Source organism: Salmo trutta, chromosome 18, assembly GCF_901001165.1.
Source record: "Salmo trutta chromosome 18, fSalTru1.1, whole genome shotgun sequence".
Lineage (NCBI taxonomy): Eukaryota > Metazoa > Chordata > Actinopteri > Salmoniformes > Salmonidae > Salmo > Salmo trutta.
Genome location: NC_042974.1, coordinates 52,071,108 through 52,143,196, shown reverse-complemented (window position 1 = coordinate 52,143,196; position 72,089 = coordinate 52,071,108). Strand labels below are relative to the sequence as shown.

At 42.3% G+C, this 72,089-nt stretch overlaps 1 protein-coding gene across 1 annotated transcript; it reads right to left on the bottom strand.

Moving 5' to 3' along the window:
* Positions 1-27,886: 27,886 nt before the first annotated feature.
* LOC115153502 (complement C1q tumor necrosis factor-related protein 1) lies at positions 27,887-67,766 on the bottom strand. The gene is made up of 4 exons (XM_029698998.1): positions 67,518-67,766; positions 32,179-32,390; positions 31,869-32,005; positions 27,887-30,789 (listed from the first exon to the last, which is right to left on the bottom strand). The coding sequence occupies exons 2-4, from the start codon at positions 32,388-32,390 to the stop codon at positions 30,239-30,241; spliced, it is 900 nt and encodes a 299-aa protein (XP_029554858.1). The 5' UTR covers positions 67,518-67,766; the 3' UTR covers positions 27,887-30,238.
* Positions 67,767-72,089: the final 4,323 nt, after the last annotated feature.

Sequence of the window (72,089 nt, the reverse complement as noted above, 5' to 3'; positions counted from 1 at the left end):
ATGCAGATGGGAAGAATATCGTATGCCAGTTGAGGTTATATGCCGCAACTATGGTGTCAAACATGCGCCCGAGTCCCCAGATTGCCCTAGTGTGAAGGAGACAGAGCTGGCGAGAATAAGGGCTGTCCAATGTGTCTCCTATTTGGAGGCGGTGAGAAGAGTGGAAGAAGCTAGTGGCGTTGAAAACACAATGGTAATTGAGACTGCACCAATGAATGTTTCTCAGCAATCAATGGATCCTGATATAGTACATGTGAAAAAGGTGGACTTTGTAGAATTTATTGCAATGGTCATACACTGCACAGTACAAACAAAGAAGAAATCAGAGAAAATTTGAATTATTGTGCAGAACGCTTTTTAGTACTCAGTGAGTTTACGGCCGAAGCATTACAAGAAATCCTGTCGAAGGAGGGATGTGACTTGTGTATTGATGTGACTTGAATTGGAATGTGACTGAAGGAGTTACCACTTTAAAAAAAAAAACAATGTTATTACATTTACATAAAAATAATGTGCAAAAATATTGAAGTAAAATTGAAATGGAGGCCAAAGAAGACTATCTGAAAGCCACGCCTCCTGAAAATAACCAGATTACCCAAACATGTGTTAATTTAACCATTAGTTAGGTTTTTATTCACTTTATGCTGGATTGAACCTGCAGCAGGGGTGTCCTTTTTTATGTAATGCATAGGTTATTTTCAGGAGGTGTGGCCTATTTGAGGTGTGGTTTTCAAATAGTTATTTTTGGCCATCTGTCAGAGTAAATGTAATTCCTGTTCATCATTTTAAGAAGTTTATACCCTGCAACTGAAAGTTTTCCATCAATTTTTATGCATGACATACATTTTGATATACGTTTGGTAATATTATTTTTTTATAAATTTTATTGGTCACACACATGGTTAGCAGATGTTAATGTGAATGTAGCGAAGTGCTTGTGCTTCTAGTTTCGACAGTGCAGTAATATCTAACAAGTAATCTAACAATTCCCCAACAACTACCTAATACACACAAATCTAAGGGGGTGAATGAGAATATATACATGTAAGTATATGGATGAGCAATGGCCGAGCGGCATAGGAAAGGTGCAATAGATGGTGTAAAATACAGTATATACATGTGATATGAGTAATGTAAGATATGTAAACATTATTAAAGTGGCATTATTTAAAGTGCAATTGTTTAAAGTGACTAGTGATCCATTTATTAAAGTGATTGGGTCTCAATGTAGGCAGTAGCCTCTCTGAGTTAGTGATTGCTGTTTAACAGTCTGATGGCCTTGAGATAGAAGCTGTTTTTCAGTCTCTCGGTCCCAGCTTTGATGCACCTGTACTGACCTCGCCTTCTGGATGGTAGCGGTGTGAACAGGCAGTGGCTCGGGTGGTTGTTGTCGATGATCCTTTTGGTCTTCCTGTGACATCGGGTGCTGTAGGTGTCATGGAGGGCAGGTAGTTTGCCCCCGGTGATGCGTTGTGCAGACCGCAAATATTATAACAAAGTGTTAACTATCCCAATGTTGGGATAAGCACTTGAGGAACAAAACAGATGAACCAGAATGACACTTACCCTCATCGATGGCCAAAAATCTGAAAGCCATGCCCCTAGTAAGCCACATCTCCAGTCTTCAAAGAAAACAACTAATCTAAGTGACTCAACTGGCTGGCTCAAAATAACCCAACGTGTTCTGTCCACTATTTACCCAGCATTGGGTTGTTTTTAACCCAGCATTTTTTAGAATGCCGGGGCCTTTCTCGCTGTAAAGAATAGCTCTATTTACCATCAGCCTTCTATCTCCCTCACTCACTCACACACACACACACACACACACACACACACACACACACACACACACACACACACACACACACACACACACACACACACACACACACACACACACACACACACACACACACACACCTGGCGCCTCAGGGCAGGGCACGTGACTTACAGGAATTTAAAATGGTAGAATGGAATCGAAGAATGATGCCAAAGTTCTGTGGCTGGGGCCGAGGCTGGGGCTGAACAATTTGTTAGGGTAAGGGTTAGTGGATAGTTAGTTGAACATCTATAAACCATCCGTAGGGGATCCTCCAGATAAAGTGTTACCCTGCATGGTGTTAGTGTCAGACATAGAGGACAGACTAGACCGTCTGTTACTCTGTCTAAGTGTTTTAATAAGGGAGTCTGACATCGCTGCAGATTGCTCCTCCAGGATCGCTCCTCCTTCAACACACACCCCCACACACACAAGCAGAGTGTTTAGTCATTTATATCTGCGCGATTAAGTCCCTCCGAGGAAGAGCCTCAGTGGCAGACAGATTCATTTCACCAAATGAGCCCATATTGTCAGGCATAAGCGACCGCTTAGGGCCCTCGACCTTATTGTTCTGGGCCATCCTGTCGCAGAGCTCTGTGTGTGTATACATGTGTGCAACAAGAACTCATGGTCTCCTTGGTGAAAAATATACATTGATTTATCTAGGCCGCATCACATCCGGCAGTGATTGGGAGTCCCATAGGGTGGCGCACAATTGGCCCAGCGTCGTCTGGGTTTGGCTGGGGTAGGCCGTCATTATAAATAAGAATTTGTTCTTAACTGACTTGCCTAGTAAAATAAAGGTCTGGTGATCTGGTATTTTTAGATCAAATTCAAGTTCAAATCCAAACAGGAACTATTATTTTAGCAGGTGAGCTAAATCATACATTAGATAAGGTTGACAGACGTAGCAATAAAACATCTTCTGGACCCAAAATTTAAAAATAAAACCTTTAACATTCCAAATGTAGACATAGAGGGTAGAGAAAAGCCAACCCCCGATATAAGGCATACATTAGGGGAATGATAATCTCATAATCGACAAAAGCTAAATATGATTTCGAAATTAAAATTAAATACAAAATAATGTAAACTACTATGTTAGAAAAAGCCCATGAAAAAATATTTCTAAGATAAAGATGAAAATACAATATTTCTGAACTTAAGCAGGAATAGAATATTTTACTTTTGAAGACAGCAACAATTACAGGTTAAACTCAAATAAAGCATACTACTTCATGGCAAATAAACCTGGTAAATATCTCACAGCTCACACAAAACAAATACGCACTAAACCAGTTCTAATTTGAAAAGATAAAGATACAAATGAGGTCATTGGAAAAAACAACGTGGTTAATTACCATTTTAAAAGTGTCTATGAAAATGTATAAAAATCAGAATTAAACAACAGTTGAACGGATCCTATTGCCTTCTTAGATTCAACAACCCTGAAGCAATTATCCGCAGACAATAATCACTAAAACCAGAGATCACCCAAAAATAAATATTAGATACTGTTAAATGTATTTATTATTGGAATGGATGGCTTTCCCATAGAAATCTATTCAACGTTTTGGGACAAAGTAGCACCCCGACAAATGACAACACACACTCAATTCAGTACTTCCTATATACATGTATCAAACAGTTATTTCAGTTATAATAAAACCAGGAAAATCTGCATTGTCCCCTACAGATTATAGACCCATAAATTTAATAAACTGTGACAATAAAATAATAACAAAGTTTTTATGCAATAGAATGGCAAAAGACTTACCAGACTTGATACATATCAATCAAACAGTGTTTATTAAAAATAGACAGTTACTAACAAATACAAGATCATGTTTCATTTTAACACAATACGCAAAAAAAACAAGATCTAGATTTATCAATAACTGCTGTTGATGCTGAAAAGGCTTTTGACCAGCTTGAATGGCCTTTTCTATTCAAAACTTTGGAAGCTTTCAACTTTCCAGCTGAAATAATAAATAAATAAAAAATATTATGCAAATGTCCTAAAGCAAAAATATACACAAATAATACATTACCTGATGAAACTTCTTTAGAAAGGGGCACAAGACAGGGATATCCCCTCTTCCCCCCTCCTGTTTGCACTGGCAATTGAACTGCTTGCAGAAATAATTAGACAGGACCCAAACGTAACAGGTATCAGTATTGGTAAACATGAATATAAATGAAACTAATTTGCAGATGATATCCTGATATGCCTGACCAATATTTAAAACTCAATTCCCCTTTGCTAAAAATAGTTTCAGAATACTCTAAAATCTCAGGATATAAAATGTATGTGGGGGGGGAAATTATGGCAATAGGAAAACGAAAATAATAACTCTACAGCAATCCATTAAGTGGACCACAAAAAATATGAAACACTTAGATAACTTTATTCCATTACTTCACTACAGTATATGAAAGCAGAAATAATTAAATGGAACGATCTTAACAAATCCTACAGGAAGAATAAACCCCTTTAGAAAGGCATGGTATTTATTTTCGGTAATACCAAAGATATTCTTTTAAAAAGTATACTCAGTCATTACAGACTTTATATGGGCGAATAAAATTCACAGAATATAAAGGAAAGTGTGGTTTTAACCTTCCAGACTTGGAATTGTATCAATTTGCTAACCAAGGCTTTGCACTAAAGAGGAACAATGGGTACATATTGAAGATGTGCATACTCATCCCCAGAAAAAATGTACAAGTCTATTTTCAAAGGATAAAGATAAATACATTAACAACTTCAACATTAACAACTTTGGGATAAATGTCAGACCTCGACTGTTGAAAGGTCCCAAACAGTCGTTCGGATTCCCATGTAAAATAGCCTTTTGAGTGACTAAAATAAAAATTACGTTTTCTCTCATGTCAAACTACCAGGAAGTCTGAAAAGACAGGCAGAGTGGGCGGGGATCTAGTAAGCTAAGGAGGGAGCTTACCTTGACTAGAGGTTCTTTGAAAACGCCTATGTCAAGCAACATGGATGCAGTGATTAGTGTTACAGTGAGATCATCTTTAAAAACCTCTTTAGCTGAGAGCCGTTTTGCACTGTTTTGCTATGGCTTTATTCATCAATCTAGAAAGAAGGCAATATTTTGAATAGTGTAGTAGTGTTTCACCGCTTCCCTCCTCAAAAAGCTATGGCCTTTGGCTTTCACCTGGAATTGTTTATTTATGTCTGAGAGAAGAAAAAAAATTCAACCTGTATCATCTAGTACATAATAAATGTATAATAAAACATATACAAATATGATGTCGTAGTGAATTCATGACGTGAATGAACAAGCCTTTTCATACTTTATAATATGTCTATATATAGTTAAATCAGTTTTAGGTAAATCTACCCATAATATTTCACCTTCTTTATTAATTTACCCAAAATATCATGACATTTGTGATAGTCAAAATGTGTGACATTTTTGAACGTCTAAATCAACATTTTGGCCATTTACTCAGTGTTTCCACCCTTTCGACAAGTGGAGAGGACGCTTTTTCTTGGTTGTACTGATGTGTTTTGTGTCTGACGTAAAACAAAATTGGACTTCCACACACAATTATTTATTTACTTATTTTAGGTTTAAAACCTGTTGGGGCTAGGAGGCAGTATTTGCACAGCCGGATAAAAAACATACCCGATTTAAACTGGTTACTACTCTTGCCCAGAAACGAGAATATGCATATAATTAGTTCACTGGCTGTTGACTACGCCCAAGGAGGTTAAGGAAGTGTATAGGTCACATTCTTTATCGTACATCTATGAAAGTTATATACTTAGAACCACTTGCTCGATAGGAATCATGTCTGAGTTACGAGCGAGCCGCACTAAAGAGATGCTTTTGTAAGGACCGCCCCTTTGACCTGACGTGGCAAAGAGCTTACAAAATGGATTGTAATGATGCAGCCGACCTCTGGACAGAGCCAGTGACACGTTTATTCGACAGAGAAGCCTCTGAGTGTCCTATAACTGTCTAGTTGTTTGTGTTCTGACCTACAAAACAGTGGGAAATGAATAAAATCAGCAATGTAAACATATTATCAGTAATTACGAGTAAACCTAGTGCCCCAAAATTAGGCACTGTGGTCTTTGAATCAAATTTTGCTGATACAAAAAGCAACTCAAACAACACTTAAATTGCATGCAATATCCAATCAAGGCCATCACGGTTCCACAAATTATTTTTTTATCCTGTTTTGTTACTGTTACAGCAAAAATATAGACAAAATGTTGGCTCTACAATTTAGTAGCGCCAATGGAATTGGCAGCATTGTTTCTCAAGCTAGCTAGCTACCTAAAATATAGTTATAGGTTTCCGCTTTCATCTGTGTCTGGTGTTAGCTAGTTACTGTCTAGCTAGTGCTTCAGCCAGCATGGAACAAAAGTGGGGGAAGGGTTGCCCAAAACTCCGACACAGTTGTCATGTCATTAAAGACACATGCCAAACAGGAGATTCTAACAAACTTCTTGACATCATTGATAGTCATGATATGTAAACATTGTCATACTGTTAATATATAAATATATGTAATGTACTCTGCAAAGTTTCAACTAAAATTGTTTAAGATGTACTTGCTAGCTAGCTTGATAAACAGTGCTGACAATTCCATAGCCAACTTTTCTCTATATTGATGCTGTTACAATAACCAAACAGGATAAACAAATCTTTTGTGAATTCATGGTGTCAAATGCTTTGTGTTCCAGCAAATTTGCTTGAGATAATCTCACTGCAACACTGCGTCCATGTTGCTTGACATAGGCGTTTTCAAGGAACTGTCAGTCAAAAGTGAGCTCTCCGCCCACTCAGCCTGTCTTTTCAGACTTCCTGGTAGTTTGACATGAGAGAAAAAGTTATTTTTCTCAAAGTTTGAGAATGTATATTGGGAGAAAAATAATGGGTGATGTTTTAGTCACACAAAAGGCTATTTTACATAGGAAACAGAATGACTGTTCAAGTCCTTCAAAGCCTCTAGAAGTGCATATAAAAAAAAAACATTTGGTCTACACATTTTGCCATGACTTATGACATATTCATACAATATCTGGGTGAGAGTGACTAACAAAATAAATATGGGCCCCCTGGGGGTCATGGCCCCTGGGCACGTGCCCTGTGTGCCCGGTCGGTAATTCAGACATGATTACTACAAGGTTTAGATAGCTGGCTAGACTTACTTACCTAGTAATCTAAATATGTTAGCTGACATGAGCTAATTGAGTGACTGACAGTAACTGACAAAAGGAAAACTGTAGAAATCTACAGATGCACAACCAAATTTTGAAATTGCACCTTGTCTATTCTACTTTTCTAACCCTCAACAGTAAGTTGACACCCTGAAAATGTACTAAAATATTTAGCTTATTGGTAGGGCCCTGAATGCATATAAAGAGAACAGAAGCTTACAGCTATATCAATTTAATTAATTCATTTCATTGTTTATCTAATGTACTTTATTGTAGCTGTCTCTCAGGCCACTCAAGTGACATCATTTAATATGTTTTTTTTTTGGCCATGGAGATGTGACAATCAGAGGGTACGTCCCAAATGACAACCTAGTCAAAGTAGTGCACTACATAGGAAATAGGGTGCCATTGGTGCACCTGGTTGTTACCTGTACTGTACAACATGATTAATGAGGACATTAACAACATTAATTAGTAGCTTGATTAGAAAACGAGTCTGTTTCATTACTGCAAGTCTGTGTCCGAAATGTTTCCCTTTTCTCTACATAGTGCACTAACAGGGTGTGTGTGTGTGTGTGTGTGTGTGTGTGTGTGTGTCTGTGTGGTGCTTAGCGTATTTATTTACTTAATTATTTAGTCTTAATTAAGTTGGAAACCTGAAGCATCTGCTGCAGAGGGAACGAGACTGCAGCGAGCAAGGAAAATGTCTGCCTTCCTACCTCTATACATATTCACGCACAAATCAAATGACATTTTATTCATCATATGCTTCGTAAACAACAGATGTGGGCTAACATTGAAATGCTTACTTACGGACCTTCCCAACAATGCAGAGAGAAAGAAAATGGAGAAATAATAGAAAAGTAAAACATGTAAAAATAAAAGTAATAATAAATACACAATGAGTTGGCTTGGCTATAGACAAGGGGTATCAGTACCGAGTCGATGTGCAGGGGTACAAGGCATTTGAGGAAGATATGTACATATAACTAGGAATAAAGTGTCAGATAGTAAACAATAGCAGCAGTGTATGTGATGAGTCAAAAAAGTTCATGCAAAAAGGGGTCAATGCAGATAGTCCGGGTAGCTATTTGGTTAATTATTTAACTAACTATTTAGCAGTCGTATGGCTAGGGGGTAGAAGCTGTTCAGGGTCCTGCTAGTTACAGACTTGGTGCATCGGTACTGTTTGCCTTGTAGTAGCAGAGAGAACAGTCTATGACTTGGGTGGCTGGAGTCTTTGACCATTTTTAGAGCCTTCCTCTGACACTGCCTGGTATAGAGGTCGGCCCAGTACATGCGCTTTGCGATCGGATGCCAAGCAGTTGCCATACCAAGTGATGAAGCAGCCAGTCAAATTGCTGTCAATGGTGCAGCTGTAGATTTAATTGAGGATCTGAGGGCCAATTCTGAATATTTTCTGCTTCCTTAGGGGGAAGAGGCGTTGTCGGGTCCTCTTCACGACTGTGTTTATGTGTTTGGACCATGATAGCTCCTCAGTGATGTGGACACCGAGGAACTTGATGCTCTCGACCCGCTCCACTACAGCCCCGTCAATGTGAATGGAGGCGTGCTCGGCCCTCCGCACACACATATACACACACGCGCGCGCACGCACACACACACATACGCGCGCGCACACACACAGTCCCTCCGCACTACACAGACAGGTGAGGTGGCATCCCGAACCAGTTGATTACAAAATAATACAACAGGAGCTGAAGACAGAATACTCCCTGATAAATATTTTAACGTCTCAATTAATGAAGTCTACAGGGGACTCAGGAGAGGAGAGAGCAAGCCCAAAGTGACGGTGGCATCTGGCCGTGGCGAGCATTAAAAGCCTATTCCGCTGTTTTAACACCCATAAAAGAGGCGTTAAAAATGGGAGGCCCTGCTTTACACCTCCCTGTTGTGTACTTCCTGTCCCCTCGATGAGAACGCACACACAACACAAACACACACACCCAAATGTGGTGGATCATAAATGCTTTATGGCGCTAAGGCCACTGGAGAGAGTCCCCCCATTCTGCTCACAGCACACACATTCAAACACACAGACATATACACACCATTATACACATAGACATATTCATACACACAAACACACATTATACACACAAACACATAGATACCATCTTTGTCTCCAAGCCCCATGCCACTAATCGGCCACAATTAAAGTGGAATCAGCCAAAAGAGAGAGCGAGCGAGCGTGTGTGCGTGCGTGTGTGCGTGCGTGTGTGCGTGCGTGTGTGCCAAAATAAACCTCAGAGACTGTACCAGCCTCATAAGCCTGTAGAATATTACAAATAGATAGACAGAGACTGACTGATCTCCTTAATTCTCTCTCAACATGTACAATTTATGTGAAATAAATGTGACAACATGGGAATTCAAAATGTCAACATGTGAGAACATGAAACTACACGTGAGCACATGTGAAAACACGATCTCATGATTTTTTTTTAACAACATGAGGATTAAATATTTTAACGTGATACATTGGCACTACAAATGTGACAACATTTGAGCACAGGTGAAAACATATTTTTTGAAAACACGGGGATGCAACGTTTCAACGTGATACCATTAAATAACGTGCAAACATTTGGGCACGTGAAAACCGAAATGTAAAATTTAATTTAGAATACTTTACTTTAAATTTACATTAACTCATTTTTATTGTTTCCTGCAGGTTTTATCTAGAGTTTATGGTTTTATCGAGGGACAACCCAAGGACATTTTTAGGACTTTCTCAGAACATTGTGTCATGGTGCCCTGGAGTCTTTTGTCAAGTTACGGTGAAAATACAGTAAATCTACAACTAGTTACTGTAATTGCACAGCTAAATCAATGTGTTAATGTTTATGGACAGTACGCTGATTACTTTTGGACTTTCAAATTACAGTAACTAGTTGTAGATTTACTGTATTTTCACCATAACTCCACAAAAGACTCCAGAGTACCATGACACAATGTTTTGAGAAAGTCCTCTTAACAGCGCAGTTCTTGATTGTCATAAGTTCTTACAAAGATTGCAGAAATGATAGTGTCAAAATCCATCAAGGTAGCAATAAAATCACTTAAACTGGTACAACATTTCCACTGATGGTTGGCACAAATACATATTTCAGACCATGCCCCCAAATATGCTAATGAGTCCCCTACAAGCACATTGCCCCACCCACATTTCAAAGTGCAGTAATAATTGTACCTAATCAATCCTGGGTTCAGGGGCGAAAATCTGATATCAACTTTGGAGGGGACAAGACATTTTCTCAAGAGCAATTCCTGAGGGGGACACCAAAAGTAGTGCTGTAACACATAGCCTACATTGTAATATGGTAAATGTATATTGAGGAACCAAAGAAATAAGGTGTTTGCCGTACTCCTAACTACCGGTACCCAAAACTACACAACTAATCACAACAGCAATACCATTGCCTTTAACAAATCTTAGTTCAGTCACCAGTTTAAGTTGAGAGTGGGGGTATCCATGGCATTTTCCAATTATGTTCCTATTTTACAAGTCAAAAAAATTGAGAACCTTTCATAATGTTGCCAAACAAAGACTCAACAAACTTACCTGAGACTCCCTGTCTCTGCCAGTCTGTCCCTACATATCTGTCCCCAACTCTGCTGTCTTTGTGCCATCTGTTGCCTGCTCTGCCTAATGACATCATTGTGAAACATTTCCATTAGAATTTCATTTCTTTCTTATGAACATTTTATCAACTAGTCTTTGAGATATTAGGCTACTAGGGTTCTTACTATGCGTTTTGGTGTATTGAAAAATACTCTGATGTCCGTCTTTTATTTTTATGGCATTTTTCTACCTGGCTGGCTGGCTGGCTACACACACAGTGTGTAGATTATTTACAGTAGGAGATGGGCTTCTATCATCTTCAATCATTCTATTTGGGCTTCAATCTAAAAGGTAGCTAGCAAATGTGAAACGGATTAAAATGACAAGAGTTGACAGCTGTATGAGTTCACCATTTACACAACATATGCTGCAACCTTTTGTAATTTTAATAGTTTGTTTCATATTGGCTGGCTTCCAACAATAGCTGAATTTGCAAAGCTAGCGAGCACCAATTCAGTTTCAGTGGTGTTTGCTATAATCTTTGCTACCCGGGTTAAATAAAGGTGAAATAAAATAAATAAATAAAAGTTCACTTGCGACAATTTAGCTTTTGCAAGGAGACCATTAAATATATTTAAGACAATGGTAGAAGAGAGTGTAGTTCTGTTCAGTTTGGATTTCAGTTTATCGCTAACCTTATCACAGGGATTTTGAAGCACTAACTTACATCATCTGCATGCTGATTCCATCTTTGACGATGCCACATAAATGGAATAGGTACTAGCTAGCTTAATAGTTAATATTTGCGCGCTAGCTCTGCATATTCAGCTAGTGTGTGTGCGCGATTGACTGGATGAACCTCACGTCAGTTACGTGCATTGAGTGCCTTTCAGACAGTAGATACGACCCCTCTGTTACCTTGCAAGCTAAGGAACTGGCAGTGGATCAAACCATTGTGAGGCAAAGGGTGGGGGGGTTGCAATCTTTTGAAACTTAAAAACGCGCTATTAAGTGTCTATAATCAGCACAATTGCTTTCATTGCGTATTATTAATATTATTTAAATTACATAGTTATGTTTCAGTGATATATTGGGGGGGACAAATCATATTTTTCCCAGGATGGGGGGGTCGTGTTCCCCCCTTCCCCCCCGGGATTTCCGCCCCTGCCTGGGTTAGTAACCAAGTGGGAAATAGAAATGTATCACATACGACTGGGAAAAATCCACTAGAACAGCCCTCAAAAGGTAATTACTAGTGGGAAATGCAGCTATAATCCCTGAGCTCCGTCAGGTATTTATAACTTAAAATCTGATAAATTCCCACCTCCCACATAGTTACGAATGTAGCATTATATTGAATATATTGAGTAGAAAAATGTACCATTATACTAGATTGTCTGCACTGGTAGCCTAAAAAGTTATTTGTTTCTGGCCATTTTGAGCCTGTATTCGAACCCACAAATGCTGATGCTCCAAATACTCAACTAGTCTAAGGAAGTTTTATTGCTTCTTTAATTAGCACAACAGCTGGGCTAACATAATTGCAAAAGAGTTTTCTAATGATCAATTATCCTTTTAAAATGTCACGTGTGCTCTCCGGCCTGTAGGTCACCTGGCTGCCCGTTATGGCGCACGCCTGTCACCATCGTTACGCCACCTGCACATCATCAGACTCACCTGGACTCCATCACTTCCCTGATTAACTTCCCTATATATGTTACTCCCTTTGGTTCCTTCCCCAGGTGTTATTGTTTCTTGTTTGTGTGCTGTTATTGTCTCATGTTTTGTATTATGTTTCTTTTTATTTCATTAACTTCTATGGGCTAGGTGGGACGCCAGCGTCCCACCTGTGGGACACAGCCAGCGTCAGGGTGGAAAATTCAAGGGCGGAAAATTCAAAAACAACAAAATGTCATAATTCAACTTTCTCAAACATACGACTATTTTACACCATTTTAAAGATACACTTCTCGTTAATCTAACCACATTGTCTGATTTCAAAAAGGCTTTACAGCGAAAGCAAAACATTAGATTATGTTAGGAGAGTAGATAAATAATCACACAGCCATTTTCCAAGCAAGGACATGTGTCAATAAAACCCAAAACACAGCGAAATGAAGCACTAACCTTTGACGATCTTCATCAGATGACACTCCTAGGACATTATGTTACACAATACAGGTATGTTTTGTTCGATAAAGTTCATATTTATATCCAAAAACAGCATTTTACATTGGCGCGTGATATTCAGAAAATGTATTCCCACCAAAACGTCCGGTGTATGTGCACTTCAATTTACAAAAATACTCATCATAAACGTTGACAAAATACATAACAATTATTTTAAGAATTATAGATAGACTACTCCTTTATGCAACCGCTGTGTCAGATTTTAAAATAACTTTACGGAGAAAGCACATTTTTCAATATTCTGAGTACATAGCTCAGCCATTCAGACACCCGCCAAATTCGGGGCAACCTAAACTCAGAATTAGTATTAGAAATATTGTATTACCTTTGCTGATCTTCATCAGAATGCACTCCCAGGACTGCTACTTCCACAATAAATTTTGTTTTTGTTCCAAATAGTCCATATTTATGTCCAAATACCTCCGTTTTGTTCGTGCGTACAGATCACTTCTGTACGCACGAAAAGTCAAAATGTTCCATTACCGTACTTAGAAGCATGTCAAACGCTGTTTAAAATCAATCTTTATGGTATTTTTAACGTACAATTGCGATAATATTCCAACCGGACAATAGCATATTCATATTCATTCAAGAAGAAAAAGAAGGAGGGGCGCGCTCATGGGAACGAGCATATCCAATCCCTTTGTTGCCAGGCAGACCACTCAGTAACTGAGCTCCTATACTCTGCCCAGTGACAGAAAAATGCTCAAACCACTTTCTGAATGCTTTAGACAGCCAATGGAAGCCTTAGGAATTGCAACGTCACCCCACAGACACTGGAGCTTCGATAGAGAATCAAAAGAAGAACTACAATTCTCAGACTTTTCACTTCCTGCTTGGATTTTTCTCAGGTTTTTGCCTGCCATATGAGTTCTGTTATATTCACAGACACCATTCAAACAGTTTTAGAAACTTCAGAGTGTATTCTATTCATATCTACTAATAATATGCATATTCTAGTTTCTGGGCCAGAGTAGTAACCTGTCTAAATTGGGTACGTTTTTCATCCGGCCGTGAAAAAACTGCCCCCTAGCCCAGACAGGTTTAAACCCTCTCCCTGAACTTGCTTCCCGACACGCAACGCACATCGTTACATAAAATGATAAACTTGGATTAGCTAACACAACATGCCATTGGAACAGAGGAGTGATGGTTGCTGATAATGGGCCTCTGTACGCCTATGTAGATATTCCATTTTAAAAAATCGTCCGTTTCCAGCTACAATAGTCATTTAAAACATTAACAATGTCTACACTGTATATCTGATCAATTTGATGTTATCTTAATGGACAAAAAAACAAGGACATTTCTAAGTGACCCCAAACTTTTAAACGGTAGTGTATATAGCAAAACACTATTACTGTAGAAATGTACTGTAAAATGACAAATATTTACCGCAAAATGAACAGCAATGGCTAACAGTGTAGTTTTATGTTATCACATGTTTAACCACATGATTTCACATGAAAACATGTTTTTGGAAGACTTCACATGACATTTGAAATGTGAAAATGTGTTTATGGAATACTTCATGTGACATTTCAGGTGATAATGAACATGTGAAATCATGTGAAAACGTGTTTTTGGAACACGGGACATTTCACACTTGAAAACATGTGTTTTTGGAACACTTCACGTGACATTTCACGCGATAACGTGTTTGTGGAACACTTCACTGAACATACAACCACCATACAGTGCATTCTGAAAGTATTCAGACCCCTTGACTTTTTCCACATGTTGTTACGTTACAGCCTCATACGAAAATGTATTCAATTAATGTTTTTCCTCATCAATCTACACACAATATCCCATAATGAAAAAGTGAAAACAGGTTTTTATACATTTTTGCAAATTTATAAAAAATAAAAAACAAATACCTTATTTACATAATTATTCAGACCCTTTGCTATGAGACTCGAAATTAAGCTCAGGTGCATCCTGTTTGCATTGATCATCCTTGAGATGTTTCTGCAACTTGATTGGATTCAATTGATGGGACATGATTTGGAAAGACACCTGTCTATATAAGGTTCCACAGTTGACAGTGCATGTCAGAGCAAAAACCAAGCCATGAGGTCGAAGGAATTATTCGTAGAGCTCCGAGACAGGATTATGTCGAGGCACAGATCTGGGGAAGGGTACCAAAAAATGTCTTCAGCATTGAAGGTCCCCAAGAACACAGTGGCCTCCATCATTCTTAAATAGAAGAACTTTGGAAGGACAAAGAGTCTTCCTGGAGCTAGCCGCCCGGCCAAACTGATCAATCAGGGGAGAAGGGCCTTGGAAATAGAAGTGACCAAGAACCCGATGGTCACTCTGACAGAGCACCAGAGTTCCTCTGTGGAGATGGGACAACCTTCCAGATGGACAACTATCTCTGCAGCACTCCACCAATCAGGCCTTTATGGTTGAGACGGAAGCCACTCCTCAAAAAAGGTACATGACAGCCTGCTTGGTGTTTGCCAAAAGGCACCCAAAGCACTTTCAGACCATGAGAAACAAGATTCTCTGGTCTGATGAAACCAAGATTGAACTCTTTGGCCTGAATGCCAAGTGTCACGTCTAGAGGAAACCTGGCACCATCCCTACGGTGAAGCATGGTGGTGGAAGCATCATGCTGTGGGGATGTTTTCAGTGGCAGGGACTGGGAGACTAGTCAGGATCAAGGGAAAGGTGAACGGAGCAAAGTGCAGAGCGATCCTTGATGAACACCTGTTCTAGAGCGGACCTCACACTGGGGCGGAGGTTCACCTACCAACAGGACAACGACCCTAAGCAGTCTCTGAATTTCCTTGAGTGGCCCAGCCAGAACCCGGACTTGAACCCGATCGAACATCTCTGGAGAGACCTTGTACTGAGTAAAGGGTCTGAATACTTATGTAAATGTGATAGTCCTGTTTTTTATTTAATACATTTGCAAATATTTCTAAAAACCCATTTTTGCTTTGTCATTATCGGGTATTGTGTGTAGATTGATCAGGGAAAAAAACGATTTAATCCATTTTAGAATAAGGCTGTAACATAAGAAAATGTGGAAAAAGTCAAGGGGTCTGAATACCTTCCGAATACACTGTAGGTGACATTTTACATATGATAATGTGTTTTTGGAACACTTCACATGTGAACACGTTTTTGGAATACTTCACGTGACATTTCACATTTGAAAATATGTGTTTCTGGAACACTTCACAGGTGACATTTCACTTGGGAAAATTAGTTTTTGTAATACTTCACATTTTACGTGAGCACATGTTTTTGGAATGCTTCACATGACATTTAACATGTGGAAATATGTGTTTTTGGAACACTTCACATGTGAAAAGTAGACCCAACCTGGGATTTGAAATCACAACCTTTGCAGTGATGGTGCACGGACCTCTCAGCTGCACCAGAAAGTCTGTAGCATTACCATACAATTAATTACCTATACTCTATTTTAGGGTTCTGTATAGTTGTCTAATGTTGGTGGGCCATATTATTCTGTTTTAATGAGTGTATTTTTAACAAAGCTGAGATTGACTTTGAAGTCCAAAGTGTAGGAATACAGGTGAAATCAGTTATTGACACAGACATGGTGGCGTAGCAGGAATATTGGAATGCAGTGAACCAAGAGGTTGTGAGTTCCAATCCCAGGTAAAGACATGTTGAATAATAATTACTGCATTATTAAACATACAATGAAGTCATGTGTGTTAAATATGTAAGTTGAAAACACTATGTTAAAAGCACTGTGTGTATCATAAAGACTCATTGAGGGCATCATCACGTGAAATCTCGTGAGAATTTTCATGTTAGGTTATACGATCACATGTTAGGTGTTCCAAAAACACATGGTTTCACATGTAAAAATCCACATAATCATGTTTTGTATTCCAAAAACACGTGCAAAACGGGTGGAAATGTCACGTGAAATCATGTCGTTTTTCCATTAGTCTCTCTCTCTCTCTGTTTCTTTCCCCGCTATCTCTCTCTAGTTTAATATTTTTCTTGCATAACTGAAACTTTTAATCATTCAGGCATTTTGGTTCCTTGTTATTCATTTTTCTGAAAAAGGACAGAGAGAGAAACTAAGGGATGTGTACCAGGCAGGCAGGCAGCGAGAGAGAGGGAGAGAGAAAGAAGGCTTTTGTCTGGAAGCTCTGTGGATGGTAATTGACCAGTGCGACTATCACCATCAGAGACGCTGTGTCTTACATGGAATGGTGACATACTGAACGAAAGGGGTCAAAGGTGAACCCAGCCTCAGCCAATGGCTATGAAGCTTAAAATCACTGTTTCTGTAACTACATCGCTGGCAACTGCCACATAATCCTGAGGAATATTACAAAAAAGAATGACTGATCACATTACACCTCACCTCTCTCTCTCTCTCTGTCACAAACTCCCCACTCTTTCATTCGTTCATCATCCCAGTAGTCTTGAACATTCTCTCGCTCTCTCATTCTCTCTCTCCCTCTCTCTCTCTCTTTCCATCTATCCCCTGACTGATGTAGAGACATTAAAGAGAAAGGGAGCGGATCTTTTACCTGCACTGATTGCTGTTGCATAATTAACAACGACGCTCACATCTGCAGACGAAGAGTGGAGAACAGCACTCTTTCCCTTTCTTTCTTTGTCAACAGACCATTTCTTCCCCTAATATAAATACACAGATGCACACAAACACGCCCTCACACACACACAAACACGCACACACACCCTCACACACACACATGCACGCCCACACACCTGACAAGCGGCATTGACGTCGTCTAGTGCACACAGGGTGCTTTCCGTGGAGCTGACACAGCTGCCGCTGTCCCTGTATCGATTGACCAGAGAGAGAGATAGGGAGAGAGAAATAGGGAGAGAGAGAGATTGGGACTGAGGGAAGAGCCCGGTCAGTGTGCGCTGTATTGATTCTGCATTAATATGACTTAAACAGTCACTGTCCCCAGGATTTATATGGGAGCAATGCGGTGACCAACCAGACAACAACTAGACCCGCTGGAACATGACGGACCTTTTTAGTTCCGAAGAGAGAGAGAGGGAACAACTCTCTCTCTTTTTCCCTCTCTCGCACTCTCTCCTTCTCTCTCTTTTCTCTCTCTCTCACTTTCCACCTTTCCCTTCCAAGTATGTGTTGTCTTATGGAATATCCCCCTCCAGATATGGTGAGCAGAGAGTGTCTCTCCAGTAAAAGAGTGGTCTTGTCCGGCGAATTGACGTCTCATCCCCATGTGAATCATAGGCGAGCAGGAGTTCAATCTTTAATATAACATAAACCATAATGAAAAATAAACCCACAAGAATATATGTTTAAAAATGCAGGGATACATTGAGGTAGAGCCTACGTCTCACATAAAATATTAATGTCGCGCTGCCTGCCTTGGGAGGTAGATTATTTATTAGGCTATGTCGGCATATGCTAATACATATACTGCAATGTGTGGGTATTCAAAGTGAACTCTGAATTAAAAATGTATATTGCTTGTGGCCCTCACATATATACTCCTTCGTATCCAGCTCCTTGATAGCCCCCCGTACTTCACCATGGAACAGAACCCCCCTGGGGACCTGTCGTTATGTTTCCCAGTGTGAACATCACAGGCGTTTTGATCATAGGTGTGTGTTTGATATATTTAGATATATTAGATACATTTTGATCATAGGTGTGCGTGATATATTTTAACTGCCTGGTTGATTTGCGCACTAGTAACTATAAGCCTTATCCCATAGAGGCTAGGGATGTGACAAATTGAAGAAAAAAAAGGTTTTCCATTAAAACAATAAGAACATTTGATAAAATTCCATGTCAAATCCTATTGCGTGGTACGACCGCTAGGGTGCAATGAAGTTTTACTGCAGTCATACAGTAGGCGGCATCTGGAATCTGCTCGGGTAGGTAAAATTTGGTCCTGAACACAACCGTTAAAACTTCTTAAGGTTCCTCCCCTTTCTTTCACATTTTTGCCTAAAATGACATACCCAAATCTAACTGCCTGTAGCTCAAGACCTGAAGCAAGGATATGCATATTCTTGATACCATTTGAAAGGAAACACTTTGAAGTTTGTGGAAATGTGAACTTAATATTGGAGAATATAACACATTAGATCTGGTAAAAGATAATACAAAGAAAAAAACGTGGGTTTTTGTACCATCATCTTTGAAATGCAAGAGAAAGGCCATAATGTATTATTCCAGCCCACGCGCAATTTATATTTGGTCCACTAGATGTCAGCAGTGTATGTGCAAAGTTTTAGACTGATTCAAAATGTTGTATCAAGACTGCCCAAATGTGCCTAATTGGGTTATTAATAACTTTTCAAGTTCATAACTGTGCACTCTCCTCAAACAATAGCATGGTATTCTTTCACTGTAATAGCTCCTGTAAATTGGACAGTGCAGTTAGATTAACAAGAATTTATGCTTTCTGCCAATATCAGATATGTCTATGTCCTGGGGAAATTTTCTTGTTACTTAAAACGTCATGCTAATCCCATTAGCGCACATTAGCTCAACCGTCCCGAGGGTGGGACACCGATCTGTAGAGATCCTTAAGAGGTTTTAATTCACTTTGACTCCAGTGTTCCTTCCATTTTTAATGTGCATTAAGCGACTCACAACAAAAAATCGCTAGCTACCCGTAGCTCGCAGCTCACCTATGAGTAGCTCGCCAACTAATTCTGAAAGTACATGCAATTTTCAAGTGTTACAGCGCAAACTGTCAAAAACAAAACTCACAAGTATCAGAGCCAATTAATGCTTGATCCGACAATGTGGTCGGAGGCACCATATAAATGGTGGGATGCAATTCCAGATCTCCGAAGGCACGCAGAGGCCAAATTGAGCTCCGTACCGCATCGCTGTGCACCTCTCAAATATTTTAACAATGCGGAACACAAACTCACTTCCTTGACAACTTTCTTCACAACAGCTTTGCGCTGGGCAAGAAGTATGAATGCCCTGACTTCTGCAGAGGCCATATCACCATAAATGCTGCATGGCCAATGTAGATGTCGGATTGATTGTGTAGTGCCTTTCAGACACCTCAGCTCCGGCTACTATCTAATCAAGGCAAAGTTGACATTATCCCACCCCTGGTTAGCCACTATTACCTTAAAAATCCAAACCTAAAACAATATCTGCCAATACATTTCTAGCATTATTAACCCTGTCTGTCAGTGTGGTGCGCGCTTTTGTCTATCACTATGTGTATAGCTAGCCAGTTGATGTGATTACCATCTTGTGGGTTGACAGAAATACTAAGTGTTAGCTGAGAAGTAGGCTTACAGTTGAAGTCGGAAATTGACATACACTTAGGTTGGAGTCATTAAAACTTGTTTTTCAACCACTCCACAAATCTACTGTTAACAAACTATAGTTTTGGCAAGTCGGTTAGGACAACTACTTTGTGCATGACACAAGTCATTTTTCCAACAATTGTTTACAGACAGATTATTTCACTTATAATTCACTGTATCACAATTCCAGTGTGTCAGAAGTTTACATACACTAAGTTGACAGTGCCTTTAAACAGCTTGGAAAATTCCAGAAAATTATGTTATGGCTTTAGAAGCTTCTGATAGAAAGCATCATTTGAGTCAATTGGAGGGGTACCTGTGGATGTATTTCAAGGCCTACCTTCAAACTCAGTGCCTCTTTGCTTGACATCATGGGAAAATCAAAAGAAATCAGCCAAGACCTCAGAAAAAGAATTGTAGACCTCCACAAGTCTGGTTCATCCTTGGGAGCAATTTCCAAACGCCTGAAGATACCATGTTCATCTGTACAAACAATAGTACGCAAGTATAAACACCATGGGATTACGCAGCCGTCATACCGCTCAGGAAGGAGACACATTCTGTCTCCTGGAGATGAACGTACTTTGATGCGAAAAGTGCAAATCAATCCCAGAACAACAGCAAAGGACCTTGTGAAGCTGCTGGAGGAAACAGGTACAAAAGTATCTATATCCACAGTAAAATGAGTCCTATATCAACATAACCTGAATGGCCACTCAGCAAGGAAGAAGCCACTGCTCCAAAACCACCATAAAAAAGCCAGACTACGGTTTGCAACTGCACATGGGAACAAAGATCGCACTTTTTGTATAAATGTCCTCAGGTCAGATGAAACAAAATTATAACTGTTTGGCCAGAATGACCATCGTTTTGTTTGGAGGAAAAAGGGGGATGCTTGCGAGCCGAAGAACACCATCCCAACCGTGAAGCACAGGGTGGCAGCATCATGTTGTGGGGGTGCTTTGCTGCAGGAGGGACTGGTGCACTTCACAAAATAGATGTCATCATGAGGGAGGAAAATGTTGTGGATATATTGACGCAACATCTCAAGATATCAGTCAGGAAGTTAAAGATTGGTCGCAAATGGGTCTTCCAAATGGACAATGACTCCAAGCATACTTCCAAAGTTGTGGCAAAATGGCTTATGGACAACAGAGTCAAGGTATTGGAGTGGCCATCACAAAGCCCTGACCTCAATCCCGTAGAAAATTTGTGGGCAGAACTGAAAAAGCATGTGCGAGCAAGGAGGCCTAGAAACCTGACTCTGTTTCACCAGCTCTGTCAGGAGGAACGGCCCAAAATTCACCCAACTTATTGTGGGAAGCTTGTGGAAGGCTATCCGAAACGTTTGACCCAAGTTAAACAATTTAAAGGCAATGCTACCAAATACTAATTGAGTGTATGTAAACTTCTGACCCACTGGGAATGTGATGAAATAACTAAAAGCTGAAATAAATCATTCTCTCTACTATTATTATGACATTTCACATTCTTAAAATAAAGTGGTGATCCTAACTGACCTAAAACAGGGACTTTTTATTAGGATTAAATATCGGGAATTGTGAAAAACTGAGTTTAAATGTATTTGGCTAAGGTGTATGTAAACTTCCAACTTCAACTGTACCTGGCAGCACAGTATATCATGAGTACGTATTTCATTTGTACCTACACTGAACAAAAATGTAAATTCACCATGTAAAGTGTTGGTCCCGTGCTTCCTGAGCCCAAATAAAAGATCACAGAAATGTTCCATACGTACAAAAAGCGTATTTCTTTCAAATGTTGAGCTTTTTTTGCCAAGATAATCCATCTACCTGACAGGTGTGGCATATCAAGAAGCTGATTAAATAGCATGGTCATTACAAAGGTGCACCTTGTGCTGGGGACAATAAAAGGTCACTCTAAAATGTGCAGTTTAGTCACACAACACAATGCCACAGATGTCTCAAGTTTTTAGAGAGTGTGCAATTGGCAAGCTGCCTCTAACGTTGTTTTAGAGAATTGTGTATTGCGTTGTGTGGGCAAGCTGTTTGCTGATGTCAACGTTGTGAACAGAGTGCCCCATGGTGGCGCTGGGGTTATGGTATGGGCAAGCATAAGCTACGGGCAACAAACACAATTGCATTTTATCGATGGCAATTTGACTGCACAGAGATACCGTGACGAGATCCTGAGGCCCATTGTTGTTCCATTCATCTGCCGCCATCACCTCATGTGTCAGCATGGTAATGCATAGCCCCATTTCACAAGGATCTGTACACAATTCCTGGAAGCAGAAAATGTCCCAGTTCTTCCATGGCCTGCATACTCACCAGACATGTCACCCATTGAGCATGTTTAGGATGCTCTGGATCAACGTGCACGACAGCGTGTTCCAGTTCCCGCCAATATCCAGCAAGTCTATGCGAAGGAGATTTGTTGCACTGCATGAGCAAGTAGTGGTCACACCAGATACTGACTGGTTTTCTGATCCATGCCCCTTCCTTTTTTGAATGTATCTGTGACCAACAGATGCATATCTGTATTCCCAGTCATGTGAAATCCATAGATTAGGGCCTAATGAATTTATTTCAAATGACTGGTTTCCTTAAATGAGCTGTAACTCAGTAAAATATTTTAAATGGTTGCATGTTGCGTTTATATTTTGGTTCAGTATATTTTAATTGTTATTTGCAAACTTTGCCATGAAATGAGCAGCAGCAGTACAGAACCATTACTGGACCGGCACATTAGATGGCACATTCCTCACTCGCTAGATGCACAATTAAAGGGGAATTACACAACAAAAAAATTGTTATCTTTCTTCCAGACCCCCCTAAAATATTGTCTTCGGATGTGATTTAAGCGTTGACATGAACTCAGGACATACCATTTAGTTGTTTCTCTATTAACAAAATCGAAAGCCAGGAAAAATAAAATGGATAAACATAATTTGGGAAAATAAAAATCACAGATTTTATAGAGCCCCCCTTTAGAGTTGTTTATTAACCATTGTTTTACCAGGTATATTGACAGAAAACAGTGCCCTACTTTCTCTTCGACACTAAGGACAGAGGGAAGAGTTGCAGGGGAGAGGAGAAGATAAGAATGTGCCTATTTGAAAGCAAGAAAAAAATGAGTAGCTCTCCACGTTTCATATTTTTTAAGTAGCTCTCATGCTAGAAAAGGTTAGCGAGCCTGTGCTATAATGTACCATTCAAAATAGGTTACACCCCTAAACCTAGGCAGGTTCCAGAATGAAATATTAAACAAAAAACATTATTTTGATGCAGGCAAATTGCATATTCATTAGTCTAGGGGTCTACTTTCATGTTTCATGTTTAACAAAAGCCTGCCCACCAAATTTAAGCTCACGAATCAAACACAAGGCAAAAGAAAACACACAAAAAATGCAGCTATCTGTTGATTAAAAAGGGAAGAATCTTTGCTTTCTTATGCTGTTAACTACATGTCTCAACTCCCACTATAAAGGGAATAACACCTTGTTGAAACAATAGTAAACGGTGAACAGTGACATTGATGAGAAAGACGCACCTCTTTCAGTAGCGCCAGTCGTGGTTCAAATAATGCTTTATTTAGCAAATTACCTCGTAACTCAAGTAGGCTGTTGACAATGTGGTGTAAAGTACTTAAGTAAAAATACTTTAAAGTACTACTTAACTAATTTTTTGGGGATATCTGTACTTTACTTTACTATTTATATTTTTGACAACTTTTAATTTTACTTCACTACGTTCCTAAAGAAAATAATGTACTTTTTACTCCATACATTTTTCCTGACACCCTAATGTACTCCAATTCACACACTTATCAAGAGAACATCCCTGGTCATCCGTACTGCCTCTTATCTGGCGGACTCACAAAACACAAATGCTTTGTTTGTAAATTATGTCTGAGTGAGTGCCAATAAATTCAACAACAAAAAAATTGGTTTGCTAATATAAGGAATTTTATTTTGACTTTTGATAGATAAATACATTTTGGCAATTTCATTTACTTTTGATACTTAAGTAATTTTAAATATACTTGTCACATCGCTGCAACTCCTGTGCAGACTCAGTAGAGGCGATGGTCGAGAGCTGCGCGTCCTCTGAAACACGGCCCCACCAAGCCGCACTGCTTCTTGACACAACGCTCGCTTAACCCGGAAGCCAGCCACACCAACATGTCAGAGGAAGCACTGTACACCTGGCGACCATGTCAGCGTGCATTGCACCCGGCCCACCACAGGAGTCACTAGAGCGCGATGGAACAAGGACAACCCAGCCCTCTCACTTTGCATTGTTGGGAGGAGCCCGTAAGTAAGCATACACCTGTTGTTTCCAAAGCAAGTGACATGTTTAAAAAAAAATAAAAGCACGTTCTAAATATGCTTTATGAGTAGTGAATGAACCTAGGGTGGCAACACATACATTCTGAGTGTTTTTAATGGGCTTACTTCAACCAAAAGTTGGAATAATATAGTGGGCAATTTGAATGCAGTGTTGGTTGACATGCCAACAAATGAAAAAGACAGGGAGGGGGTATTGTGACAGGGTAGGAACCAAAGTGTTGGTCTGTGTCCCAGTGGACCCTAATTAGATGTTACATTCATTGTTTTTTCTTACTTGATGTAGTGTAGCTTTAATATAGATAAAATATTCATGCTCCACTTATTCCTCTCTGATTTGGAATATACTGTTGCACAAACAACATGCTGATCTAGGCCTACACCAGAGGGGTATCCTATGAAGCAGGTTTGAGGAGTTAGCGAAGTAACTTTGGTCAACTCTGAGTTCAACCAGAGATTATCTATTATATTGACCAGATACTCTAGTAGCCGCTCTAACAATGAAAATAAATCTCTTCAAAAATAGAAGACATTCGGAAGGCGGCAAGATCAAGTGGGACCATTCTAGCCAATGAGAGGGCAGATACATGCGCAACGGTTTGACTAGTTACCACAGCCACAAGGTCAAAATTGTCTATATTGTAAAAATGTATAAAAACAAAAATGTTATTTTTGGTCTGAATGTAAAGTTAAGGTTAGCAGTGAGGTAAAGGTTAGGGTTAGGTTTAGAATCACATTTCAAGAAGAGGAATTGTAGAAATAGGCGGGGTTTATGACTTTGTGGCTGTGGTAACTAGTGACGACTAGGCACAACTCCGATATAAAATGTTTTTTCTCCAAGTTGCCAGTATGTCACGTGTCCTACTTATATCAGAACACTTGTAACAACCTAATCATTACAAAACTTCTATTCGATTAAATAAGCCATTTGACTCTCTCATTGACCTCCATACAAAAACTCCTCTGCTGGAGAAGGCAGATTTTGGTCCCAGTTACAATAGCCCTCTTGCTTTTCCTTTTCCTTTCTGGATCAACGATAATGGGTCATACGAAAGTGGCTCACCTTTAGACAGGCATATTTCTATGGCAACAAATCCTTCAGAACTACCCTGTTCCGGGGCAGGCTAACTCACGGCTACCTCCACTTACCCTGCATGAAATCACTGAGCCGTGATTTAAGGAACGTGGAGCTGGTTAGAAAACCCTGAATAGATCTAGCTTGCTTTGTAGAATACCCCTCAGCACTGGTACCAGGCTGTATCAACTAGCTACGTTTGCTCTAAGTACATTTAGCTGGCTAGCTATCAAGCTAACTATAGATTAACATTAGTGGCTACCACAATTTATTTTAGCTACAACTTGCTCAGAAAATCCAAACTAGCTGGGTGTTTGCAGACAGTAAGATTCAGAAACAAATTGTAGAATTATAGAATGCTTAATAAGCAAAGTGGAAAGCAGCATTGTTGTCACCAACATATTGTTGCATCTGCAGCATTGACCGTGCAGACTATCACTGCAAGTGAAAGGCAAGTGGTTGTGACCAGTGGTAGAGCAAAAACTGCTCTCCTTCAGTGAAAGGGGGCAGGGCTTGGTGTGTGTGGAAGGAGAGAAGGAGAGAGATGACTCAAGTAGGAAATAAGCAAATAAACTATAAAAACAGACATTACACACAGCAGAGTAGCGTAACACATTTAACAAACCAAACTTTGAAATACCCTTATACAAGGTAAAGTAAAAACCCAAACTGGTCCGTGCATCAATACCGGTATATAGTAAAATACGGTATACCACCTGAAGTGAGAGTGTGCTTATGACTATTTAAAAGTCAAGGATTTCTCTATATGATAGCTTGAGAGGAGAGGATTAGCATAAGGGTAGGGGTTGAGGGTCAGGGTTGAACCGGGAGGTGGACATGAAGCTAGGGTTAGGGTTGTGGTTGAGGCTTGGGTTTTGGTTGAACACTAACCCTAGCATTTGAAGCTTATTGAAACACCCAACACTACCACTCAGAGGGAAAAACGTTTTTTTTATACTCTTCACTCTGCATTGTCAGAGAATCTTCCAACCACAACTTCAGCATTTCACCTGTAAGTAAACACAGGACCATTTTACTCCAATAGAAAAAGATTAGAGTAAATTCAGAGAGTTAAAGCTAACAGCTCTACTGGTAGGTAGTACTAAACGTAGACCCCATTGCTAACCACCCCGTACAGACAGTGATATCTCCCTGTGTGAGCGATGTGGTCAGCTAAAATGGTGTCAGCCATTTTAGCTGCCATCTTTCTCTATGCATTTATGCTGCGCTTGGGAGATTCCCTGGCTCCGGCATCTGCTGATTACCCCTACACACTAATCTATTCTCATAGCTTATTTATACTCGGTTCACTCTACCCCCGCGGGTAAAAGCTTTTTAAATCACTTATCTTCATCAAGGGAAGAGAGAAGGAGAGAGTGAGACAAGGAGGAGGGAGGGGAAAAAAGACTACTGGTGTTACCTTTTCTTCTAGTTTTTTTATGCTTGTATTTTGCAGCTCATTCTTGCTAGTGGCTAAATGGCTGGAGGCCAGAGATACTGAGTTGAGGGTGTACGGGGTGTGGGGGGGGGGGTAGTGTAGTGCTGACAGTATGTTTGTGAAGTGTGTGTGTGTTGAACAGGAGGAGTACTGGGATTGAGCCAAGACAGGCCAGGATAGGACAGGCCGGGATAGGACAGGCCGGGATAGGACAGGCCGGGATAGGACAGGCCGGGATAGGACAGGGCGGGATAGGACAGGCCGGGATAGGACAGGGCGGGATAGGACAGGCCGGGATAGGACAGGCCGGGATAGGACAGGCCGGGATAGGACAGGCCGGGATAGGACAGGCCGGGATAGGACAGGCCGGGATAGGACAGGCCGGGATAGGACAGGGCGGGATAGGACAGGCCGGGATAGGACAGGGCGGGATAGGACAGGCCGGGATAGGACAGGCCGGGATAGGACAGGCCGGGATAGGACAGGGTATTGGTCAGGATAAAACACAGAGCTGCTTTACCAATCCAAGCCACAAGAGGGCAGAAGAAGACCTCTGCAAAACCAGGAGCCTATAGAAATGACATTTCAAAATTGCTCTTATTTCTGTGTGTGTGTACATGACTAGTGCATGCATATGTGCCTGTGTGTGCATAGAGAATGAGAGAGAGGGACAGAGGGACAGAGAGAGGGAGAAGGAGAGGGAGAAGGAGAGAGAAAGTAGTAACTAAGAAAGGCATAATATTTGCTGTCTACAGGTTGGGTCTGGGTTTGGGTTGGTGTGCTTTGTTCTCCCAAGCACATTCCACTGTGTCCACCGAGAAAGTTTGGCAGGTACACACCATCGAATAGCCAAGAGAAATAGAGACACCCTATACAATACAGGCACACACACACACACACAACTAAACAAGCATGCAAAACCACCATATATCTCATGCACCCTATCACTCAAACAACAGAGGATTATTTATTTGTCTTTTTAATGAATATGGTCCATATACATACTCAACTTGATCATATCAAAACTACTTTTAAACCATGCATAGTGGCTGAACAGCCTTAATCAAACAGTCTATTATAGAAAACATGTATGTCTGCAGGCACTAAAACATTTCCTTGCATTTCTGGTCTCGGCTAAGTATTTCCTGGGATCTAATTCCAAACCAAATTCAATATCTGGCCTTTCTCCTTAGATCATTTTTTCATGTGATGGTTTGGTTTGAAAAGAGGCCCTTCAGAACCATGAGGGAAAGTCAACTAAGACCCATGGATAGTTGGTAGAGCATGGTGCTTGCAATGAAAGCGTTGTGTGTTTGACTCCCATAGTGGACCAGTATGAAAATGTATGCACTCATTACTGTAAGTAGCTCTGGATAAGATTGTCTGCTAAAATATAAACGTTAAAAATGTGTGAGGGTTTGGTTTGGAACAAACTAGGACCCATTGATAGGGTATAAGGGCTTGGTTTGGAACGGGGCCCAACTAGGACATAGGTTGTGAGGGTTTGTTTTGGTTTTGAACAGGGCCCAACTAGGATGCAGGGATAGGGTGTGGGGGTTTGGTTTGGAATGGGTCCTTGGCCTTGGAGGCTAACAGTGAGCTCTAGGGACGTCAACTCGTATAGAAAATAATATTTCTGAAACCACCCTGGACATTTTCAATGACTCGAGGTTTCATGGAAAGTGAATACTGGCTTGTGGCAAAATATTTTGTTTAAGATATTCATATTTTGGTAGATATTTTCTACACCACTGAGGTCTAAGACGTTACACTTGACATTCCATTATATATAAAAAACTAAAAACATAGTATATATCAAAAACTTTGCACAACACAATAATATATATATTGATTGTTGCTCAAATCTAAGCAGCACCATTGAACAGTTAAAGCACCATGTAGTATTATTATTGTATATATAACTGATTTTGCCCTATGCGATTATCATTTCCATTATTGCTAAACCGATATTGTATCTTCAGTAAAGCTGAGTCTATTGTTGTATTATGGAGGCTGGGTTACATCCACACTGGACCAATGTTGTCAATATTGGCGCTGGGTTTTTTATTCAAATATTCAAAGGGCAACCCCACCCTAGTACAATAACTCCACAGACAGTGCTGACTACAGTCTACAAATGTCAGACAGACAACACTGCAGAAATGGAGTGACCTTTTCTATCTGAATGGAAAGAGGTTTGCTTACAGGTTTTGAATGTCCACAGTCACTGAACAACCAGAATGCAGCTATGTGAATGAATGTACAGCTATGCCATGCTTTGTCTCATTCACTTCTAGCACCTGTTGCTTTATCTAGTCCAGGATGTATGACGTGTTTTATGATATATGAAGTATACCTGTGTAGTTCATCCAGTCAGGGAATAAAGCCTGAATAACAAGATATAAAGTGCTCCAACTCCTGTTGACTGTGAATTAGTCCTTTTTGGAAGTTTTTCCTGGGTAAGCCCTGTCACTACTTGTTTTAGGATATGTTTACAGTGTAATTTAATAGCAATCTTTGTGTAACTCAAAAATATGATATATCGCTACATCTACATTTGAAAGCTATGAGGGGTGCTCTTAACCTAACATATGGTTTATCTGAGTGCAAACTTGGTAAGAATTATAATACTTTCCATTATACAAAATACATAAAAAAATACATAATTCGTGAAATGGCCTCCATCCCAAATGGCACCCTATGGGGACCCTATATAGGGAATAGGGTGCCATTTGGGATGTACCCTTAGTGCTGCCAGGGGACATGGAGTACTTTTTAAGGTTTACTGGCCAAAGGGACATCAGTACAGCTATGTGATGGCTGTAGATGCAGGACACTTCTTCACACCCTCAAGGCAATTTAAACTCAACAACACAACAGTGACAATCTTGAATTCATTTTGTTTGGTTTCCTGACAAAACATCCGAAAGATCCTCAATCTTTATCGGACTGTGTGTGCAACATGTTTTTGCCAGATTAAGACTTTGCTTGGTTTACTTCTCAAAATATATATTTTGCTATCTGGATTATGTTATATAAAATACATTTATTAAAAGACACAATAAGAAAATTAAGGAGATATTCTACTATGAACTATGAATAAATCACTCTTCTGATTTTGTCTCCATCTCGTTTCACCCATGTCCATAATATCACACAAGCCCACAACCCTGTCTGCATCTCAAATAGCACCCTATTCTCCCATATATAGTACACTACTTTTAACCAGGGCCCATATGGCTCTGCTCAAAGCAGTGCACGATATAGGGAAAAGGGTGCCACCTGGGACATAGACCCAACCGTCCCCCTCCCCCTACCCCTCGCTCTTTGGCTTGATGAGGTGTCCATTGAAAGTGATGTAGGTATCAAAGTCATCGCTGAAGATGGCGTTCTCTCTCTCCCCTTTGAACAGCCTGACCCACACCTGGTCCTCTCTCTCCAGCTCTAGCATCAGGCTCTGGCTCTGCATGATGCTCCGGTCACTGGGCTGAGCGTACAGGATCACCACCTCCCTCTCGTTATGCATCACGTGCACATACGTCTCCTTCTGGTTCCACGTGTGCACGTTCAGGCTGAAGTAGTAGACCCCTGGCACGTAGCAGTAGAACTTGCCTGTGAACATGTTGAAGTGGCCATAGAGGTTGACGAGCTCGGTGTCGAACACTAAGGTCTGGTAGTAGTCGTTGGAGTGGATGGCCTTCTTGCGGCCCACGGAGAAAGCAGCGTACTGGGCCTTGCAGGGTTCACCCGGGGTCCCTATGCTCCCTTTGGTGCCCCTGAGGCCGTTGGGCCCTCGGGGGCCGGACTGGCCAGACTTACCGGATTTACCGTAGGGTCCTCGCTGGCCGCTGTCCCCCTTCTCACCTGGAGGAGGAAGAAGTAGAAATGTTAGTAAAACTCCAGTACATGCAACTTTTCAAGGCAATAAGAAGAGAATACCTCAGGTCAGTGGATGTAGTCAAAGTTCATAGTTTAAGGTAAGACCACAGATAAATGATTGTGTTTGTGTCTGACACAGATTTGCCAACTGCTTTGCATAGCTAGTGGTCATTCACCATAACAGTTACAGTACCACATCTGTTTTATCATTCTCAGCATCCAAGATGTACAATGTGGCAGATATAAATACCCACAGCTGTTGTCCCCTCTCCTAACCCACTGGTTCCCAAACATGTTTTCGCCCCAAAGCCTTTAATCGCCTCATCATTATCCCCCAAGACACAACCTGAGTCCCAAATTACACCTTATTCCACCTTATTCCTTATATAGTGCACTTCTTTTGACCAGGGCCCATAGGCACTATGTATGCAATAGGGTGCCATTTGGAATGCAGACACAGTCCAGTCTTAAAGCTGAGACCCAGTAAAACGTTTCACAACCCACCAGTGAGTCCTAACCCACTACTTTTCCTAACCCTGGGGAACAATTTACTAACCCACAAACCCAAAGTGTTTGTCCCCTCTCATCTTTGTGGAGAGTCACCAAGCTCATCCTGCTTGCCAAAGACCCTGCATGCCTGTGTGGTTTAGCCTGACCCTGAACTGATCTTGGCAGAGACATTATTCTGGCTAGAAAGGTATGAGAGGCTCGCTGACTCTCGAAAGCCTTGTGTGTAGTTGCTAGTTGCGAGCTTCAGTTGCTAACTTCAGATCCATTTGCTATTCGGCTCTTTACCTTTAAGGCAAATTAACCAATCTGCTTTCTGCTACACTGGACCACTCATTTGATATTCTTGTGTAACTCTTTAAATGGAAAGTGCTGTCCCCCAGTGATTCAGGTTCTTCAAACGGTTGAAGTTAAGTTCAAGTTAATAATTGCGTCCAACCATCTGTCCTTAGAAATTGAGCCTGGGAACAAGGTTAAGTTTAAGTGCGTAAGTTCAAGTTACTTAACTTGACTTAACTTAATGTGGTAGTCAGTAGTAGTGCAGGTGACCCACCTACCTTTGAGGATGGTGATGTTGATCTGTGGCACCGCTTGGTACTGTGGGTACTGTTGTGGGTAGTGGGGGTTGGAATAATGAGGAGGGGGCTGCTCTCCAGGGTCACAACACCGCCGACAGTCTTTACCCCTCACCTCACTACCAGGAGCCATAGAAAACAATGTCAATGGATACATCCCAAATGGCAACCTATTCCCTATTTTGTGCAATACTTTTGGCCCATATAGGGACCCTGGTCAATAGTAGTGCACTATATAGAGAATAGGGTGCCACTCAGAGGGGTATTATGTAGGAGTAGTATGCAGTAGTACCTGACATCTCTGTGGTAGACCCTGGTGTTTGTCCTAGGGTCTTTCCTAGGGTCTGTCCTGGGGTCTGTTGTCTCACTGTCCCTGTCCCTGTCCCTGTTCTGGTCTTGTTCCTGGTCGTAGGGGGACCGGGAGGGTTCACCTGAGACCACCAACAGGAGCAGTACCACCCACGCACACAGGGCTGAGGGCGGCTGCCCACCCCACACTGTCATCTTCGGGAAACAGGAAGTGACATCAGTCATTATCAGGAAGTGATTGAGCTCATATGGTAAGGAACTTCATATCTTCTCCAATGTACTTTGAGAAGGAGATGAGAAGAGAGGACACAGGAAATCAAGGAGATACAATTGAGATTCATCCATAGATTTTGTTAATAGTTGTTCTGCACTTTAGTTTTGCTATGAATAGACCTTTCTTTCTTTCTTTCTTTCTTTAGGACAGTGATTACTACATAATCTGTGAAGTTGGGGACAGACCCAGTGTCTCTGGAGACAGAGTGGTTGGCCTGCTACATAATGTGTTTGTGGGATAAACCAAACTCCTATATTCACATCTGTTTTCACTTGGATGGTTATGACACCTCAATATGACAAACAACAACAGTGTGCATCCCAAATGTCACTATATAGTGCATTACGTTTTACAAGGGCTCTGGTCAAAAGTGGTGAACTATATAGGGAATACGGTGCCATTTGAGACGGAGACAGACTTAGAATAAAAAATAAATAAATAAAAACACACATTTCCACACATTAGCCTAACTTAAGAGAATTTATGCTGGAGAATATGATTGTCTTTGAACTTCTTTAAAGCTAGAATCCTTAGTTACTACATCAATTTTTGGACATAGAAATTAATAATGATATATACCCAATAATTCTTGAAGAATATAACTTATAACGGCAATTCCACAGTAAAGGAATTGCGCTGAGACTCAGGTTTTTCATTTAAAATGTATGCCAAACAAAAAAACATTGATTTCAAAGTTTAACAAACCATACAACTCTATGCACAATAACTACTTTTAACATTTTGCACTGAACATTTTACAAAAGAACTGTGCAGATGCAAATTTTGGTAACAGAATCTCTGTAAAATCTCACTCAGTTTTTATGTGTCCATGTTTTCCAAATAAATATTTGCTCTGAAATAATATTTAATTATGTCTGCAGAAAGAATGGGGTGTCATTTATGACATGACACATTGACTTTGAAAAAAATCTATTTTGGTTATTGAACTACAGTAAGTGAAGTGGATTTACACCTGGTAAGGGAATTGCGATAAAGGAATTTCGTCATGCGTCCCTGATCTGTTTTACACAGAAATGAATAATTATGGATATCATTTTCTTCATGGTGATGTATCCTAAAAGGTACACAAAGGTATCCAATATCCTCCTTTGCAATGTGGGTATTATTCTACACACTGGCTATTATTTTAATATCTCTGCACCCAAATAAGACCACATTTTGTTGGTCTGGGCCGGAACAAATCTGAACCAATCATAGACATCTATGTTTCACAAACTTGGACATCAAAGTACAGCACAGTAGAGCTCAATAGAGTACAGTAGAGTACAGTACAAAACAGTAGAGTACAGTAGAGTACAGTACAGTAAAGTCGTGGCCAAAAGTTTTGAGAATGACACAAATATTAATTTTCACAAAGTCTGCTGCCTCAGTGTCTTTAGATATTTTTGTCAGATGTTACTATGGAATACTGAAGTATAATTACAAGCATTTCATAAGTGTCAAAGTCTTTTATTGACAATTACATGAAGTTGATGCAAAGAGTCAATATTTGCAGTGTTGCTTGGAGTTTGTGAGAATTTGTGTGTTTTTGTTTGTCCACCCGCCTCTTGAGGATGGACCACAAGTTCTCAATGGGATTAAGGTCTGGGGAGTTTCCTGGCCATGGACACAAAATATCGATGTTTTGTTCCCCGAGCCACTTAGTTATCACTTTTGCCTTATGGCAAGGTGCTCCATCATGCTAGAAAAGACTGTCTGACCTTCTCCCTGTAGGCTGACTCATCACAGTTGGTGATCAGGCCTACCAATGTCGTATCGTCAGAAAACTTGATGGTGTTGGAGTCATGCACAGCCACGCAGTCATGGGTGAACAGGGAGTACAGAAGGGGACTAACTACACACCCCTGAGGGGCCCCTGTGTTGAGGGTCAGCATGGAGGAGGTGTTGTTGCCTACCCTCACCACCTGGGGCTGGCCCGTCAGGAAGTCCAGGATCCAGATGCAGAGGGAGGGGTTCAATCCCAGGGGCCCTAGTTTGGTGATGAGCTTGTCAGGGACTATGGTGTTGAACGCTGAGCTGTAGTCTATGAACAGCATTCTCACATAGTTATTTCCCCCCTTGTCCAGGAAGGAGAGGGCAGTGTGAAATGCAATTGAAATTGCGTATTCTGTGGATCTGTTGGAACAGTATGTGACTCTAGGGTGTCTGGGATGATGGTGTAGATGTGTGCCATGATCAGCCTTTCAAAGCACTTCATAATTACAGAAGTGAGTGCTACAGGGCGATAGTCATTTAGGCAAGTTACCGTGGAGCTCTTGGGAACAGGGACAATGGTGGTTAGTTTGAAACATGTTGGGATTACAGACTGGGACTATGAGAGATTGCAAATGTCTGGGAAGACATCTGCCAGCTGGCCTGTGCATGCTTTGAGAGCGTGCCCTGGGATTCCATCTGTGATTCTTAACCTGTTTAAATTATTGTTATCATGTCAGAGTTGGGAAGACTAAATAACACTGGAGAATTTGCTATATATAATCAGAAGGATAGAATTATGGTCAGATTTGCCAAACGGAGGGCGGGGGAGAGCTTTGTATGCATCTCTTTGTGTGGAGTAAAGGTGGTCTAGGATAAATTTTTTCTCTGGCTGTCCATGTGACATGCTGGTAAAACTTTGGTAAAACTGAATTAAGTTTGCCTGCATTAAAGTCCCCGGCCACTCGGAGGGCCACTTCTGGGTGAGAATTTTCTTCTTTGTTTATGGCCTTATAGAGTTGGTTGAGAGCGGACTTAGTGCCAGCTTCGTTCTGTGGTGTTAAATAGACGGCTACGAATAATTTGGATGAGAACTCTCTTGGTAGATAGTGTGGTCTACAGCTTATCATAAGCTACTCTACCTCAGGCTAGAAATACCTCGAGACTTCTTTAATATTAGACATCGCGCACCAGCTGTTATTGACAAATAGACACACACCCCCACCCCTCGTCTTACCAGACGTACAGTGCCTTGCGAAAGTATTTGGCCCCCTTGAACTTTTCAACCTTTTGCCACATTTCAGGCTTCAAACATAAAGATATAAAACTGTAATTTGTGAAGAATCAACAACAAGTGGGACACAATTATGAAGTGGAACGAAATTTATTGGATATTTCAAACTTTTTTAACAAATAAAAAACTGAAAAATTGGCCGTGCAAAATTATTCAGCCCCTTTACTTTCAGTGCAGAAAACTCTCTCCAGAAGTTCAGTGAGGATCTCTGAATGATCCAATGTTGACCTAAATGACTAATGATGATAAATAGAATCCACCTGTGTGTAATCAAGTCTCCGTATAAATGCACCTGCTCTGTGATAGTCTCAGAGGTCCGTTTAAAGCGCAGAGAGCATCATGAAGAACAAGGAACACACCAGGCAGGTCCGAGATACTGTTGTGGAGAGGTTTAAAGCCGGATTTGGATACAAAAAGATTTCCCAAGCTTTAAACATCCCAAGGAGCACTGTGCAAGCGATAATATTGAAATGGAAGGAGTATCAGACCACTGCAAATCTACGAAGACCCTGCCGTCCCTCTAAACTTTCAGCTCATACAAGGAGAAGACTGATCAGAGATGCAGCCAAGAGGCCCATGATCACTCTGGATGAACTGCAGAGATCTACAGCTGAGGTGGGAGACTCTGTCCATAGGACAACAATCAGCCGTATACTGCACAAATCTGGCCTTTATGGAAGAGTGGCAAGAAGAAAGCCATTTCTTAAAGATATCCATAAAAAGTGTATTTTAAAGTTTGCCCCTAGCCACCTGGGAGACACACCAAACATGTGGAAGAAGGTGCTCTGGTCAGATGAAACCAAAATCGAACTTTTTGGCAACAATGCAAAAAGTTATGTTTGGCGTAAAAGCAACACAGCTCATCACCCTGAACACAACATCCCCACTGTCAAACATGGTGGTGGCAGCATCATGGTTTGGGCCTGCTTTTCTTCAGCAGGGACAGGGAAGATGGTTAAAATTGATGGGAAGATGGATGTAGCCAAATACAGGACCATTCTGGAAGAAAACCTGATGGAGTCTGCAAAAGACCTGAGACTGGGACGGAGATTTGTCTTCCAACAAGACAATGATCCAAAACATAAAGCAAAATCTACAATGGAATGGTTCACAAATAAACATATCCAGGTGTTAGAATGGCCTAGTCAAAGTCCAGACCTGAATCCAATCGAGAATCTGTGGAAAGAACTGAAAACTGCTGTTCACAAACGCTCTCCATCCAACCTCACTGAGCTCGAGCTGTTTTGCAAGGAGGAATGGGCAAAAATGTCAGTCTCTCGATGTGCAAAACTGATAGAGACATACCCCAAGCGACTTACAGCTGTAATCGCAGCAAAAGGATGGCGCTACAAAGTATTAACTTAAGGGGGCTGAATAATTTTGCACGCCCAATTTTTCAGTTTTTTATTTGTTAAAAAAGTTTAAAAAATATATATTTCTGCAGATGAATTTATTGCATTCTACACAAGTGGTGCTGGTTTTACTGCCTCGTCGAGGAGGGCAGAGCTGGCATCTTTTCCTTTTCTTGTCATCACCTGTATCCACTGGATCCATCAGAGATCTGCTGCTCTCGCACTGAGAAGAAGCTTGGGAAAGCTCCTTTTCACCCAAACATAATTATAAAAGCGCAACCAGAACCATTCAAAACAAAATACATCAAAGACACTTGTTTATTTTGGACCTGCGCAAATATCTATACACATGAAAGCCTCCGGGTCAAAATGACCCACAACATCATGTTTGTATACAAAATCTACACAGACATTCCACAACACGTGTGTCCACCTTTTGAAGTTAGGTTCATGACCCTAAATGAGGAAAAGTAATTTAATTTCATGAAGAAAAAGAGAGGTTTACTAGTATTTTAGACAACTCAAAAGTGGAAATGGGTCAAATTGACCCGCAACATAATAGGAGGGTTAAAAAAAACTAAAAGCGCATATAAGCAAATGGATAAATTGGGATATTACTAAAGAGTTAATCAGGGTGATTTTTCCACAAATAGAAAGGTATTTAACCTTTCCATGGTGGCAAGATCTTGTTTATTTTTGCTAACTTTCTATTAAAATGTATTGGAGTGAGATCCTTTCTTTCTTTTGGGATATGTATACCGAGTACATCCACATCACCATCAGACCATTTTATTGGTAAACTACACAGTAATGTAAAATTTATATTTTTTTGTGACCCAATATGTAATATAGTACACTTGGTACTATATTAATATGGTTGTAATCCAGAGAGGTTAGAAACATTATCTAGATCCTCTATGGAGGGATCCAAGTTGAGCATATAAAAGAAAACATGAATCATCAGCATACAAGGACATCTTTGTTTTTAAGTCCCGTATTTCTAATCCCTTGATATTATTGTTGGATCTGATTTCAATAGCTAACATTTCGATGGCCATAATAAATAGATATGCCGATAGTGGACAACCTTGTTTTACTAGTTGGAAACTTTCTGAGAAGTAGCCATTATTTAAAATTTTACACCTAGGGTTATTATACATGATTTTAACACATTTTATAAGATATTCTCCAAAATTGAAATGTTCCAGGCATTTCTATATAACCTCCAGTCATATTATATCAAAAGCCTTTTCAAAGTCAGCTATGAATAGCAGTCCTGGTTTCCCAGATTTTTCAAAGTGTTCTATTGTTTCCAGTTTTTGACTTATATTATCTCCAACGTACCCTCCATGTAAAAAACCTGTCTGGTTAGAATGAATAATGTCAGACAAAATACATTCTGCAAGAATTTTTGCTGAAGTGTAAGGGGCCTCCAATTTTTAAATGGACTGGATCTTCATATTTCCCACTTGTATCCTTCTTGTTGAAGGTCTGAATTCTACTATTTACATAGGAGTTAAAACATGCTAATAACGGTCCTCTGAGTATATCAAAAACGTTTTGGTATACCTCAACTGGTATGCCATCCAGCCCTTGAGTTTTCCCAGACTTAAAGGCTTTAATTGCACACCGTCTCTTCCGTCTTCAAGAGAGCGAGAGTTGCACCCCTTCTCAAAAAACCTACACTTGATCCCTCCGATGTCAACAACTACAGACCAGTATCCCTTCTTTCTTTCCTCTCCAAAACTCTTGAACGTGCCGTCCTTGGCCAGCTCTCCTGCTATCTCTCTCAGAATGACCTTCTTGATCCAAATCAGTCAGGTTTCAAGGCTGGTCATTCAACTGAGACTGCTCTTCTCTGTGTCACGGAGGCTCTCCGCACTGCTAAAGCTAACTCTCTCTCCTCTGCTCTCATCCTTCTAGACCTATCTGCTGCCTTTGATACCGTGAACCATCAGATCCTCCTCTCCACCCTCTCCGAGTTGGGTATCTCCGGCGCGGCTCACTCTTGGATTGCGTCCTACCTGACAGGTCGCTCCTACCAGGTGGTGTGGCGAGAATCCGTCTCCGCACCACGTGCTCTCACCACTGGTGTCCCCCAGGGCTCTGTTCTAGGCCCTCTCCTATTCTCGCTATACACCAAGTCACTTGGCTCTGTCATATCCTCACATGGTCTCTCCTATCATTGCTACGCAGACGACACACAATTAATCTTCTCCTTTCCCCCTTCTGATAACCAGGTGGCGAATCGCATCTCTGCATGTCTGGCAGACATATCAGTGTGGATGACGGATCACCACTTCAAGCTGAACCTCGGCAAGACGGAGCTGCTCTTCCTCCCGGGGAAGGACTGCCCTTTCCATGATCTCGCCATCCCGGTGGACAACTCCATTGTGTCCTCCTCCCAGAGTGCTAAGAGCCTCGGCGTGACCCTGGACAACACCCTGTTGTTCTCCGCTAACATCAAAGCGGTGACCCGATCCTGTAGGTTCATGCTATATAACATTCGCAGAGTACGACCCTGCCTTACACAGGAAGCGGCGCAGGTCCTAATCCAGGCACTTGTCATCTCCCGTCTGGATTACTGCAACTCCCTGTTGGCGGGGCTCCCTGCCTGTGCCATTAAACCCCTACAACTCATCCAGAACGGCACAGCCCGTCTGGTGTTCAACCTTCCCAAGTTCTCTCACGTCACCCCGCTCCTCCGCACACTCCACTGGCTTCCAGTTGAAGCTCGCATCTGCTACAAGACCATGGTGCTTGCCTACGGAGCTGTGAGGGGAACGGCACCTCCGTACCTTCAGGCTCTGATCAGGCCCTACACCCAAACAAGGGCACTGCGTTCATCCACCTCTGGCCTGCTGGCCCCCCTACCTCTGTGGAAGCACAGTTCCCGCTCAGCCCAGTCAAAACTGTTCGCTGCTCTGGCACCCCAATGGTGGAACAAGCTCCCTCACGACGCCAGGACAGCGGAGTCAATCACCACCTTCTGTAGACACCTGAAACCCCACCCATTTAAGGAATACCTGGGATAGGATAAAGTAATCCTTCTAACCCCCCCCCCCCCAAAAAAAGATATAGATGCACTATTGTAAGTGGTTGTTCCACTGGATATCATAAGGTGAATCCACCAATTTGTAAGTCGCTCTGGATAAGAGCGTCTGCTAAATGACGTAAATGTAAATGTAGAAATCAATAAGTTCCTCCTCTGTAATTTCACCTTCACATGAGTCTTTCTGTATGGCTGTTCATTTTACCTTATTGATAGAAACAAATCTATATAATTAGCTTCGTTTAGAGGAGATGGAGGAGACTGAAATGAAAACATATGCTTCCTCTTTCAAAATATAATTTGGTGAATCATGGGTGACTCCATCATTTGTAACAAGTTTCTAACAATTATTTTTGGTAGCATTTCTATGTTGAAGATTAAAAAAGAATTTGGTGCATTTTCCCCCATATTCCATCCAGTTTGTTTTGTTATTATAATATATTACCATTTATTTTAGTTTTTCCTCTAACTTATTCTGAGCCTCTATGGTACAGTTTTTATTGCTCTCCATCTGTTCTGTTAGACCTTCTATTTCCTTTGTTAGTATAGACTCCTTTGATCTACATTGCTTTTGTTTTAGAGATGAATACTGAATTGCGTGGCCTCTAAAGGCACATTTAAAAGTGACCCACACACTAAGGGGATTTGCTGTACCTATGTAATGTCGGAAAAATTCTGTTATAAATTCCTCTGTCCTAGTTAAAAACAAGTTATCCGATAGGCTTTGATTAAATTTCCAATATCATTGGTTTATTGGTTCGACTTGATTTTGTACACCTGGGGCCTGTTCAGGAGAATGGAAATTTACAGAATGTTCAGATAGAAATGTATTGTGTACATCAAATATGATCATTATTATTCTAATTTTTTTAAAACCTTTATTTAACTAGGCAAGTCAGTTAAGAACTAATTCCTATTTACAATGAGTGCCTACCAAAAGGCAAAAGGCCTCCTGCAGGGACGGGGGCTGGGATTAAAAATATAGGACAAAACACACATCACGACAAGCGAGACAACACAACACTACATAAAAAGAGACCTAGCACAGACTGGAATATGTTTCGTGATTCTTCCGATGGCATTGAGGAGTACACCACATCAGCACTGGCACCATCAATAAGTGCATCGATGACATCATCCCCACAGTAACTGTACGTACATACCCCAACCAGAAGCCATGGATTACAGGCAACATTTGCAATCAGCTAAAGGGTAGAGCTGCCGCTTTCAAGGAGCGGGACTCTAACCCGGAAGCTTATAAGAAATCCCGCTATGCCCTCCGACGAACCATCAAACAGGCAAAGCATGAATACAGGACTAAGATCGAATCGTACTACAACGGCTCCGACACTCATCGGATGTGGCAGGGCTTACAAATTATTGCAGACTACAAAGGGAAGCACAGCCAAGAGCTGCCCACAAGCCTACCAGACGAGCTAAATTACTTCTATGCTCGCTTCGAGGCAAGTAACACTGAAACAAGCATGAGAGGATCAGCTGTTACGGACTACTGTGTGATTACGCTCGCCGCAGCCGATGTGAGTAAGACCTTTAATCAGGCCAACATTCACAAGGCCGCAAGGCCAGACGGATTACCAGGACGTGTACTCCGACCATGCACTGACCAAATGGCAAGTGTCTTCACTGACATTTTCAACCTCTCCCTGTCTGAGTCTGTAGTACCAACATGTTTCAAGCAGACCACCATAGTCCCTCTGCCCTAAAACACTAAGGTAATCTGCCTAAATAACTACCGACCCGGAGCCCTCACATCTGTAGCCATGAAGTGCTTTGAAAGGCTGGTCATGGCTCAAATCAACACCATTTTCCCAGAAACCCTAGACCCAGTCCAATTTGCATACCGCCCAAACAGATACACAGATGATGCAATCTCTATTGCACTCCACACTGCCCTTTCACACTTGGACAAAATGTAGGCCTGATCAACAGTGTAGGCCTGATCACCGACAATGATGATATAGCCTATAGGGAGGAGGTCAGAGACGGGGCCCTGTGGTAGCAGGACAACAACCTCTCCTTCAATGTGATCAAGACAAAGGAGATGATCATGGACTACAGGAAAAGGAGGATAGAGAATGCCCCCATTCTCATTGACGGGGCTGTTGTGGAGCAGGTTGAGAGCTTCCAGTTTCTTGGTGTCCACATCACCAACAAACTAACATGGTCCAAACACACCAAGACAGTGATGAAGAGGGCACAACAAAATCTATTCCCCCTCAGGAGACTGAAAAAAATTGTCATGGGTCCTCAGATCCTCAAAAGGTTTTACAACTGCACCATCGAGAGCATCCTGACTGGTTGCATCACTGCCTGGTATGGAAACTTATCGGCCTCCCACTGCAAGGCACTACAGAGGGTAGTGCGTACGGCCCAGTACATCACTGGGGCCAAGCTTCCTGCCATCCAGGACCTCTATACCAGGCGGTGTCAGAGGAAGGCCATACAAACTTTCAAAGACACCAGCCTCTCTAGTCATAGACTGTTGTCTTTGCTACCGCATGGCAAGCGGTACCAGAGCGCCAAGTCTAGGTTCAAGAGGCTTCTAAACAACTTCTACCCCCAAGCCATAGGGCTCCTGAACATCTAATCAAATGGCTACCCAGACTATTTGCATTGCCCCCTCTCTATCTTTACGCTGCTGCTACTCTCTGTTATTATCTATGCATAGTCACTTTAATAACTCTACCTACATGTACATATTACCTCAGTTACCTCGACTAACCGGTGCCCCCACACATTGTCTCTAAACCGGTACCCCATATATATATATATATATATACTCAATATTGTTATTTTACTGCTGCTCTTAAATTATTTGTTACTTCTATTTACATTTTTTACCAAAGTCTACAATGTGTGTGTAAGTGCGTGAGTGCTGGAGGCGAGCAAAAGCTCGGGAGAGAGGGGGGAGTGTGGCGGGTTCTACTTGTACCAGACAGGGGGAGACAGGCCAGGGAAGACGGTGAACAGATCGATAGGTGGAATCCAAGCAGCAGTGCAGCAGGCAATGGGAGTAGGTGTCACACCCGCTTGGGATTAGCTTTTTTGGGGAGGCAGATTCCTTGTAGAAAAAGGAGGTCATTAGCTAGCTATATCACTTCAGTTTCGGCGAATGGTCCTTTACGACGTCCAAACAAAGTTGTCCTGTGGCTGTTGTATTTTGGAGATTGCGAGGAGGATATCTTCGGATGTGATCAAAGCAACAATATTGTTTCTTATTGAGGTAGTTTGCAATTTTAGTGTCCTGGCTGCATGTCAGTTCAAGTTGGAATTGATATGATGATGATTGTAATAAATTAATATAGCCAAAGATGATCATGCTTCGCATCTTCTTCTGATAAATCTACTGTCAGGTGTGTGCTCTATTCATGCTCTATTCAAGTCACTTCCTGTGTAGTTTCTTTCTCAGATCTGTATTCAAAAGGTTTTAACAAGTAGTCACCTGAGATCTGTACTCAGATATATTTTTTAAGTAGTTGCTTTCTCAGTTTTTGGGATCTGTATTCAAATAGTTATAGTCACCTCCAACATAACTAGAATTTTGATATCATGGATGGTCAGTCCTTGCATCCATAGCGTTGTCTATGCATTTGACAGTGGTTACATTTCTCCAGGCCCATCCCTCACCTTTTCACCAAAACAGCGGCGGGTTGGCCACTTTGTTTTTGTTTCATTATGGACTCTAGCTTTAAGGTAGTGATAACAGAACTCCCTCGGACCGCCCTGAAGATCAGATACAGTGTGTTTGAAGATTACCTGAATCCAAAGGTCAAGTTAAGGGTCACTGCTCTCTTATCCTTGATAGGAATGTGATGTTACTCTTTGGATCAGGACTATGGGATGAGAGAAAGGGTCAGAGTCAGCTGACTGCTCAAGTATGTATGGGATGTTGTTTTAGCATACATATCAATGGGAGTGTGTGTGTGCAGGCAGCACATATATTAAGGCTATTCTGTGGTCTAAAAGTATATGGCATATTTTTTATGGCACTTTTTATGGCTCCTGGATTGTATTATGGCTCCTGGCATTGTATTTGCTTCTCACAGTATGTGTATTTTTGTCTGCTGCTGTTTTGATATTGAATATAGACATACACACTGAGTGTCAAAAACATTAAGAATGCCTGCTCTTTCCATGAAATAGACTGACCAGGTGAATCCAGGTGAAAGCTATGATCCCTTATTGATGTCACTTAAATCTACGTAGATGAAGGGGAGGAGACAGGTTAAAGAAGGGTTTCAAAGCCTTGAGACAATTGAGACATGGATTGTGTATGTGTGCCATTCAGGGGTGCCAGGCGCATCGTTTTTTGTCAAGAACTGCAACGCTGCTGGGTTTTTCAAGGAAAACAGTTTCCCGTGTCTATCAAGAATGGTCTACCACCCAAATGACATCCAGCCAACTTGACAACTGTGGAAAACATTGGAGTCAACATGGGCCAACATCCCTGTGTAACTCTTTCGACATCTTGTAGAGTCCATGCCCCAACGAATTGAGGCTGTTCTGAGGGCAAGGTGGATACAACTCAATATTAGGAAGGTGTTCTTAATGTTTTGTACACTCAGTGAATATTTGATATAGACATAACAAGAAATATTGCAGCGTCATACAATAAGTTATAATACAATGCAATATATGATTTTTAGGCTACGATGCATCTACAAATATAATGACGAGAGGACATAACCCTAACCTCAAAAATCCACTTTAAAACAGCCACTCACTTAAATGGCCACTGATCTTTTTTATCCTCAATCAAATAATGACTTCCTCTGCAATTTGACAGAAAGTTTCACTGCGTTTTACCAGAGAGCGAGTCCCAAATGGCACCCTATTTGCTATATACAGTAGTGGCCCCTGGTCAAAAGTAGTGCACTATAAATGCAATAGAGTGTGATTTGGGACTGAGAGAGTGCCGTCCATTATCAAAGGAAGTGGTCTATTGCCTGTGATCCATTCAGTGAAATACAGGGTAGAGCATTACCTTTCAGTGTAATGGTAGGGCTTGATTGTTTTTCTTATCCAATTAGGAGATCGTATCCCCCTAAAGTCTGTAATCACAACACACACACACACATATGCATGCACGCACACACAAACACACTCTCCTCTCTCCGTAACAAGGTAATTGCTAGCATCACAGCCGCTTTTAACCTGGGGGTCACTGTTTCAGGGTTTGATTTTGTTTCCTGTGATGCGATGTGGTTGAAATGGTTTTCCAAAACGAAGCCATGCGGTCGGCTTTTAAAGCAACCACTTTAGAAAACATAGCATCACACACAACCACAGCAACACACACAAATATGTGGCACAGACAGACACACACACCCACCCACCCACCCACACACACACATAGAGTAAGTAGAGCTGTGCTTTTGAAGTCAACAGGCCAGACAGAACACTACTACCAATTAACCATTGAACAAAATATCTGCGAACCACTGTGGTAGTAAATCAGACAGAGGCTGCGTCCCAAATGGTGCCCTATTCCCTATATGGTGAACTACTTTTAACCCCTATGGGCCCTGGTTAAAAGAAGTGTACTAAAAAGGGAATAGGGTGCCATTTGGGACGTAACCAGAGAACAGACAATCAACACAAATAGAAGAGACTGTTTGTACTGGCCGAGAAGGTTTACACACGGTCTGTTAAGGTACAAGTCTAAGAATGGAGACAAAGAATGGATAAACAGTAGCTTCATTGTTAACAAAGGATGGAAGAAGAAAGAAAAGACATCAGGAATGAAACAAGATAGAAGATATCAAAAGTATAATCAGTTTGTGTGTGTGTGTTCATGCATGGGTGTGTGACTAGATCTCCTCAAGAGCACAATAATCTTGCTGGTGCATCTGGAGAAGTTCAAAGCAGCGGCATCATGCACCTATGATTTTAGAGGGGGCACGAGGTATGTGAGGATGGAGGGGGGATGGTCCGGAAGGTGGGTTGGCCAACCTCCGTAAATCTCAGAATTTAGCATTTTTCAAACCCCTGAAACAGCTTTTTTTCCTGCAATCTAAAGCCATATTCATTATGCCTAATTCTATGTAAAAATATGTATAATTTTCTGCATAGGTTATCTAAGCATATCTCTTTACCTGTTCAATTGTCATTTGAATGAATTATGTACATTGATTCTGTAAGAACTTTTATGCCTTAGAGCATGCATGCCAGCGAAGATAGTTAGACAAGATACTCTAACTGGTAGCACAGAAGCCAGTAAATTACTGTAGATTTACAGGACCTTTACTGTAACAGAAATTTACAACATATTACTGGAACACCTGACTGCTGTATTTCTAGAATTAGTGTAGTGGAATGCCATTGAGCCCCCATAATGCATTGCACTTTACAGTACTGTACTGTAATATATAATTACAGTAGCTATCTGCAAAATAAAATGCTGTAAATCTACAACAATTTGTTACAGTGTGAGGTTGGGAGTTTGGGAACCTATCTAGCTAGCTAGCTAAAGTCAAATTCATAAAATTGCTATGTGGCTAGTATTACAGAGAAACAACAAAACATTTTGGTTTTATTTATTCATCAAGAAGGAATCAATAGAGAAAAATAGTAATGGCGTCTTTTTGTAGGCACTATCTCCACCATGGTTCATTGGACAAAGCCTATGGGAAAATGTATTGAGGTTTTGCAGGGTTTTTTGGATAAATGCTGAAAATTAGGTCTGTGGTAAACACAGGCTTAGAAGATCTTATACGTTTTGTGAGATAATCTTCACCAGCTAATGTAACCTTTTGTGAATTTTGAAGCATTTCTGTAATAAAAAAAAGCACAAAGCACATAAAATGATTTGTAATTCAGACATGTAATGTTAACTGACTGATATTATCTCATAGAACAAAACGTATAAGATATCCTAAGCCTGTGTTAACCTCAGACCTTATTTTCGGCATTTATCGCAAAACCCTATTCTTTCCCCATTGTTTTTCCTGAACGAACCAGAGGTAACTAATTTATGTTTCTGTAGGACAACAAGCTGACAAATTGATCAAATTAATTTACAAACACATCTCCTGCGAGTTCTGCCCATCACTGGCAGCTAAAATCAAATAAAAGAATGTGTGTGTCACTTGACACTCTCTCCTCCTCCCCTGACGACACTGTCTGCATGCACTAGATTATCTAGCTCCCTGCCTAGCATATCTTTGCTCCATGGTGCACCTTAGAAGGAACCACTTCCTGGGAGAATAGGGAGGGGGTACCCTTTGCCTGGTCCAGTCAGTGTGCCCCCTTTGCAAAATACAGCTGACAAATCTTTATAAATTAAAATAATTATAATGTAGTTTAGTAATTCATTTAACATCTGACTTTTTTTAACAGGACAAATCTAAGGGGGCATGTGCCCTTGTGCGCCTATGGACATGATGCCTATGGTTCAAAGGCATTGTGGCCACAGCTGAAACTCTAATCGCCTAGCTAATCTGATTTGTTCAGTCTATGACCCCTGACCTCTAACACTATAACCTCTGTTTGTTCAGAGCAGTGGATCTGTCTCAAATGGCACCCTATTTCCTCTGGATAAAAGTAGTGCACTATATAGGGAATAGGGTGCCATTTGGGACGTAGACCAGGTCTACCCTCTACCCTCTGCTCTCTGATTAGTTCTCCCCTCTCTCTAATCCGGAAGGAGTAAGACGGGGCAATCAATAGAGACAGAGTCTACGTCCCAAATGGCATCCTATTCCCTTCATGGTGCACTACTTTTGACCAGAGCCCTATGGGTCCTGGACAAAAGTAATGCACTATATAGGGAAGCGGGTGCAATTTGGGACGTAGAAGGTTGACTTTGAAGAAAAAGAGGGATGGAATTGCCCAATGCTCAAACAACAAAGACTCACATTTCATTCAGCTCACTGGAATATCTGTTCATTTTCCAAAACTATTTTAGCCCATCTTACTCTTGTGTAAACATACATGAATCACCACTAACCACTCCTTACATAATCTTCAACACAACACACACTTGGCTCCAGAATTGGCCCTGTGTACTTTTACTTGACCATGTAACTCATTGTTGTTTATTGGAAACAGTGGTTGTGAGTGACTATTTACAGCAAACCAGATAGCACTTTATCATGTTAGCAATATAGATCTGTAATATTCAAAGCTGATATCTAACAAAACCAGTGTTCAAATACTAAAGTATGCACTGTCTCATAAGACAGACATGATTTTGAACAAAGGACGATTCCTCATTTTGTGTTTGAGTTGGTGTTCCTCTTCAAGCCCCTATCATGTTTACAATCCCACTTCCGATATCTTCCTAACCATGCCCCCTCTTTCCTCCGGATCCCCTCCAGAGATGTTTACACTACAGTGGCAGACACACACACATGCTGTACATATGCACAAACACTGTATATATGCACGCACACACACACACACACACACACACAAACTGCATACATACACACACACATACTGTACATACATACACACACATGCATACACACACAGAGACATACGCTTTGGACCACAGTCCTGACCTTACTGTAAACTGTGTTGCATAACCCATAGTGTTATTGCTTCCCATATCTCCAGGGAACTCTTGCACTGGCTGTGTGTGTGTGTGTGTGTGTGTGTGTGTGTGTGTGTGTGTGTGTGTGTGTGTGTGTGTGTGTGTGTGTGTGTGTGTGTGTGTGTGTGTGTGTGTGTGTGTGTGTAAAGATGGACTACAGATACATCAAAATTAATCTTGTTACAAATATAAGATATTCTAATGACAAATGTATCAAACTAAAATATAACATACTTTTATACAGTTGTATTTAGATAAAATACAGATACATACAGGTATTGGTAGCACTTTATAATAGCTCAACGTAATAAAGCATTTATAACGGATTAGTAAATAGTTTGTTCATATTTTATGAATCATTACTCCAGTCATAAGATGTTTGATATAGGTCCTTATGAACCATTTATTAAACAGTAGTTCATTATTTTTGGGTGGCCTCATCTAAAGTTTGTGATACTTATACTTTACAAATGTTTTGAGTGACCAATGTAATTTCTCCCAAAAATATGGAAAGATTAAATCATCTGTGATGGTAGAAGAGTCTTTTGAGATAGGCTCCCCTGTCTTACTCTCCGTCATGTTTGGGTGTTGCTTGTTGTCATTACTTCATGTCTTAAAGTAATGATGGACTGTCGTTTCTTTGCTTATTTGACCTGTTCTTGCCATAATATGGACTTGGTCTTTAACGAAGTAGGGCTGTCTTCTGTATATCATCCCTACCTTGTCACAATACAACTGAATGGCTCAAACGCATTATGAAGGAACGAAATTCCACAAATGTACTTTTAACAAGGCACACCTGTTAATTGAAAAAAGTGGCCACCCCAGGAGTGTGCAATCCTGTCATCAAGGCAAAGGTTGGCTACTTTGAAGAATCTAAAATCTAAAATATATTTTGATTTGTTTAACACTTTTTTGGTTACTACATGATTCCATATGTGTTATTTCATAATGTTGATGTCTTCGATATTTTTCTACAATGTAGAACATAGTAAAAATAAAGAAAAACCCTTGAATGAGTAGGTGTGTCCAAACTTTTGACTGGTACTGTATATATATACATATATAGATATATAGATAGATAGATATACACACACACGCACATACACATTAGAATACAAAAACACAGTCATGGTAAGCGCAAATCACACAGATTTTTTTTTACATTCATCCACAAATAAATCCCCAATCAATACTTTAAATTGCCTGAATGGCACCAGGCATTTTTTTCAGTAATGAGGCCAGTGTCTGAATTAATTTGTTGTTGTAGAGAGGAGGAAGTAGAACCCTTCAGGAATTTGACAGTTTTCCATAATTTAGCCGGGTTCCCATTACAATCTGAAAGAGCGGTTACATAATAATCAGATTTAGCCTTTCTGATTTGTTTTACACAATGATTCCTCAATTGCTTAAAAGCTTGCCAGTCTGGGCCAAAGCATGTGTTCCTGGCCTTGACCCACGCATCATCTCGTTTATCAAATCAAATCGGTCACATACACGTGTTTAGCAGATGTTATTGCGGGTGTAGCAAAATGCTTGTGTTTCTAGCTCTGACAGCACAGTAAAATCTAATAAGTAATATCTAACAATTTCACAACATATACCCAATACACACAAATCTAAGTAAAGGAATGGAAATAAGAATATATACTGCTCAAAAAAATAAAGGGAACACTTAAACAACACAAAGTAACTCCAAGTCAATCACACTTCTGTGAAATCAAACTGTCCACTTAGGAAGCAACACTGATTGACAATAAATGTCACATGCTCTTGTGCAAATGGAATAGACAACAGGTGGAAAGTATAGGCAATTAGCAAGACACCCCCAATAAAGGAGTGGTTCTGCAGGTGGTAACCACAGACCACTTCTCAGTTCCTATGCTTCCTGGCTGATGTTTTGGTCACTTTTGAATGCTGGCGGTGCTTTCACTCTAGTGGTAGCATGAGACGGAGTCTACAACCCACACAAGTGGCTCAGGTAGTGCAGATCATCCAGAATGGCACATCAATGCGAGCTGTGGCAAGAAGGTTTGCTGTGTCTGTCAGCGTAGTGTCCAGAGCATGGAGGCGCTACCAGGAGACAGGCCAGTACATTAGGAGACGATGAGGAGGCCGTAGGAAGGCAACAACCCAGCAGCAGGACCGCTACCTCCGCCTTTGTGCAAGGAGGAGCAGGAGGAGCACTGCCAGAGCCCTGTAAAATGACCTCCAGCAGGCCACAAATGTGCATGTGTCTGCTCAAAGGGTCAGAAACAGACTCCATGTGGGTGGTATGAGGGCCCGACATCCACAGGTGGGGGTTGTGCTAACAGCCCAACACCGTGCAGGACGTTTGGCATTTGCCAGAGAACACCAAGATTGGCAAATTCGCCACTGGCGCCCTGTGCTCTTCACAGATGAAAGCAGGTTCACACTGAGCACATGTGACAGACGTGACAGTCTGGAGACACCGTGGAGAACGTTCTGCTGCCTGCAACATCCTCCAGCATGACCGGTTTGGCGGTGGGTCAGTCATGGTGTGGGGTGGCATTTCTTTGGGGGGCCGCACAGCCCTCCATGTGCTCGCCAGAGGTAGCCTGACTGCCATTAGGTACCGAGATGAGATCCTCAGACCCCTTGTGAGACCATATGCTGGTGTGGTTGGCCCTGGGTTCCTCCTAATGCAAGACAATGCTAGACCTCATGTGGCTGGAGTGTGTCAGCAGTTCCTGCAAGAGGAAGGCATTGATGATATGGACTGGCCCGCCCGTTCCCCAGACCTGAATCCAATTGAGCACATCTGGGACATCATGTCTCGCTCCATCCACCAACGCCACGTTGCACCACAGACTGTCCAGGAGTTGGCGGATGCTTTAGTCCAGGTCTGGGAGGAGATCCCTCAGGAGACCATCCGTCACCTCATCAGGAGCATGCCCAGGCGTTGTAGGGAGGTCATACAGGCACGTGGAGGCCACACACACTTCTGAGCCTCATTTTGACTTGTTTTAAGGACATTACATCAAAGTTGGATCAGCCTGTAGTGTGGTTTTCCACTTTAATTTTGAGTGTGACTCCAAATCCAGACCTCCATGGGTTGATAAATTGGATTTCCATTGATTATTTTTGTGTGATTTTGTTGTCAGCACATTCAACTATGTAAAGAAAAAAGTATTTAATAAGATTATTTCTTTCATTCAGATCTAGGATGTGTTATTTTAGTGTTCCCTTTATTTTTTTGAGCAGTGTATAAATATATGAATGAGCAATGTCAGAGCGGCATAGACTAAGATACAGTATATGCATATGAGATGAATAATGCAAGATATGTAAACATTATTAAAGTGACTAGTGTTCCATTAATTAAAGTGGCCAGAGATTTCAAGTCTATGTACATAGTCAGCAGCCTCTAATGTGCTAGTGATGTCTATTTAACAGTCTGATGGCCTTGAGATTGATGCTGTTTTTAAGTCTCTTGGTCCCAGCTTTGATGCACCTGTACTGACCTCGCCTTCTGGATCATAGAGGGGTGAACAGGCAGTGGCTCGGGTGGTGGTTGTCCTTGATGATCTTTTTGGCCTTCCTGTGACATCGGTGCTGTAGTTGTCCTAGAGGGCAGGTAGTTTGCCCCCGGTGATGCGTTGGGCTGTAAAAGTTTGTGAGGGTTTCAGGTGCCAAGCCAAATTTCTTCAGCCTCCTGAAGTTGAAGAGGCACTGTTGCGCCTTCTTCACCACACTGTCTGTGTGGGTGGACCATTTCAGTTTGTCAGCGATGTATTCACCGAGGTACTTGAAGCTTTCCACATTCTCCACTGTGGTCCTGTCAATGTGGATAGGGGGGTGCTCCCTCTGCTGTTTCCTGAAGTCCACAATCATCTCCTTTGTTTTGTTGATGTTGAGTGAGAGGCTGGCACCACACTCCCAGAGCACTCACCTCCTCCCTGTAGGCTGTCTCGTAATTGTTGGTAATCAAGCCTACTACTGTTGTGTCGTCTGCAAACTTGATGATTGAGTTGGAGATGTGCTTGGCCACGCAGTCATGTGTGAACAGGGAGTTCAGGAGGGGGCTGAGCACGCACCCTTCTGGGGACCCAGTGTTGAGGATCAGCGAAGTGGAGGTGTTGTTTCCTACCTTCACCACCTGGGGGCAGCCCGTCAGGAAGTCCAGGACCCAGTTGCACAGGGCGGGGTACAGAACAAAGGCCTCAAGCTTAATGATGAGCTTGGAGGGTACTATGGTGTTCAATGCTGAGCTATAGTCAATGAACTACATTCTTACATAAGTAGGTATTCCTCTTGTCCAGATGTGATAGGGCAATATGCAGTGCGATGGTGATTGCATCGTCTGTGGCTCTATTGGGGTGGTAAGCAAATTGAAATGGGTCTAGGGTGACAGGTAAGTTAGAAGTGATATGATCCTTGATTAGTCTCTCAAAGCACTTCCTGATGACATAAGTGAGTGCTACGGGGCGATAGTCATTTAGTTTAGTTACCTTTGCTTTCTTGGGTACAGGAACAATGGTGGCCATCTTGAAGCATGTGGGGACAGCAGACTGGGATAGGGAGAGATTGAATATGTCCGTAAACACACCATCAAGCTGGTCTGTGCATGCTCTGAGGACGCGGCTAGGGATGCCATCTGGGCCGGCAGCCTTGCGAGGGTTAACACGCTTAAACGTCTTACTCATGTCGGCCACGGAGAAGGATAGCCCACAGTCCTTGGTAGCGGGCCGTGTCGGTGGCACTGTGCTATCCTCCAAGTGGGCGAAGAAGGTGTTTAGCTTGTCCAGAAGCAAGACGTCGGTGTCCGCGACGTGGATGGTTTTCCTTTTACATTTACATTTAAGTCATTTAGCAGACGCTCTTATCCAGAGCGACTTACAAATTGATGCATTCACCTTATGATATCCAGTGGAACAACCACTTTACAATAGTGCATCTAAATCTTTTAAGGGGGGGTTAGAAGGATTACTTTATCCTATCCTAGGTATTCCTTAAAGAGGTGGGGTTTCAAGTGTCTCTGGAAGGTGGTGATTGACTCCGCTGTCCTGGCGTCGTGAGGGAGCTTGTTCCACCATTGGGGTGCCAGAGCAGCGAACAGTTTTGACTGGGCTGAGCGGGAACTGTACTTCCTCAGAGGTAGGGAGGTGAGCAGGCCAGAGGTGGATGAACGCAGTGCCCTTGTTTGGGTGTAGGATCAGAGCCTGAAGGTACGGAGGTGCCGTTCCCCTCACAGCTCCGTAGGCAAGCACCATGGTCTTGTAGCGGATGCGAGCTTCAACTGGAAGCCAGTGGAGAGAGCGGAGGAGCGGGGTGACGTGAGAGTCCATGATTGTCTGTAGACCCTGCGACATACGTCTCATGTCTGAGCCGTTGAATTGCGACTCCACTTTGTCTCTGTACTGATGTTTTGTGTGTTTGATTGCCTTGTGGAGGGAATAACTACACTGTTTGTATTCTGCCATATTCCTAGTCACCTTGCCATGGTTAAATGCGGTGGTTCGCGCTTTCAGTTTTGGTCGAATGCTGCCATCTATCCACGGTTTCTGATTAGGGTAGGTTTTAATAGTCACAGTGGGTACAACATCTCCTATACACTTCCTGATAAACTCAGTCACTGTATCAGTATATTTGTCAAGATTGTTCTCAAAAGCTGCCCGGAACATAATATCCCAGTTCGAGTGATTAAAACAATCTTGAAGCGTTGATTCCGATTGGTCAGACCAGCGTTGAACAGTCCTTAGCACGGGTACTTCCTGTTTTAGTTTTTGCCTATAGGAAGGGAGGAGCAAAATGGAGTCATGGTCAGATTTGCCGAAAGGAGGGCGGGAGAGGGCCTTGTAGGCATCCCGGAAGTTGGAGTAGCAGTGGTCGATTGTTTTAGCAGCACGAGTACTACAGTCAATGTGTTGATAGAACTTCGGCAGCCTCAAATTTGCTTTGTTAAAACCTGTTGAGGATCTTATCCCGATCTTATCCCGGTATTGGGATTCATTGTCATGTGACCATGGCGGGGAATTCAAAACTGCAAGAGTAATCATTTCAAATACTCAAATAATCAACTATTTTCCTCCATTTGAAAGATATATCTCCTAAATCTAACCACGCTGTCCGATTTTCAAAGAGGCTTTACGGAGAATGCATAAAGTTAGGTTATGTTAGGAGTACATTGACAATAGCTGTGTGTAATGTTTAGCCAATTCAAAGAAGGGCATCAACAGACAGAAAACTAGCTAGAATTATGCACTTACCTTTGACAATCTGCATCAGATGACACTCATAGGACATTATGTTATACAATACATGCATTTTTAGTTCCATCAAGTTCATATTTATATCCAAAAACAGCATTTACAGTCGCGGTGAAATTCAGAATTTTTTTCGGCTCGAATGCTCCCAGTGAATCCAGCATTACAAATCACGGAATTACTATTCGAAAACATTGGTAAATTATAATATTGTCATTCAAAGAATAATATATTATCATCTCGTAATTGCTACCGAATGGCCAGATCTCAAAATAACTTTACTGGGAAATCACATTTTGCAATAAACGGGGTACTATGCTAAGAACAATAAGCTAAGCTATAAGCTAAGCTATACAGTTAGCATCATCTAATATCGATAATAACATTGTAAATATCCCCTTACCTTTGATTATCTCCATCAGAAGGCACTGCCAGGAATCACAGGTCCAGAACAAATGTGGTTTCTTTTGACAAAGTTCATAATTTATGTCCAAATAACACCAAGTAGTTAGCGTTCAGTAGGCTGGGTGGGGGGTGTAAAGTCACGCCGAAAAGCTAAAAAAAACCTAGTAAATAATCTATTTATGTTCGTTCAAACATGTCAAACGTTGTTTAGCATTAATCTTTTGGTCCATTTTTAACGTGAAACATCAGTAAACATCAGTAATATTTTCACACAACCTATCAAGTGTCTAGATAAACGATTATGACAAACACACTCTTCTCAGATTTATGCGCAGGCGCAAAAAATGAAGTGATGACGTGTCAACTTCCAAGCATTCTAATTCGGTCTGTATTCATCACAGATGCTTCAAACAACTTTATAAAGATCGTTGACATCTAGTGGAAGCCGTAGGAGTTGCGAACTGAATCCTTTCTCACTATGGTATCTATAAAACAATGACACTAAATAGTACAGTCACAAAATTCACATTTTTTTTAAATCTATTTTTCACAGGTTTTTGCCTGCAATATGAGTTTTGTTATACTTACAGACACCATTCAAACTGTTTTAGAAAATTCAGAGTGTTTTCCATCCAAACCTGAACAATAATATAAATATTCTAGCTTCTGAGTTGGTGTAGGAGACAGTTAAAAATGGGCACATATTTTTTCCAAAATTCTCAATACTGCCCCCTAGCCCAAACAGGTTAAAATCTCCAGCTACAATAAATGCAGCCTCGGGATATGTGGTTTCCAGTTTGCACAAAGTCCAGTGAAGTTCTTTGAGGGCCGTTGTGGTATCGGCTTGAGGGGGGATATACACGGCCGTGACTATAACCAAAGAAAATTATCTTGGGAGATAATACGGTCGGCATTTGATTGTGAGGTATTCTAGGTCAGGTGAACAAAAGGACTTGAGTTCCTGTATGTTATCACAAGTACACCATGAGTTGCTAATCATGAAACATACACCCCCGCCCTTCTTCTTCCCGGAGAGAGATTTATTCCTGTCTACGCGATGAACTTAGAACCCAACTTGCTGGACCGACTTAGACAGTATATCCCGAGAGAGCCTTGTTTCCATGAAACAGAGTATGTTACAATCCCTGATGTCTCTCTGGAAAGAGACCCTCGCCCTGAGCTCATCAACTTTATTATCCAGAGACTGAACATTAGCAAGTAATATACTCGGAAGCGGTGGGTGGTGTGCGTGCCTCCTAGGTCGGACTAGAAGACCACTCCGAGTACCTCTCCTCCGCGGCGTTGTTTTGGGTCGGCCTCTGGAATCAGTTCAGTTGCCCTGGGGGGTGCGAACAAAAGATCCACTTTGGGAAAGTCATATTCCTGGTCGTAATGCTAGTAGTGCTGGTGAGTTTAAGTTTTCAGACCCTTTACTGAGTACCTTGTTGAAGCACCTTTGGTAGCGATTACAGCCGTGAGTCTTCTTGGGTATGACGCCACAAGCTTGGTACACATTTGGGGAGTTTCTCCAGTTCTTCTCTGCAGATCCTCTCAAGCTCTGTCAGGTTGGATGGGGAGGGTCGATGCACAGCTATTTTCAGGTCTCTCCAGAGATGTTCGATTGGGTTCAAGACCAGGCTCTGGCTGGGCCACTCAAGGACATTCAGAGACTTGTCCCGAAGCCACTCCCACATTGTCTTGGCTCTGTGCTTAGGGTTGTTGTCCTCTTGGAAGGTGAACCTTCATCCCAGTCTGAGGTCCTGAGCGCTCTGGAGCAGGTTTTCATCAAGGATCTCTCTGTACTTTGCTCCGTTCATCTTTCCCTCGAACCTGACTAGTCTCCCAGTCCCTGAAAAACATCCCCACAGCATGATGCTGCCACCACCATGCTTCACTGTAGGGATGGTGCCAGGTTTCCTCCAGATGTGACACTTGGCTTACAGGCCAAAGAGTTCAATCTTGGTTTCATCAGACCAGAGAATCTTGTTTCTCATGGTCTGAGAGTCCTTTAGTTGCCCTTTGCCAAACTCCAAGCGGGCTGTCATGTGGCTTTTGCTTGTGAGTGGCTCCCGTCTGACCACTACCATAAAGGCCTGATTGGTGGAGGGCTGCATAGATGGTTGTCCTTCTGGAAAGTTCTCCCATCTCCACAGAGGAACTCTGGAGCTGGTTCTTGGTCACCTCCCTGAACAAAGCCATTCTCCCCCGATTGCTCAGTTTGGCCGGGCGGCCAGCTCTAGGTAGAGTCTTGGTGGTTCCAAACTTGATGAAACGTTCTTTGTAATCTCTGAAGGTGGGAAAATCTGGGAAAAACTAAGTTTCCCCTTATGGCGGAAAATGGTAGACATCATTTTCGAAAAATTCTGTTAAAATCCACTCAAATAAATTAGGTTGTCGAGGAATCAGCTAAAAGTCAATCACTCCATACAGTGTGATAGTTAGATTGAATCACACAGTTTGTAGGATCACCACAGTTATAGGCAGCAAGCCAGAACACAACCACAGACTAAACTCCGGCCAGCACTAGGACCCACAATAAACACAACCAAGGCACAAAACTGGTGAAGAAAACAACAGCTGGGAGAGAGTGGTGATTAAATGCTGGGGTCCATCAAAGCAGCAATGCAACGGAGGCCGTGTTATCAGAATGATAGCCAGGAGAGAAGCACCTTGGATGGGATGTAGTTTCCAGTACAGGACGGTGGAAAGCCGGGAGGGTGGCAAGCACTACACCGGGCCGAGGAGAGTCCAAAAAGAGTAAATCCAAGTGGATTTCAAGTTTGGAAGTAGTCCAAAAACATTCAAGACACAATGTCAAGTGGAAGGATGGAATATGTCCATGTATAGTTATAATTTGTTTTTGGATCATCTACCCAAAATATGTAATCCTCTTTATTACTTTACCAAACATATCATGACAACAGTGATACTCAAAATGTGTTAAATTTGTGAATGTCTAAATCAACATTTGGGCCAGTTTAACAGCATTGGTCCCTCCTATAGACAAGGGAAGAAGGTCTATGTAAAGGGCTCAATTATATCGTTCTTTGCATATACAATGTGTCTGCCTCCAACGTAAAACAAATGTTTGACTTCCACACAAAATTACTTCTTTACTTATTTTAGGTTTTAGGAAGTGGGTAGGTTCCCTTCTTTATCGTAGAACTATGAAAGTTATGTATTTAGATCTGCCTGCTTGAGACAAATTCAGCAATTGCTTTGCCATGTCTGTGCCGTGAAGCAGTCAAGCTGGATGAATGTTTTTCTATGGACCGCCCCTTTCACGTAATGTTGCAGTCAAGTTATATAAATGGATGTAATGATGCAGTCAACCACCATAGGGAGGCAAATACACATTTATTTGATAGAGGACATTTACATGGTCCTAGGAAGGTCTGGACCTAGGATCAAGGGAGACACTTAAGTTTTTGAATACTATATCTCTTGACACATTGATGAAAATAGTAATGGCCTCTAAACCTTCAAGCTGCATACTGGACACTATTCCAACTAAACTACTGAAAGAGCTGCTTCCTGTGCTTGGCCCTTCTATGTTGAACATAATATACGGCTCCGAATCCACCGGATGTGTACCAAACTCACTAAAAGTGGCAAGTAATAAAGCCTCTCTTGAAAAAGCCAAACCTTGACCCAGAAAATATAAAAAACTAATCGGCCTATATCAAATCTCCCATTCCTCTCCAAATTTTTTGAAAAAGCTGTTGCGCAGCATCTCACTGCCTTCCTGAAGACAAACAATGTATACAAAACGCTTCAGTCTGGTTTTAGACCCCATCATAGCACTGACACTGCACTTGTGAAGGTGGTAAATTACCTTTTAATGGCGTCAGACCGAGGTTCTGCATCTTTCCTCATGCTCCTAGACCTTAGTGCTGCATTTTATACCATCAATCACCACATTCTTTTGGAGAGATTGGAAACCTAAATTGCTCAACACGGATATCAGTTTGTCTCTGTAGATGATTTGTCCTCTGACAAATCAACTGTAAATGTTGGTGTTCCTCAAGGCTCCATTTTAGGACCACTATTGTTTTCACTATATATACTGCTCAAAAAATAAAGGGAACACTTAAACAACACATCCTAGATCTGAATGAAAGAAATAATCTTATTAAATACTTTTTTTATATAGTTGAATGTGCTGACAACAAAATCACACAAAAATAATCAATGGAAATCCAATTTATCAACCCATGGAGGTCTGGATTTGGAGTCACACTCAAAATTAAAGTGGAAAACCACACTACAGGCTGATCCAACCTTGATGTAATGTCCTTAAAACAAGTCAAAATGAGGCTCAGTAGTGTGTGTGGCCTCCACGTGCCTGTATGACCTCCCTACAACGCCTGGGCATGCTCCTGATGAGGTGGCGTGAGACGGACCTGCAATAAAGCATCCGCCAACTCCTGGACAGTCTGTGGTGCAATGTGGCGTTGGTGGATGGAGCGAGACATGATGTCCCAGATGTGCTCAATTGGATTCAGGTCTGGGGAACGGGCGGGCCAGTCCATAGCATCAATGCCTTCCTCTTGCAGGAACTGCTGACACACTCCAGCCACATGAGGTCTAGCATTGTCTTGCATTAGGAGGAACCCAGGGCCAACCACACCAGCATATGGTCTCACAAGGGGTCTGAGGATCTCATCTCGGTACCTAATGGCAGTCAGGCTACCTCTGGCGAGCACATGGAGGGCTGTGCGGCCCCCCAAAGAAATGCCACCCCACACCATGACTGACCCAATGCCAAACCGGTCATGCTGGAGGATGTTGCAGGCAGCAGAACGTTCTCCACGGTGTCTCCAGACTCTGTCACGTCTGCCACGTGCTCAGTGTGAACCTGCTTTCATCTGTGAAGAGCACAGGGCGCCAGTGGCGAATTTGCCAGTCTTGGTGTTCTCTGGCAAATGCCAAACGTCCTGCACGGTGTTGGGCTGTAAGCACAACCCCCACCTGTGGACGTCGGGCCCTCATACCACCCTCATGGAGTCTATTTCTGACCCTTTGAGCAGACACATGCACATTTGTGGCCTGCTGGAGGTCCTTTCGAAGGGCTCTGGCAGTGCTTCTCCTGCTCCTCCTTGCACAAAGGCGGAGGTAGCGGTCCTGTTGCTGGGTTGTTGCCCTCCTACCTCCTCCTCCACATCTCCTGATGTACTGGCCTGTCTCCTGGGAGCGCCTCCATACTCTGGACACTACGCTGACAGACACAGCAAACCTTCTTGCCACAGCTCGCATTGATGTGCCATCCTGGATGAGCTGCACTACCTGAGCCCCTTGTGTGGGTTGTAGACTCCGTCTAATGCTACCACTAGAGTGAAAGCACCGCCAACATTCAAAAGTGACCAAAACATCAGCCAGGAAGCATAGGAACTGAGAAGTGGTCTGTGGTTACCACCTGCAGAACCACTCCTTTATTGGGGGTGTCTTGCTAATTGCCTATAATTTCCACCTGTTGTCTATTCCATTTGCACAACAGCATGTGACATTTATTGTCAATCAGTGTTGCTTCCTAAGTGGACAGTTTGATTTCACAGAAGTGTGATTGACTTGGAGTTACATTGTGTTGTTTAAGTGTTCCCTTTATTTTTGTTGAGCAGTGTATTTTACCTCTTGGTGATGTCATTCGGAAACTTAATGTTAACATTCACTGCTATGCGGACGACACACAGCTGTACATTTTGATGAAACATGGTGAAGCCCCAAAATTGCCCTCGCTGGAAGCCTGTGTTTCAGACATAAGGAAGTGGACGGCGGCAAATGTTCTACTTTTAAACTGAGATGCTAGTTCTAGGTCCCAAGAAAAAAAGGGATCTTCTGTTGACTCTGACAATTAATCTCGATGGTTGTACAGTCGTCTCAAATAAAACTGTGAAGGACCTCGGCATTACTCTGGACCCTGATTTCTTTTTTGACAAACTTATAAAGACTGTTTCAAGGACAGCTTTTTTCCATCCACGTAACATTGCAAAAATGAGAAACTTTCTGTTCAAAATTATGCAGAAAAATGTATCCATGCTTTTGTCACTTCTAGATTAGACTACTGCAATTCTCTACCTTCCGGATAAAGAACTAAATACACTTCAGTTAGTGCTAAACACGACTAGAACCAACAAATTTGATCATATTACTCCAGTGCTAGACTCTCTACACTGGCTTCCTGTTAAGGCTAGGGCTGATTTCAAGGTTTTACTGCTAACATACAAAGCATTACATGGGCATGCTCCTACCTATCTTTCCGGTCCTGCCGTACATACCTACACGTACGCTACGGTCACAAGACACAGGCCTCCTTACTGTCCCTAGAATTTCTAAGCAAACAGCTGGAGACAGGGCTTTCTCCTATAGAGCTCCATTTTTATGGAATGGTCTGCCTAGTCCAACGCTCTAACCACTAGGCTATGCTGCCGCCCCAATGGGGGCTGAGTCACTGGCTTACTGGTGCTCTTCCATGCCGTCCCTAGGAGGGGAGTGTTACTTGAGTGGGTTGAGTCACTGACGTGATCTTCCTGTCCGGGTTGATGCCCCCCTTTGGGTTCGTGCCGTGGGGTAGATCTTTGTGGGCTATGCTCGGCCTTATCTCCGGATAGTAAGTTGGTGGTTGAAGATATCCCTCTAGTGGTGTGGGGGCTGTGCTTTGGCAAAGTGGGTGGGGTTATATCCTGCCTGTTTGGCCCTGTCTGGTGGTATCGTCGGGCCAGTGTCTCCCGACCCCTCCTGTCTCAGCCTTCGGTAATTATGCTGAAATAGTTTATGTGTCAGGGGGCTAGGGTCAGTCTGTTATATCTGGAGTATTTCTCCTGGCTTATCCGGTGTCCTGTGTGAATTTAAGTATACTCTCATTAATTCTTTTTCTCTCTCTTTCTCTCTCTCTCTCGCTCTCTCGGAGGACCTGAGCCCTAGGACCATGCCTCAGGACTACCTGGCCTGATGACTCCTTTCTGTCCCCAGTCCACCTGCTCATGCTGCTGCTCCAGTTTCAACTGTTCTGCCTCCGGCTATGGAACCCTGACCTGTTCACCAGACGTGCTACCTTGTCCCAGACCTGCTGTTTTAAACTCTCTAGAGACAGCAGGTGCGGTAGAGATACTCTGAATGATCAACTATGAAAAGCCAACTGACATTTACTCCTGAGGTGCTGACCTGTTGCACCCTCGACAACCACTATGATTATTATTATCTGACCCTGCTGGTCATCTATGAACATTTGAACATCTTGGCCTTGTACTGTTTCAATCTCCACCCGGCACAGCCAGAAGAGGACTGGCCACCCCTCATAGCCTGGTTCCTCTCTAGGTTTCTTCCTAGGTTCTGGCCTTTCTAGGGAGTTTTTCCTAGCCACCGTGCTTCTACACCTGCATTGCTTGCTGTTTGGGGTTTTAGGCTGGGTTTCTGTACAGCACTTTGTGACATCAGCTGATGTAAGAAGGGCTATATAAATACATTTGATTGATTGATTGATTGATTGATTGATTGATTGATTGATTGATTGATTGATTGATTGATTGGATGGATGGCTGTCTTCTGATTTATAAAATGGTGGGAAATCAATTAAATAAGTCATATAAACATATAAATATTTTTTTAAGTAATTCTATTGCCTGATTTTGGGGACTGTCAGCTTAAGAGTTAAGGAGCATCAGGTACTGCTGGAATGTCTAGCAATGGCATGTCCATCTATTGTGAGAAATTACACTGGTCCCTAAAAACATTGATAAAGTGTTTATACAATTTTAAAAAGCCCACACTTTAGATGAGGCCATGCAAAAAGACTTAATTAATGATTAGTAAATGGTTTATAAAGACCCATATTAAACGTCTTATGAATAATCTTATGAATCATTATAAATACTTTAAAGTTGTTTATAAATGTGTGAATAACTATGTTACTAACGTTTACAAATGTGGGAGTGCTGACTAATAAATTATGAACAAACTATTTACTGATCCATTATAAATGCTTTATTACATGAAGTTATTATAAAGTGCTACCCAAGTATTTTGTATTTACATTTGCAATTACACACCTTCACTACAACAACATTTTCAGTAACAAAGAAATACAATTGTACTTGCTATGACTGTGATATGTGGTTGTTTATCTACCTTAGTTGAATTCACTGACTTTAAGAGTGTCTGCTTTTTGACTAAAATGTAATTGTAAAAAATTAACAATTGCAAAGCACACTGGGTGTTATTATTGGCCTTCTTTCGGTGGCAGAGCTCATTATAATAATACCCAGCTTGCTTTGCAAGCATTCATTTTTATATTAACACTTTGATAATTTAGCAGACACTCTTACCATACCATAGTATCATGAGACATCTGACACCAATGCAGGGTGAAAGTCGGCCACAATATTATGAACCTCTGTAAAAACAAATGGTATAGAAAAGTATTTTGTAATTTACAACAAACAAGTAAAATACAAATTACAGGTCTCAAAAATATCTTGTTACAAAATACATTAGATTGTAGTTTGTATTTCACTGCAAGCCAGTGAAATACAAATGACGGAATACTCAAAAGTAATTGAAATAAGTATTTCAAATATATGTAACAGAAATACTGCCCATCTTTGCACGCACACACACACACACACACACACACACAGAGTAATGATAACATGCCAGGAGCATTTTCAACTGTAACACGATAGAGGACCAATTAAACAAAACACCTAGGTTGCATTCCAAATGGCACCATATTCCCTATATAGTGGCTTACTTTGACAAGGGCCCACCAGACCCCTATGTGCCTTGGTCAAAAGTAGTGCACTACTGCATTTGGGACGCAGTCCTATTAATGATATAGTGAAGGCTAAAAACAACAATATGGAAATAGACATGTACTCACTGGTAGAGTAAACAGACCTGTACTCACTGGTAGAGTATACAGACCTATACTCACTGGTAGAGTGTACAGACCTGTACTCACCTTGTAGAGTATACAGACCTGTACTCACTGGTAGAGTATAGAGACCTGTACTCACTGCTAGAGTATACAGACCTGTATTCACTGGTAGAGTATACAGACCTGTACTCACTGGTAGAGTATACAGACCTGTACTCACTGATAGAGTATACATACCTGTACTCACTGGTAGAGTATACAGACCTGTACTCACCTTGTAGAGTATTCAGACCTGCATTGCTGTAAAGTACTTCAGTAAAAATACTTTCGAATTGAAGGAAAATTGTGGTGCACAGTGCACTGTTCAGATGCTGGAATTGTTTTTGGATGAATGTGCGAAGGTATCCTACTTTTTTTATGATTGGTTTGGTTCATTAAAAGGTAATACATTTTTACTGGCCTCTGCCTGCGGCCTCTAAATCACTAAGTCCGACCCTGAACCTCATCAAACTTCACTGGCTCCCTATCCAATTCCATATAAACTTCAAGATCCCTCAAAACACCTCTTTCAGAAAGTCTATGGTCTTTGATTGACTTGTCATTTACATTAATTGACCTGTCATTTACATTAAATGTTGGCCATTTAGCGGACACTCTTGTACTTATCAACTTACAGTCAGTGCATTCAACCAATGTTGATAAAGAAAACACACATCACAGTCATAGCAAGTAAAAAGCTTCTGTAACCGTTACTGAAAATGTTGTTGTAGTTAACAATACATTGGTCTTCAAAATAATTGTAATTACAACAAGATAGCTTATGATATATCCCTTATGATATATCCTGATAGTGCCAATACAATACTGAGATATTCATGGGAACTCGATGTCAGAGCAATGAAACACAGTGCAATACAGTGAAAGGGACTGTTAAACTGTAATATTTTTTTTTACAGTATTTTACTGTAATTACAAGGGATTAGAGGAAGCAGGTTGGCTGTAGGCATTTGCATATTACATAATATTATTGAATACTTGGTTTTTATCACTTTCTCTTCTAGAGGCCTAAACAAATGCTTCCAAACTGGTTGTGATTACAGTGCAAAACAGATTAAATGGACATGGGTAAATTGTGAAGCATTAAAAGGTTTAAGACCCACTGTAGTGATGTTACATTTGATACCGCCGCTCCGAGGCATGCGTCGGAATCGCTTAATTTATTTCGTAGCAGTGTGCCGATGCCTGTCTCGCTTTATCAGAAGCACGTGATCAATGACGTTGGAAGCTTTGTTTCGTCGAACAACCACCTGATTGGTTTGGCATTGGTTTCGGTGGAAGACAAAAAGGCTACACTGCCCATGCGCTGCGGCATGTGTGACATTATCTCTAATAATTTGACTATTCTAAATTCTTATGACCAGCAGGTGCCACTAGTGTACACTGTGTTGATCAATACCTCAAGTAATTAACCTATTTTTGACACAATTGGCTGGAAAGCCTCAATGGTTCAGGAAGCTTAGTTTCCCCATCACTAGTGACCTATTTCTTGTACACAAAATATGTAGGGAACTACTACCACATATCACTTAAATTGGTACAGGCCTCGCAGTAACGGATGCAACAAATACAGCCACTTACAAGGCAAACCTTAAAATATGTTAATGAGTCAATATCATCCCAAAGCACATGAAACCCTACCTCTTCAAAGAGTATGTTAAATAATCCTCCACCTCACCTTGACACCCCCCCCCCCCCCCATTTGTATTTATTTGATAAAATAATAATCCTGAACCAGCACTTGACTCCCCCCCTTGCTAGCTCTGACTTTGCTGATAGTTACTGTATTGAGGAACGTGTAGTTACTATGCCGTGATGTGCTTGTCCCACCTAGCTATCTTACGATGAACGCACTATCTGTAAGTCGCTCTAGATAAGAGCATCTGCTAAATTACAAAAATGTAATACCATGCACCCACTAGTGGTCTTATGGTATGCTACTGTATTCTAAATTTCAGTAAATTACTAGCAGCAATTAGCCAATAGATTATTATAGAGTATCAGAACAAAGTGTGTAAAATTACTAAAGTACACTACATTACGATATTCTGTGTGGGTACAGCATTCTTACTCATGAGTGCAACATATATAGCCTCTTACAAGGCTCACCGTAAAATATGTTAATGAGCCAGAGACTTTCCCCGCCCACAACATTTTCCCACAATGTACCATAATGAATACTGTAAAACACATTTACAGTATTTTACAGTACACAGTGCATTCTACTGTGTACTGCAGTTGAAATTACAGAAAGGTTGTACAGTGTGCTGTAAAACAAATGTGCAGTATTTTACTGTGCATTCTACAGTAATTTATGGCATTCAGTTTATACAGTATCATGCTGTTGATTAATACAGTAGGTTACTGATAAAATTAGAAAAAAGGTGTAGAGTATGCAGACAAGGATTGATCAAGTGCAGTGCCTTTTGACGGCAGCAATATTTTTGGTTAGGGAACTACTGTAGAAGAACATTGTTTTGTTTTGTTATGTAAGGCATGATGTTTAGACATTGCTTTCTGTATTCTCTGACACTCCATCTCTCTTTCTATCCCTCTCTCCCAAGGCAGGACATGACCAGTGCAGAAGCAGTAAGTTCAGCTGCAGCCTACAGGCTTTGTGATGGTATGCCCAAAGAATTCCTGTCCCACATTAATTTCACTTTGCCACTTTGGGACACTCAGATGCCTATCCCTCTCAAACCAGCTCTACTTCTGCTCTCTGATTATATCCCTGTCTTTATACTATCACCATTGTTACTGTCTAACAGAGAGACAAGGAATGAGTCCCAAATGGCACCCTATTCCCTATAGTGCACTACTTTTGACCAGGACCTGCACTACAATATAAATAGGATGTTATTTGGGACCAATTCAAGTATTTACGTATCTGACTACACTGTCACGGGAGACCGGGTGAGGCAAAAACCATGCAGTCATCTCAGAACAAAACAAACACAGAAATTATCGACAAGTATCCAACGACAACAGAAACATGTGTCAGCCACTTGCTGTCAGCTAGCGCAGTTCAGTGAGGTGCTGAAATCATTCATGATTTATCTCAAATGCATTCAGTCCCAGCATTGAATATAGGCCAGATGACACCACTACAGTACTTACTCAGTTCATGGTGACAGTTTTTGCTTTCCAAACAAAAAATTCAACACTTTGCTTAGTGAAAACACTTTGCTGAGTGTTAGAATGGTTAACTCTTACCACTGGCCCTGCAGCCACTGTAAAGTCTCAGAGACATGTATTTCTGTAATCTGACATGGGGTAGAGGGCATTTTAGTGCGCCATCTGGGAACGGTTTGTCACAACTCCACAGAAGCTGTGTGTGTGTCTGTTTGGACAGGCTTTGTTAACACATTTCATAAGGAATAGTGTCCAGTGGCAAATACTATAGAAACTGGAACTGAGCAGAATGTGTTTAATCAAGTTTAATAGATATTTACACGTTATTCCTGACATTTAGATTTAATTCAACAAAATTAACATTCTAGATAATATGACAAGACTTACCACTTCTAAGATTGTGGATCCACAAGGCAATATGGCAAGGATCCTGCTTGCTCTTTGACTTGATTTCAGCCTGGTTTAGCCCACGTTTATCACACCGTCAGCCTTAGTTTGTTCTGGTTTTCTCCCAGTTAGTCTTCCTCAGATCCCTGCAGTCAGTCAGTGTGTGAGTGTCAATCCTCCTCCAACTCTCCCCCTAACACTGAACACTGCTGCCTGCCTGCTGTCTGCAGAGAGACTAGGTCTTCAAAACAAGTGGAGTGGAGAGAGGGAGGGAGGAAGAGAGGGAGGAGCACAGATTGTGACCTATAGGGATGAAAGAAAAATAACAACAAAACGAGAGAGAAAGGGCAGATACAAGGAGAGAGAGCAACTTGAGGGGACTAGAGGGGAGAGCGGGAAGAGAGAGAGAAAAGAGACGGAGAGAGATAAGGAGAGAGAGCAATGAAGGGACCCAGAGGACAGAGAGAAAGAGAGAGAAAGAGAAAAGGGGAGTAAAGCAGCTGAAACAAGATTTAACATTTTGTCTGGACAAATTAAACAAATTGTTCTCCCAGCGTTTTGTTAAGAATCATCTGTTGTAGTTCAATTGTTTGACAGATGTAAAGTACATGTTTAGGTAATCCAACTTTAACCGGCAGTGTTAGCTGTTATTGTAATTTTATCAGTAATTTACTGTATTAATCAAAGGTATGATACTGTATAATTTGAATACAGTATATTACAGTAGAATGCACAGTAAAATACTGTACATTTGTTTTACAGCACACTGTAAGAGCTTCCTGTAATTTCAAGAGTAATACAGTGTAGAATGCACAGTAAAGGCACAGCATCACAGTGCTACATTAGCTGTGCCAATAGAGATCCTGGTTCGAGTCCAGGCTCTGTCACAGCCGGCCGCGACCGGGAGACCCATGGGGCGGCGCATAATTGGCCCAGCGTCGTCCGGGTTAGGGGAGGGTATGGAGCAGGGATGTCTTTTCCCCATCGTGCTCTAGAGACTCCTGTGGCAGACCGGGTGCATGCACGCTGACACGGTCGCCAGGTGTACAGTGTTTCTTCCGACACATTGGTGTGGCTGGTCACCGGGTTAAATGGGCATTGTATCAAGAAGCAGTGCGGCTTGGTTGGGTTGTGTTTCGGAGGATGCACGGCTCTCAACCTTCACCTCTCCCGAGTCCGTAAAAAAGAAAAGAAAAAGAATGCACAGTAAAATACCATAAATATGTTTTACAGTATTAATTATGGTGCATTGTGGGAAAATGTTGTAGGCGGGGAGTCTCTGGCTCATTAGAATATTTTAAGGCATTGTAATGGCTTCGGTAGTCGTGTAGGAGGAATGAGGCGCAGGAAGCAGCGAACACAGGGAGTGGTGTTTTTAATAACACTGCATAATAAACAAAAGTTCCCAAACATAGGGAATAAATACAAATAGGCGACCAGGTAAAGCCGACGAACAACACGTCGTCAATGAACAAAATTAATCCCGCACAAACAACGGACGGGCCAGCTAAACTAAATACCCCCTCTAATAGCTAATTGGCCACAGGTGCCCAAAACCAAAAAAAGGGAAAACTAAAAAGGGGATCGGTAGTTGCTAATAGGCCGGTGACGACGACCGCCGAGCACCACCCGAGCAGGAGGGGGCGCCACCGTTGGTGGGAATCGTGACAGTACCCCCCTCCTGACGCGCGGCTCCCGCAGCGCGCCGACACCGATCCGGACGGAGGTGGTGGAAATCCCTCAACATAGATGGGTCCAGGACGTCCTCCGCCGGCACCCAGCACCTCTCCTCCAGGCCGTACCCCTCCCAGTCCACGAGGTACTGCAGGCCCCTCGCCCGGCGTCTTGAGTCCAGAATGGCCTGTATGCTGTACGCCGGGGACCCCCCGATGTCCAGAGGGGGCGGAGGGACCTCCGGCACCTCATCTTCCTGAAGGGACCAGCTACCACCGGCCTGAGGAGAGACACATGAAACGAGGGGTTAATGCGGTAATAGGAAGGGAGTTGCAACCAATAACACACCTCGTTTATCCTCCTCAGGACTGAAGGGCCCAACACACTGCGGCCCCAGCTTCCGGCAGGGCACGCGGAGGGGCAGGTTCCGGGTCGAGAGCCAGACCCTGTCTCCTGGTGCGAACACGGGCGCCTCACTGCGGTGGCGGTCAGCACTCCTCTTCTGCCGCGCACTGGCCTCCTTTAGTGAGTCCTGGATGGCTCTCCAGGTCTCCTTGGAGTGCTGGACCCAGTCCTCCACCGCAGGAGCCTCAGTCTGGCTTCGATGCCATGGTGCCAGGACCGGCTGGTAACCTAACACAGACCCCCAGCCTCTCCATAAACGCTCTCCAGACCCTGGATGTGAACTGGGAACCTCGATCAGAGACAATGTCCTCCGGCACCCCGTAGTGCCGGAAGACGTGGGTAAATAGGGCCTCCGCAGTCTGCAGGGCCGTAGGGAGACCGGGTAATGGGAGGAGACGGCAGGACAGAGAACCGATCCACAACCACCAGAATCGGCGTGTTCCCCTGAGAGGGGGGAAGATCTGTCAAGAAGTCAATGGACAGGTGCAACCATGGTCGTTGTGGAACGGGGAGGGGCTGTAACTTCCCTCTCAGTAGATGCCTAGGAGCCTTACTCTGGGCACACACCGAACAGGAAGAGACATAGGACCTCACGTCCTTAGCCAAGGTGGGCCACCAGTACTTCCCCCTTAGACTCCGCACTGTCCTCGCCTCACCGGGGATGACCCGCAGTAGGTAGCGTGTGCGCCCACCGAATCAAACGATCACGAACACCGAGCGGCACATACATGCGCCCCACGGGCACCTGCGCAGGCGCAGGTTCCAACACCAATGCCCGCTCGATGTCCGAGTCCACCTCCCATACCACTGGTGCCACCAGCCTAGCCGCTGGAATGATGGGAGTTGGATCGATGGGCCGGTCCTCCGTGTCATAGAGACGGGACAGCACGTCGGCTTTAGTATTCAGGGAACCGGTCTATCGGAGATGGTAAACCTAAACCGGGCGAAGAACATGGCCCACCTCGCCTGACGTGGATTCAGTCTCCTCGCTGCCCGGATGTACTCCAGGTTTCGTTGGTCGGTCCAGATGAGAAAGGGGTGCTTAGCCCCCTCAAGCCTTTGCCGCCACACCCTCAGGGCTTTGACCACCGCTAGCAACTCCCTGTCCCCCACATCGTAGTTACGCTCCGCCGAACTGAGCTTCTTTGAAAAGAAAGCGCAGGGGCGAAGTTTTGATGGCGTACCCGAGCGCTGTGATAGCACGGCACCCACCCCAGCCTCGGATGCGTCGACCTCCACTATGAACGCTAAAGACGGGTTCGGGTGCGCCAACACGGGTGCGTTGGTGAACAGCGTCTTCAACTTCTTGAAGGCTCCGTCCGCCTCCGTCGACCATCGCAAACGCACCGCCCCCCCCCTTCAGCAGTGAGGTAATGGGAGCCACTACCTGGCCAAAACCCCGGATAAACCTCCGGTAGTAATTTGCAAAGCCTAAGAACCGCTGCACCTCCTTCACTGTGGTTGGAGTCAGCCAATTACGCACGGCCTTAACGCGGTCACACTCCATCACCACCCCCGTGGTGGAAATGCGATAACCCAGAAAGGAGATGGCTCGTTTGGAAAACTCACACTTCTCAGCCTTCACGTATAGGTCATGCTCCAACAGTCTACCAAGCACCTTGCGCACCTGGGACACATGCGCGGAGCGGGTGGCGGAATATATCAGAATGTCATCGATATAGACTATCACGCCCTGCCCGTGCAGGTCCCTGAGAATTTCATCAACAAAGGATTGAAAGACGGCTGGAGCATTTTTCAACCCATACGGCATGACGAGGTACTCATAATGGCCTGATGTGGTACTAAAGGCGGTTTTCCACTCGTCTCCCTTCTTGATACGCACCAGATTATACGCGCTCCTGAGATCCAGTTTTGTGAAGAACTGTGTTCCGTGAAATGATTCCACCGCCGTAGCGATGAGAGGTAGTGGGTAACTAAACCCCACCGTGATAGTGTTTAGACCTCGGTAATCAATGCACGGACGCAGACCTCCCTCCTTTTTCTTCACAAAAAAGATACCCGAGGAAGCGGGTGAGATGGAGGGCCGAATGTACCCCTGTCCCAGGGATTCCGTGACATACGTCTCCATAGCCGCTGTCTCCTCCTGTCACGGTTGTCGTCTGTAATGGAGGACCAAGGCGCAGCGGAAGTGTGGATACTCATATTTTATTTCCCCAACAAAAGGAGTAAAGCATCCACCGGAAAACAAAAAACCACGACAGCAGCAGCAACAGTTTGCAGGCTTAAAAAAACGCAGTGCAAAACAATTCCCCACAACCCCAAAGACAAACACACACACCTATATAGGACTTCCAATCAAAGGCAACTATACACACCTGCCTTCAATTGGAAGTCCCAATCATCAACTCTGGTGCTGACTCACCTGAGGTGACCGAGAAGTGTTCTGCCTGCCCTCTCGACTCCCAGACTGGCTCCTCCAGCACCGGTTGGCCGTGTGTCCTCTCCGACCACAGCTGGTGCAGGAGGAGCCAC

Excerpts from the sequence above, each read along its gene's own strand:
- LOC115153502 (XM_029698998.1), bottom strand. The coding sequence starts at position 32,390 with ATGACAGTGTGGGGTGGGCAGCCGCCCTCAGCCCTGTGTGCGTGGGTG. Across the intron at positions 32,006-32,178 it reads GTCTACCACAGAGATGTCAG|TGAGGTGAGGGGTAAAGACT; the intron begins GTACTACTGCAT and ends GGCTCCTGGTAG. Across the intron at positions 30,790-31,868 it reads CAACATCACCATCCTCAAAG|GTGAGAAGGGGGACAGCGGC; the intron begins GTAGGTGGGTCA and ends TTCCTCCTCCAG.